Here is a 72,089-nt window from a genome sequence, read left to right on the forward strand (position 1 = left end):
TTGGGCAGAATTCAGTTTCCTAAATACATGCAGCTAAACTGACTCCTCTTTTTGGGTGCTGTAGGGCAGCCCACCTGACTTCAGCTGCTGCTTCAGAAGAGTACTGGTCTCTTTTAAGTCCTGTGTCCTAGCTGCCAGCCCTGTGCAGATGTCTGGGATACTCAATGGTGCCTTCAGTCGTGTCCCATGACTAAGCTTAGGCAACTGAGGCGAGCCTGTATCGTCAAGCATCTTTTGTACCATGTACAGAAGACCCAGAGGAGATCAAAACTAAGTCTTCCACAGGTGAGGTCAAGCTGCCCTAACACAGACACGCAGCGTGGTCTGAGATGCCCCTGGACACTCCACATCTCCTCTCCCTTTCGTCCCATGTCTTATCTGCCAGCCCCATCGATGGGGATGTCTGGGGTAGTTTAGGCTGTCTCAGATGGCTCCTCTGTTTACACCACCAGATCACACTCACTAAGGTGCAATCACCATAACTAATTAAGACGGCTAAATTGAGATCCATGTTTAAAGGCATGCAGCTGTCTCAGCTCCTATTACAGTTAATGGATATCTAATCAATACAGTCAATGGCGTGCAGAGAGTGATTCAGATCTCCCAAAAGGAGGCACCTAGTGACTGATCTGCTGAATTACCCTCTAGGCTATGCTGGCTAGATTGATTACGTCTCTCCTTAGACACTTGGTTTCCATGTAGATTTTTACATGCAGACCCTTGTATTGTGTTGTCTGAACTTCAGACTGAACCCTCTCCACAGAGGCCATTGGTTCAATTCCGGAAAAGAAAGTCTTTCAAATCCCAGACCTGTTTCAGAAATCTGGAGTGAAGTGGCACGTCAAGACTTAATTCAGTCATATACACAAAGGTGTCTAATGCCCTTTGAGATGCACCAGGGTGTTCAAATATACCCAGATGGAGCTGTCAGATGTGACATTGAACCTACAGGAGACCTATGTGTTTTCGGATGTCAACCTCAGGCCAGGCTGGATAACCCCAGACATCTCAGATGGTACTAGACACCTATGCTCAGTGCAGCTGCACTGTGGCCACCTCAGGAAGTCTATATTAAAATTAGACAATTATTATAAGCACCATATCTCAGTTTTGACCACATGAAAATCCTTCCTCTCCTCAGTGAGCACAGGTAACTGTTCTGCTCTGACCTTGGAAGGCTCTCTTGAAGGAAGTTGCACAGTTTCCCGCCATAATAATTTACAACTAAGAATGTTTTGGGGGTTTGGATTTTTGGTTGTTTTTTTTTTTTTTAATTTTATTTCTGCAATGCATCATGAGGATCAGATGATCTCAAACTGCACTTCAAACATCCTGACTTCACCTGAGGCTGGATGTGCAGCAGTGCTCCTCTTTTTCATGGACTAACGACTGTAGGTATTTCCTTTACTTTCCTTGCCTTCTTTCATGACGTGAGCCTTCCTATTTCTGTGATGTTCTCCATGTCATCCTATTCATATCGTTTTTTCCTTTTTAAAACATTGTGCCATGTCCCCAGTGAACACCTCCTCAGTCTGTCCTCCACAATTTCTATTCAAATTGGGGGTTACCCTCCTGCCCAATCTAGTTGTTTGTTTCTTTCTGATATTTCTGTTCCCAAGATTTCCTGTCAGCCAGTTGAAATGCACAGATGACATTAGGTGCTTAGGTATAACACAATCCCCTCTCTGCAAATATGCTGTCAATGGAGCATAAAATGTACTTGATACAATGCATACATTCCTTGGATCCTAGATAAGTCTTATGGCAGGCACGTCAGCATTATCACTGTGGTTAACCAGCAGTTACAAGAAACCCAGTGAAATTCTAAGCATGATGTAGTGCTCCATGTCTCTTTCATTTTCTGGAAAATAAACAATTATGGCCAAAATCCAGCCACAAGATGTTATTGTAGAATTAGACAGTGTCTTGAAGTTATTGTCATTGACGGTGGCTGAGCTTTCCCATACCAAGGTCTAACTACTTCTAAACTTGTGAAACAAAGTAATATTTGTACAAATTCAGTACAGCTATACAGTAGGGCTGACTGATTATTTCTCACTACAATGAAACTGCAATAATGAAAGAATCCATCTGTATTCCTAGAAAAGATTCAGCTTCTTTTAAAAAACAGTTTTTCTCTTTTGGCTCTCAGTTTACCAGCATCATTTTTCCAGCTGCAGTTGACCTGGCCATCCCTTGAGCTGAACTTTTTCACCTTCTAACTGTCCTCGGTTCGAGCCTCTGTGAGTCAACAATCTCCAAAGCTGGGCTTAGATTTTAAATTTTTATTCTGCTTTTTGTGCTTTTCTTTTTCTAATGGAATATTTCTATCTTGAAGATCTTGGCCAGGTGAAATCTTTAGCACTCCAGATATGAGCTTATGTGTAATACTGATGGCCTTCCTCAAGCCAGTTGCAAATGACTAGAGAGCTTTGATCTCCTTAGGGAGAGAATTTTGAATAATTACTTCCTTCAGCCCTATTAATTTTCGAAGTAAGTAAAAGAAAGACTTATCTTGGACTCCAGGACAGGCAAAGCAGACCCAGACGTTGAGCCCTGAGGAGTTAAGAACACCAGGTTGTTCAGCTGGAATATTTTCCTTTGACTTCCTTTTGTACTGCAGAGAATATGCTTGTGGTCTGGCTCAAGCTTAATAAGTAGGGCTTTCTTTGTTAGAAATAACATTTATTTCAGTGAGATTATTATCGCAGAATGAGATACTATTCAGTTTTCATGTGGTGGCAGAATCCAACCACCAGATGCAGCACCTCTTGCCTTCGAAAGGCTTATGCCTTTCTCATGTCAGATGTTATTTATGGCTGTGGCCTATTTGGCCTCAGCGATCTTACACATGTGAACGTACATTTGCAATTGTAACGGTCGGAGAACCAGCCCTTAGATGATGAAGACTGGAAATCACAAACAAAACTTTGCTCAGTGAAGCCACGGTCATCTGAAACAGGCGACCCTGGGAAGGGCTGAGCCCTGACCTGGCTCCAGTGGGAGTGAAGGACAGTGATTGCCCCAGATCTGCCTCTGGGAATAGTCACACTTGTCCTGCAAAGCTGGAACATTCACTGATCTCCACCATCCTTTCCCACCTGTGTGTTGGCAGGAGTCCCTGCTTTGCTGTTGGCATGGGGGAAGTCAGAGTTCATAATCTTTAGCCCCAAATCACCTCACTCAGCTGCAACTGCTGCTGATGTAGTTGAGCTAACTTCTACCTGTGTATCGAAGGAGCGGTAGATCCCATAGCTCAGCTTTAGGGTCAGCAATGGGATGGCAGCAAATTGAGGTATTTTGCAGCTGTAGCATGAGAGCAGAGGGAATGGGAAGTGTTATTCAAGGGCAGGGGCATGGAGATGAGAGCTACATAACAGTAAAATTAAGCAGAAACAATACATCAAACTAATTATTAAATTGTAATTAAATATGAACACTTTGATGTCCTTTGGTTTATGCTTGTCAGAATGTAAAATCTGACAAATTGTCTCTCCTGTCTATGCCACATGTGGAGCTGTGGCTATGGTAATTTATGACTATTAGGACCCAATGAAAAGTACTTGAAGTCCCCAGTCCACAGCTTGGAGACTATGGAGGTACATGCCCAGAAATACCTGAGAAACAGGGGCTGAGAAGGATTGCATGAGAAATACAAGCCAGACCTTATATTTGACTTTTTGTTGGTGGTGGGAGGATTTTTTCCTGTCCTGCCTGAGCACAGTGCATAATCAAAGAGTGGGAAGCTCTGAGATGCAGAAAAGCCCTCAGGTATCCAAAGTATTAGATTAAATAATGTCAGTGCAATTTGCATTTTAAACATCTTTATGGGGACTCTGTGGCTTGTGAATTGCTATATTGGTTAACAAAACAGACTAAATTAAATGTCTTACATTTTGTGAAGCAGTCCAGTTTTTCAACTCACAGATTAAAGGGGGCTTCTTCCCTCCCCTCTTTCATTCCACCAAAAAAAAAAAAAAAAAAAAAGAAAACATGCAATCTAATTTTTAGTATCCTCAAATGAGTGTTTCTTCAAACATGAACTCCTTTGTCATAGCCAAAGAAAAAAATTATCTTATGAAAACACGCATTTTAGCCCTGTCACTTTTAGCATCTTTTAATTGGAGTGTAATGGTGCATCACTAGATTTCATAACCTTGCAGTCTGGCTTTTATCACCTCTGATCATTTCTCTTAAACATTGAATTCAGCAGGAGTTATGGCTGTTTCTATTCAGACCGAATTAGACCCATGGATGGATGAGAATAATGTTAGATACACATTAAAAATTCGCAGGGCTCAATGCGCTCATGGTGTACTTTTCTCCGTTATACTATTCTCTGTCTCTGTGTATTTGGAAGTTGTACCTGTGTTGCAAAACCACAGTGTCCAACGGTGGAAGCCGCACTGGTTCACCACTTGGCTCTACTAACACCCAATGTGAAATCTATATTGGTGTTTAACAATCCAAAAAGATTGGATTCCACATGATCTGATTCTTTTTTTTTTTTTTTTCTTTCAAAAGCTTCATTTCATCCAGTAAAGTGTACTGTAAAGTGCAGGACTGACTATGTTGTAATCAACATATTCACATCTTGGGACTGTACATAGCACCATCACTTTCATGAACCTCAGTGTACCTGCAGATTGGTTAAATTCATTTTCCCACAGCCAGTAAATGCTTTGCAACTTTAATACTTCCAGAAATCACCTGAATTTACTTCAGACCTCACAGTTTAATATTGCAGGTAGTTTTTGCATTAAACTCCCAACAATTTGGAGGGGAGGTGATTGGTATACTCCACAGAGGGAGCGGCTCTAAACTTGATCAGTAACAAGTCAATTAAAAAGGAAGTAAAGCTATTCAGAATCAACTTGCAATGCCCACAAATGTTAACATGGAGAGGCAAATGGAAACAGAAAGCAGCATTTGTAAGTTTGGAGAGGCAAATGGAAACAGAAAGCAGCATTTGTAAGTTTTCTAGACAAATATTTTCCCTTACAGGTGGCTTAATACTTGGGAAAGCTCACAAATAGAATTGAGTAGGGAACAAAGTAAATCAACCTCCACAGGGAAGTTGATTTGCTGACCTGTTTTTGTTGTTGTTCTGGTTAGGACAAAAAAAACCAAACTAAATTTTTGTGCATAAGATCCACGTAGGCATTTTGTTTAGATTCTTTATAGTGTATGTATTATCTGTTTTTATGCTACATAAGATCATAAAATACAATTTTGAAACATTTGAAATAGATAGGAAAAGTAAAATATTTTTACCCTATTTTACCCCTAAAATACCAAAACAGATAATTTTAAGAGTATTGTAGATGCTTCCCTTTATACTGAATAGCTGCAACACTCACTTTCACTGAAACTTAATTTCTTAACTAAAAATGATCATGCAAAATTTTCCCAAGCCACTCAAACCTCAAGATCTGTGAGGATTCAGAGCAGTAGATACATGAATATAAAACCAACTGCAGTCATTCCTGACCTCTACCTGTTTGTTTCTATCGGTCTTTCTTCGCCCACTCTGACAACCCCTAGAATGAAGTATTTCAGCTCCACGTTGCCCTGGATTTTTTCCTGGTTAGAGGTAGGCAACAGATTCACTCACTGAGCTTGCGGCCCTTCCTCACTACATCTGCTGATAGCAGAGACTGGAGACTGTCCAGAGCTCGGGAATGGGCTTCAGCTCTTGTTGACAGCATGGAAAAAATTAACAAGGGCTGTGTCAAAGTTGCTGTGACCTAACAAAAGCCCTACAACTCAACCTGAAAATACTCCCATTTGTACTGCCATCTTGATGCCTCTGTTAATGCACTACTGGAAGATATCACTATCTACTCAAGGAGCTTCCCTACCTTAGTGGACACACTGTGATTTGACTGTTGGTCAAAGTCCTGTGTATATTTCAATATCATTTTTTCAGAGTTGGTTTTATAGATCAGAGAGGGGCTGAAGAAGACCATGAGAGCAATAGTGCTTCCCAATGACAAGGCATTGGTGCAGATCAAACCCACTAGCAGTCGTGGCACTTTGAGTTTCCCGTGGGCTTCCTTTTGACTGTCAGAAATCTCTGGGAGCACGAGGCTTTGAGGTTACAGTGCAAACTTGACATGGTTCTTCACTAAGCTGCGTTTCTTAACCAAATATTCCCATTCAACTCAGGCAGTCTTAATCTTGCCTAATCCACTTTGCCTATTTCTAATTATGCTGTCTGGAACTTCATCAAGCAAATGAACATCTGGGCCATTTCAGCACCTCCCAGCCATTCCCCCCTTTGTTTAACCCTGTCATAGGCTGGCACCCTCAAAAGCAGAATGTATAGGAGTGGAGAACGGAGGCAGGAGGTACCTCGCGTGAGCACGTACTGACTCCAGCAGGATGCACAGACAAAACGCAGGCTGCCCACGCATAGAAGGGTCAGTAGGAATTTTACCAAAGACGTAAAAAAAGTAATTCACTGGCTGCACATTGACCTACAGCAGACTCACACTGAGGAGACCAAGAAAAAATAAGGACTGAAAATTATCCATGATTAAACCATCCCATCTCATGCTTTATTGACTGCAAGTAGACATGCTAGATCTGATGTTAGCAATAACCCTGTGGCACAGAAAAACAGAAATAATAATTGCAAAAGGTGCTTATGCTTGAAGCCAGCCAGCTCATTCTTTCACAGTGGTGGGCACTGGTTGAGAAAGGAAGACAAACAGCGTCATAAAATAGATGTGTTGATTCACAGGTTACCTAATGCACTGGCAAGATGGGCATTCTGCTTCTGCTTTTTCAACAGACTCTTTCTGTAACCTTTAATATGTCGTCTGAGTCTCATTCAAAGACGTCTGAAGTCACTTTGAAAAGATGACTGAGAGCTGACTGGAGCTCATAGTTATAGCCACATGGAGGATTTATATTCTTTTTACTGTGTACTTTAGGGGAAAATTGACATGGTCATCACTGTTCAAGATGTGAATTAAAAAAAAAAAAAGAGGTTGAGAGGTTGAAAAGGAGAAAAAAAAGATCACTCTATCCTTGTGTCTGACTGCTCACCAACTAACGGTCCACAGTTGATCTCAGAATAAAAAGTTAAGCTGGTGTTGCCCCATTTCAGCCACTGCTTTGCAAAAACCCAGTTACTCTTATGAATAGAGTCTGCATGAAACGTTTTGGTAACCTGTACCAAACAGCACAAATCAACTATATTAGTGGAGTGCCGTCACGTAGAAATACCCTGTAAGCCTTATCAGTAGGTTGCACTGCAGCCACAGCAGCTTTGGAAGTGAGAAGAAATCGCATGTCCTTGCCTACTTCATGATGTAAAAGAGAGTCTAGATACATGAACTGGAATGAATGACCTGTACTGTTTTCAAGATTTGAAAGGGGGTTAAAGGTTTTCTTAGGACTGGAATATGACTGTGTTGTAAAGGAAGACTTGAAAGATGTGTTCCAGGTTTGTCTGAAACAGAAAATATTTCTATTTTCAGTGAAAAAAATGGTTGTTTTCACTGCAGCAAGAGCTTATTTTCATTCTAATTGGAACTTCCTTCTTCAGGATAATTTCTACTTATGTTCAGATATTTTATGTGTTCAACAATGTTTAAAATCATTGAGACAAGCACCTGGTTAAGCAGAGACTCCTAAACAGGGTTTTTGCTCTATAGGCTTGCAGGCAGATGGGGAAATCTCCACTCAATCCCAAGGATAGAGACAGGGTTAAAGAATTTTTGACTTAGAGACCTGAAGTCTGCTTTTGAATATTCTTGTTCAGTTCAGCAAGTTGCATGTGCTATTAATTTTAATGATGCTATTAGACCAGCAGAGGCCGTCATCCGTTACTGTGCATCTCTAACAGAGTAAAAGACCCATGCACACTGGCTATGTCACCCTGAACAAAAGCACATCTGCACTAAAGCGCTCCTCTGTGCTGCAGATCTCCACTAGCAGAGGAGATAGGAAGACAGGTGAAAGTATGTATGGTTTAAGGAGCTGGCTGAAAAACTCAGATTTCTCAACAGTAAGCAGCACAGAAGATAAACAAGACTATTACTAAGCTTGTAGCCAGTACCTGGTCAATTTGCCTTGAGAGAGATATATATAAGTGATAAAATCGACTTCCCTAGCCTAATTCTCTTACCCAAGTTGAAAGCGACAGGAAAATAAGATACCTTGGCTCCTTTTACTGGTTTCTGAGCCTTTGCTGACTCTCAGGGTGTCTACACTGATTATAGGATACATATAACCCAAGCTGGCTTTAAGTAAACCACTGTAACAGAGCAGCCAAGGATACCCTTAGCTTTCGGAGAGTTAGACTTCGTGCAGTCTCCAAGCCAGTTTCCAGTTAGCTCAGATATCTTTATACAGCACATGTTTTGTAGGGGAAAACAGCCCAAGCATCCGAGATTGTTAATCACAGTGAGAACATTCCCAAAATTTTGGAGTTGAAGTGCTTTGCTTTCTTAACTTCAACTTTATGCATGACAGCTACCACCCAGAATTGCCATATTTAGCAGAATAATGTTGAAAATGGGGGGAATGGGAGAGTTATGGGACTATGACAGTTACAGATAAAGGCTAGAAAACTAGAATTTCTGAGAAGAACACAAAAATATAGGATGATTTCTCCAAAATTCACTTGCTAGGGAAAAGTATAATCAATCATAATTCTCAACCTGGTTTTGTTAATTTTTAATTAGGAACATACCAGAAGGCTAATCAGGAAAGGATCATACCTGTTAATGTTTGAACAGAGGAGACAGCTTGTCCTAAACATTTCTGAGTGACAGAGATCCAGGAAACTAGCAACTGTGTGTGCTCTACATAGACAGAGATATAATCATAATAAGAAGAGGAAAGCAAATAAAATCTGAGCTTCTGTTGGCCATATTTCTTCATCCAGTGCAGGTCTATTCGTGGCATTTGATTATATGTGTAAATCAATGCTACTGCTTTGCTGAAATTACAATACAGTATTTATTGCAACAGTGCATTGGTTTTTAACACCGCTGTGTTCCAGCTTGCCAAGGTCATCAAAAGTAATTTCTGAAAAAGCAAAGGAAGAATCCCCTCTCCCTAAGAACAACTGTGCCCTGTGGAAAAGGACCTTGAAGGGTTAAAGTTCAATGCAGAAAGTATGAGAAGCTTTCCCAGTGCTAGACCTAGTTATAAGTTGAAATAACATGTCTCTGGAGGAGGAAGAATATGAAATCAAAGACTTTTGTGAGACAGTGGTGACAAGAGCTTTGGTTGTTCTCATATTTTTTCCCTGAGAAATCATCCTTCTGGGAGTCCTTGTGGCTTCAGGACAGTTCATAGCAGTTTAGTTTTGGGAAGGGGGAGCACAGATTGCAGATGGAAGAGTTTGTGGAAAACATAACACAATCAGTCTGTAATCACATGCTATAGGCAAATAGTTTTCTCCACGGGAGGCCAATTTAGCTCCAGAAATGTGAAGTCTATGTGTTATTTATCTCCCAGAACACAGGACCTAAAACTTGATGGGAGATACATGGCTTGGCCTTGTATGAAGGTACTCTAAGATGATAGCAGTCACAGATGATGTGAGAGAGTATTGCAGGGGAAAAACTGCTTAGGTAGTTTAAGCTGAATCAGAATCAAAGCAGTTTATTCATTTTTTATCAACACATAATTAACTGACAAATGGTGAACTGTACATTCAGGGTCAGGATCGGTAGTATGACAGATGATCACAATACTAGACACTTACAAATGTTAACTACAGATTACTAAATGTACTGTCCCTCGCTGGCTGGGTACCAGATCCCTGCAGCATCCCAGGGGAGGATGCTCAGCCCAGCCTGGGCAGGCTGGTGATGCCACAGGGCAACTTCTGGCAGCCCCAGGTTCATTCTGCTGCTTTTCTCACTTCAAGATCTCTCTCCCCAGTACAAATTTTCATGCTGCTTCTTTACTTCTTTTTAGGATGATTCTTCCTTCATTTTAGAAATCTCTGTAATTCACCAGTTTAATACAGCTAATGGTCATCTTCCTACTTAACATGATGAGTTTGGGGCACATGCCCTCCAGAGAGTTTTGTGTGTTTTATCCAGACTCTCCGTGTGCTCTCACACTCTTAGACAAACAGGGGCTGCTGTGCAGGCCATTTGCTAAGAGGACCATGCAAGCTCTCCCACAAAGGGTGTGAGCTATGTCACCTTAAACTGCATCTCTGGCTTTGAATTGTAATATTAAAATTTTGATTGTTGTAGTTGAAAGAAGCTGAAAGAGGCCACTTGTTCTCTTAGTTCCCTACCTGAGTTCCCAGTGGTCTTTTCCCTTGAAGTCTATTCCTTGCATATAATAAGTCTTCCTTTTTTCATGTCTCTGTGTTTATACTGATAAAATTGTCTTTAAATGTAGCTGTTTCTTCTATTCATTGCCTGTAGGCTGAAGCCATAAATCTCTAACAGCTATAACTAGAGCATCTGGCAGCCATTTTACATTTGGTTCACAGGAAGAAGTTGCAAAGGAGACTTACATGTTAAGCTTTCTCCTTGAAAACATGCAGTTGTTCTCTTTGTTTTATACAGAAAAGGAGCATATAAGTGATCCTAAAAGCCTCAAGAAAATATTAGAGGGCAAACCATATATTCCTTGCCCGTGCAAATCACATTAGTGAAAGCTCTGGATTAATTGGCCCAATCCCCGGATCATTTTATCACATTTTCTTTGCTCCTGCCCTGCTGTATAACCCCATTAAACAGTTCTCTTCACCATAAGCAGAGAGAGGTAGCTGCCTACCCTCATAATTTTGTATGCATGTACACAGTGGATCTGAATATGCATTATTACAGAAATAAATACAGATAGGGAGCTCTCTATTAACATTCTCTGTACACAAAGACAAATGAAAAGACAATGTCATTAGGATCCCAAAGAGAGTCAGTATTGACTGAAGGATGGCAGCTACATTAGAAGCAGGGGCTGTAGAAAGTTTTAACTTGCTTTTCTCAGACTTCTGTACTGTGATCAGATTTGTTCTGCAGTACTGAGATGTATCTTTTGGCAGGCCAAGCAAGGAGTTGTAGTACCATGGGAACTATTTATAAGTGTTGGATCCTCAAGTATGTTACTGATGTGCTAACACAATTTCATTGATCCCAGCGGAATGTATTATGGTTCATATAGCTGAAGCATGGTGCAGCTGGCAGTAAAATACAGAGACCTGCTATATCCTCCACTTGTTTAGATAAGTTTATTAGTTCCTGGGCTCAGCCAACTCTACCTGCTGCTCACTTATTATTTCTGCAAGCATTGACAAATTAAAAAGGTGATGGGAGGCCCTGGCCTCACTTGGAGCTCAGGCAACTTATGATCTTATGCTTCAGTGCTGTTAAGATGCCACATGCTGTTGTGCTTCCTGTACTATGTTAAAAATCATCTTGCAGATGTCTTTTTACTTCTGTGAGGCATATTACAAGGATTATCAGAAGTGGGGAGTCTTGCTCTTCAATTCTTCTCATCCTACTGCTGGATAAAGGCTGTATTGGCTACTGAGCTCGCAAGAGATAAGCAAATCCGTGGGCCTGAGGGACAATTGCCTATCATGAGGTCTGCTTTTTAATTAAGAGGGCTGAGAAGCAGTGACCTTGCTGTACTTTCTATATACAAGTGCAGGAGTAGGATTAGCGATGCATCCTTTCAGGATATTACATTGATTTGAGGGAATCTTGCTTTCAAATGAGCATCATCCAACTTCAGCAGGTTTCAATTTTGTACACGCAGTAGCTCAGGACACATCACTTACCCTTTATCCAAAGGAAGCAGTCGTCTTCTTCATAACTAGGTGGATGAGCATGTCTGTGAGATGGACATCTTCAGCTGTGGCCCTGGCATTCAGAAGGGAGCTAGTCAAAATATACTACAAAGGGTTTGAGTTGTGCTTGTAACAACACTGGGCCAGCCTCTAAGGCAAACTAGATCAAGAATTTTCACCAGCTGAGGATCCAGACTCCTCACGAAAAGTAAAGGAGTAACACAGATACATCTGATTTAACAGGAAACCTCTTGTTTGAATTCAATTATATGTGGTGACTGCAAATGAAGAATGGGCAACGCTATGTACTAGTAGGTCTGTTACATTCTACCTCCTCATCCCAGGCAATTATTGCCTTCAGCAGCAGGAGGAAAAGCAAAAAGCATCTCCTCTCATTTATCTGATGGTGCTGAAAAGCAGCTTGGAAAACTCCACAGCACTTTTCTCCTGTGCTCACACCACATAAATGAGGAAATCGTTACAACCGCCTTTTTTTTTCTCCCAAGGACATTGAATTCTGTGCTCAGGGTGAAAGCACTCGTACCTGATCAAGGGAAGCAAAAGCAGCAGTCAGCGCAGCAAAGCGTGCATGGCACAGGCAGGTCCTGCCTGTGGCTGTACCTGGGAACGCACTGTTTCGTGCAGGTTTTCTTTGTGTAGAAAAGAAGGCAAACAAACACCACCATGATCCCCAGAAACATGAGTAAAACACTCACACCTTTCTGCATCCCACATACATAGACTACGTAAAGGAATGCCAAAATCGATTTGTGATTGGTTGACCCCTCGGAGGGGGGTCTCTCATTCTCTATTCAAACATGGCCAAAGCAACCTATTCAAACTAATTTTTGAAGAGCTAATGGTAGGTGTGCTAAGTCCCAGATGAGATTCCGCAGCCCATTGTCGGGACTGACAGGGATTTTCAAAGTGAGTGGCATCTCTGCAGTCAAGCGTGGACAGGGATGCAGTTCTTCTGACCGCACCATGGTCCCATGAGTCCCAGACTTGGTTTGGAAACCATGCAGCTCAGACCAAGGCTAGTGAGGAGGGTCATGTACATAGCCAGCTTTCCAGGTCAAGGCAGCTTTTGTCACATTGACAAAATGTGACATTTTGTCATACATTGGATGTGATTGTGGAGTGAGACCTTAACTGCCCTTTGAAAACATCCATCATTTTTTCATGATGGCTGATACCAGTAGTTCCATCTTCATTGTCTAAGCCCTATCTGACTCCCGCTTGTAGCTGAATCTCATCACCCTGAGTAAGTGCTCTACTGAAAAGCAGTAGTTGTAAAATATCTTGAGGAAAGCTTTTGACATCTGATTGCAAAGCATTTTCTGTGATTGAGAAAAGTACAGGTTGCATGAATGGGCTTAAATGGGCTGAATATTATTTGGATTACCAGGCTTAAAGGGCAGTAATGAATAGTTCAGCATCCAGCTGGCAACCAGTAACAAGTGGAGTACAATAAGGGTTGATTCTGGGATGATATTATTCCACATCTTTATCAATGGCCTGGATGATCAGACAGAATGCATCTTCAGCAAATTTGCAGGTGAAGATGGGGTGGATGGAAATATGCCAAATGACAGTAAAACTTCAAGTCGCAAGGAACTTGATAAACTTGAGTCTGGAGCCAACAAAGATCTCACGACATTCAGAAATGAAACAACACAAAAACCTGCACGTGGGACTTTCAGACTGCGTACTTGGCTGCAATGGAATGAGCATGACCAGCATATTAGAAGTTGTAACCTTCTGCTTGCTTATAGGGAAGTCACACCTGCAATGTTGTGATCTGGTTTGGGTCCCCTAGTTCAAGACATGTATTGAGAAACACTTGCAGAGTGCTAACAAAATTGTCAGGGACTTAGAGCATACAACCTTCAAGAAGAGTATGGGGGAGTTGAGGTTTTTTAATCTGCAAAAAGGAATCCAAAGAAGAATCTAATTTCAGACTACTTGAAGGAGGGTTTTAAAGATGATGGAGCCAAATTCAGCTTAGTAATAATGGCAGGTGGTAAAACAGCCAGCAATACCAATAAAGTGCAGCTTGGGAGGTTGAGGTTGGATATTAGGGAAACCATTTTCACTAGAAGGGTGGTGCAGTCCTGAAAGAGCTTGCCGAGAGAGGCTGTTGAATCTCCAGTCTCAGAGGTTTTCAAAATACAGCTAAACAATGCAATGATTTACATGATTTGCTGTCAGCAACAGCTCTACTTCAGGTTGGAGGTTGGATTAAGTCCCTCCAGAGGTCTCTTCCAGCCAACGTTTCTATGATTTGTTCTCTGTAAGTGCATTGACCACATAGATATGACAAATAATAACTGAGAATAGTTCCTTTTCCCACCTCTCTCAAGTGGCTGTGTTAGGTAATGTTGGCAGAGTTTCATTTTACAGTCAACATGCCACAAAAGTCTTGTCCTTCACACAATAGGACCATAGGAAAAATTACTGGATTGGAAGGGATATCTGGAGGTCTAGTCCAACCTCCTTCTCAAAGAGCTATCTTCAGAGTAAGATCAGGTTGCTCAAGGTTATTCAGCTTTCTGAAAATCTCCAATCTTGTCAAGCTGTTCCAGTACTTAACCACTCTCATTATGAAGAACATTTTTTTCTAATGTGTAATTGTAATATCTCTTGCGTAACTTGTTCCCACTGTCCCTTTTCACTGTGTGTGTCTAGAAAGAGCCTGTTTCTCCTGTCAGCCACTCATTCGGACATAGAAGACTGCAACTGAATCCTCCCTTAACCTTCTGTTTTCTGGTTGAATAAGCCCAACTCCTTCAGCCTCTTCCTGTAAGTTGCTGTCGCGTCCCAGAGTTGGAGCGACTCAGGTTCGTGGATTTCCTTTGTCAGAATTAAGGTGAAACGACACCAGGGGAGTTCAAACAACAATCAACATTTATTCAACCTAGATAACCTTGCCCAAGTACAAGTGAACTTATCAATATGAACCTTGCAACATGTCGTTAAGCCGCTGTTTGAGAAGAGAAGGGAAGTATAGAAAAATGAAATGGAAAAAGGAACATGAAACTGTGTCAGGAGGAGAGCCCTCCCGTTGAGTCACGAGGTTCAGAGCAGACCCCCTTGCTTTCTGGACTCCTTCTCAGAGAGGAGCCCAGGGGCGGCTAGGTCCACTCCTAGTCTCAGACTTGGTCAACGGTTTATGTTTAAAAGGATGAGGTGTAGGGACTGTGGAAAAGAGAGAAGAAAAAGAGGGAGGGAGAGAAAGAGAGAAAGAAAGAAAGAAAGAGAGAAGGAAAGGGTTTCACCAGTCCTGGGTCCAGCGTTGGTCCAGCCAGCGTAGAGATCCAGTTCTGGAGGGCGCGCGCTGAGAACTCGTTCTCCCTTCTTTTATAGCGTGTTAGTCGATGGTCTCGACATGCGCAGTCCCATTCCCGGGGTTCTCTGGAATCGGTCGGAGAGCTTTGGAGGGGGGGGGGTTCATCGCAGAGTTGCCTCTCTTTTTTCTGCTGGCATGACCGCTTAAGATAGAAGCACAGTCCCATCCTCTGTGGGGCCTCCTCCTCCAGGCGCATATGCTGTGCTCCTTCTCCTGGTCACTTAAGATAAGGAATTGCGGCTTTGGAGAAGCGCGGTCCCACCCTCCGGGGGGCCCTCTCCTCCGGCCACATTGTCCTGTTCACAAAACTCCAGCATTTTTACAGAGGCCGTTTTCTCCACCAAAGTTCTTTAACGAATGTTTGAGACATTGACTATAATTTGTCCGACCGTCACACCACCCCGTGGCTCAAACAGTCGCTGTACTTTGATTCTCGTTTATATCATCTTCTTCTGTGGTAATTTTAACATAGCGGACAGTAGGAGAAGAGAGAGAGACAGCTGAGGATAGCAAGCGGCTAATCATACATCTTACTATGGCAAGGCCTGCTATTAAACATGTAAATCCAATTAATATCATAAGTCCAATATTTACAAGCCATTTTCCCCATCCCGTCAGTCCCAAGGATCCCAAAATGGAATGTAGCCATGAGTTGGGACTCCAGCCATCAAACCAGTCAGCTGGTTGCATTGCATGGAAGAGTTCCCCCGTCTGGTCGGCAATCTCCTTCATCTTTGCCCGGGCTTCTTCAATTGAGGTCGTGGCATTATGAATGGTAATACAACATTCGGATTCAGTCAAGTTTAACATACCACACACACCTTGTTCTTTTAACAATAACATATCTAAGGCTAAACGATTCTGTAACGCCATTTTTGATACTTGTTGCACTTGCAGATTTAGTTCCCCAAAGGCATATCGAGTCCAATTACTTAATACATGTACTTGCCAAGTTAGGTTTTCTAGCACCCATTGGTGCCGAACAATATACCCAGATGGTGCAAAGAATGCTTCTAGCTCTAACGATACTTTCTGTCCCCAGGTATAATAATCAGGTTTTAGAATGCTTTGAATCCACTTCTGGGTGCTACTTGGGTCATCAAGTTCTCGTTTTTTCCTGTGAATAGGTGGTGTGGTATATTCAAAGATTCGCCTGGGACACATAGTAGGAATTCCCAAACCACACCGCAATCCAGCCTGTTTGATAACATTCAAGTGCGAGTACATTTTCCCATCTGAGCACCCCCAGACGGTCCCCTCAGGGGCGGCATACAAAGCGTTTTGACAAGTAGCTGCGTCTCCCCGGGGTATTTGATTATCCTCTCCCACCTTATGTCTTGGGAAGTGGTTAATGGGAATTCCACATTTTAGCCAGATATTAACATTATTGGTGATCTGATTACATTGGTTGTCCCGGTTTCGGTATCCAAAATTCGGATATCCCCAACAGGTGCACATATCTCGAATTAAGGTTCTAACTTCCAAACTGATCCATGTTTCGATGGGATTGCCAGCGCCTGTGGTACAATCTATAATGTGGGTACAGTTTAACAAATGGGCATCATTGGGGTTGGGCGTGCCCACAAATTCTTTCTTTAATAAGTGAAGAGGTTGTTTTTTTAACATGTGTTTCACTGACCATCCCCAAGCAGTGTGGGCGCTATTCACTGAAGGATATTGTCCCTTCCTGTCAGGTATGTGAACACACCAAGCTGAATCCCATCTTACATTATACTGTAATTCAAAAGGGGTAATTTCCGGGGAAGCAGGCCAAAAAGGCACTAAATGACAAGATATATTGTGATAGGAAGGGCATCCTGTTATTCTCCACCAGGATGGAGAAGGTGGGAATCGTCTGGAATAGGCTTCCTTGAATCCTGGAGGACACGGCGGGCTATGACTAATACCAATTTCACGACTGACCTCCAATCTCCATCGCTTACAAGTTTTGTTTATTAAGTCAGGCCACCCCGTGTCCCGAGGGATCTCATAGAAGGCTGCTTCATCTCGCCACCATCTGCCAGAGGAGGTATAATCACTTCGATATTGATACTCAAACGGAGCATCTACTAACCCTATAATGCCATTGCTCATATTATATTTTCCAATATTGAGCCTCATGGGTATCAAACCGAATCTAATCCCCTGCTCGGCAGAAGTAGGAATCTGAATACAGATCCCCTGATCCGTTCTATTCCAGACATGTATGAATCCTTGTATCACTTCCCAAGCCAAATTGGAGGCCCTTTCTCCTTGTCCAGATGCACCAAAAGTAAGAAAGGCAAGGAGGAAGGAGTTCCAAACCATCTTTCCCTGTTGTACCATAAGAATATCACAACCAAAATCAAACAAACAATACAGATAATGGCCCACTCATCAAGTGAAAACATAAGTCCTGCCGTGGGCTTCTGATAACCTGCAAAATGTATACAAAAATAAACAATCATTAAAGGGATAGGATTGGAGGAGATGTCAAGCAGTGTTGCTAGTGGTTGGGATCCATCCGAGAGGCTGAGGTGCACTCTCCGAGGCGCTCGTGCAGCTTCTGTAAAACAACCTCCTACAGGCCATGTGCAGGATGTGTTACGTATTATAGATGCATACAAACTAGCCTTAAATTTCAAGCTCTCTTGACTGGAATTCCTCTGATTAAAGTATCCGTAGATCAGCAGAATGTGTTCATTGTGCGTAAAAAGGCTAATAAGTTTATAGCAACCACTTGTTCTTACGTGGCGTAGGTGCCGCTGCAAGAACTCCAACGTTGTCTGCTGCCAAGCTCTCTGTGTCCTCCCCCCAACTCAGGAATTCTGAGAAGTCAACACAGCATCGCTAGTCAGAGTAACAAAAACATAAGCAGGCCATCAAGCAGCTATGGTTTTAGTACTATAGCAGAGGGTTGGGGTTATATTGTGCATCTTAACTAATATGCTTGTTAGAATCCAGCCAGTGGGATACAGAAAAAACATATTCTTATCAGCCATTTAACATCGGAACAACTTTAATTCAGGACATGAAGGTCCACTTAGAAGGATGGGACAATCCATCGGGTATTGATACGATGCTCTTTCCCATGGGCATCTGTGGCTACCCAGGAAAAAAGGTTAAGGGGCGTCTTTAGGGTTAGGGGTACTTGCCCCACAGTGGGCAGTTCCACTAATACTGGTTGTCCAGCATAGTGGAGCAAGTGTGCAGGGTCTTTGCCACTTTTCGTCCCTGGAACAATAGAAGGAGGTGTGGGACAGAATGCTAGGAGTCGGGGGCAGCCATTTGCCCCCCACCGGCTATTGACTCGGTATACTGCTTCTGGTACTCGCAAGGCCCACCCTGGGTCATGGGGCCTCAGAGCTCGTTTTAGAAGTCCGTTTGTTCTCTCCACAATACCATTAGCTTGAGGGTAGTAAGGGGTGTGAAAAACCCACTGGATTTCCTCACCCTTAGCCCATTCTTGCACCACTCCAGCAGTGAAATGGCTCCCATTATCAGATTGAATTGACTGAGGCTTGGGTAAGCAGCTAAACCATACTTTAAGACTTTTCACTGTATTTTCTCCTGTGGCTCTGGATACAGCTTCAGCTTGTGTTAGTCCTGATACCACCTCTACTCCTACTAACACATATCGTTTTCCCTCTGATACCCGAAAGGGGCCAATATAGTCAATTTGCCACGTTTGCCATAAACCTTTGTTTGTCCTTAAATGTAGGGGTTGCTCCTTTAAAGGGTTATATTTTTCCAAACGAACTCGACACTGACCGCATGCAGAAATAACAGTATTACATAATTCTCGTGTAACAGCCCATCCTCTACTAATAGCCTCTTTGTACAGGTCTTTACTTCCTGAATGGCCACGCTTCACGTGCAGCCACTCCAGAAGGTGTTCCCATTTCTCTGCTTCACCATCGATGGCAAGACTGGCTAGACGTGTTAAGGAATCTACTTGGTTATTTAGGAGGTGAGCCGGGTTATCTCCTGCCTGGTGTGCAGCAACCCAGCCTACCAAGAAAGATCTCTGCTTGGCGATATTCAGTATTTCTTCCCATTTGTCTCGTTGCCACACTGGCACTTGGTTTACTTCCCATTGGTTTTGTTCCCAAAACGGTAACCATTCAGTACATCCCTTAAACACCGCATAGGAGTCAGTATAAATGTATACTGGTTCTGTTGTCTCAGCTTCCTTAACGACTACACTCCACACAGCAACTAACTCCCCTGCTTGGGCACTACCCTCTCCCTCAGTTATCATATGCTCCCCTGAATCAATATGTAATGCTACTGCTCGATACTTCCACGTCTTTCCTTCCCTTTTTGCAGAAGCATCAGTGAACCACACATTTGTTAAATGGGGTTTAAAATGAGGAGCCACTTTGATGTACGATGGAGGGGGTTCTGTATCTGGGTGATCAGAAGGGGGATCCTGTATTTGCAGCATTTTGGGTGTTCCCTCCTCTATCTGTCTAGTGTGACAGTAGTGGTCTAACTGGGCATACCACTTCCTTACTGTTTCTCGTTGAGCTACTCCTACAGGGGGAGGAGTTCCAGCCAATATTGGTTTCAGGATCTTAAAGGGTCCTCGTAAGATGATGGGCTGCTGTCGTATAATTCTCTCGGCTTCCTGTAAGGCTAGGTTAACCACAAAGAGTCCTTTCTCCCAAACTGAATACCGTTTTTCAGCATCCTTAAAGCTACGCGAGAAAAATCCTATAGGACGGGTAGGACCTTCAGGGCCACGCTGCCACATATGTATAGATAACCCATGAATTGCAAAACCCCATTCTATGTGGAGTGGGTCTGTTGGATGTATTGGTCCTAAGGCCTGGTAAATCCCTGCTTCAAAAATTAATAATTTCAGAGCCTCTTCATGGACAGGTGTCCAGTCCCAAGCAGTTCTTTTACGGGTTAAATCATATAAAGGGCGAGCTATGATAGAAAAGTCAGGGATGTGTTTTCTCCAAAACACTAGCAAGCCTAGGGCATGCTGCAATTCTTTCTTATTTTCAGGCATTTTCACTTGTTCGAGGGTGGACAAGGTTTCGGGTGGTATACACACAGTCCCTCCTTTCCACCAGATACCTAAAAATTTTACTTCAGGTGATGGGAGTTGTACCTTTTCGGCAGGAATTTGGAGCCCTAAATTCTCCAAGTGACTAATGATTTCTCTCTGGGTTTGTCCCACCACAGTGGTATCTGGTCCTCCAATTAGCACATCGTCAATATATTGATATACTTTTACTCCATCTTTAGGAGTGATCTGATTTAGTTCCTGGGCTAATGCATAGTGAGCAATGGTTGGTGAGTGGCAATAGCCTTGGGGAAGCCGTGTAAATGTATATTGTACACCCTCCCAGGTAAAGGCAAAGCGGTCCCTATCTGCTTCTTGCAAGGGAACCATAAAGAACATGTCTTTCACATCAATGGTTGCTAAAATCTGGTGACCCTGTTCTTGTATGGTTGCAATTAATTCTGCTATATTGGGGACTGCAGCTGTTAATGGGCCAGTATTAGCGTTCAGGCGTCGATAGTCAATTGTCAGTCGCCACTTCCCATTTGGCTTGCGGACCGGCCATACTGGGGAATTATAGGGTGAATGAGTAGGAATAACTATCCCCTGTTCCCGTAACTCAGTTATCACTGAAGTGATCCCTTCCCTTGCTCCCAAAGGCAAAGCATAAGGCTTGACATTAACTATCTTTGAAGGGGGAAGAGTTGGTGCAGACTGCAAAAGCCTCACAGAGATTGCGGGACACCCAAATTTCCATTCTCTTCCCTTAGAGTCTACCCATGACTGGCCCTTTAAGAGGTCAAGTCCTAGAATATTGGTGGGTAGAGGACCTAGTATCATAGTAACCTCAACAGGGGATGAATCCCCTGGCAGCCAGCATTTAACTTTAGCTGTCGGCTGTGGTTGGGAGCTTCCAAAAACGTCTGTGACCCATATCTGCTTCTTATCTGCAATTATTCCATTGCGGTTAGCAACATCCGCCCGGAGTGCTGACATCTGAGCACCCGTGTCAACTAAAAAAGTTACTGGGGTCTTAAAGGGACCAAGGGGAAAAGTAATCAACAGGTCTCCTGTCTTATTTTCAGTGAGCCTCCTTAAATAAACCCACTGGCCGTCCCCCGGCTCACTTACTGGGGACGGCCTGTCTAGTTTCCCGTCCTGCGGACAGTAATACCTTCCTCTGGGGCAGTAGGCGTTTGGGGAGTGGGAGTTGCCAGCAACTGCGGATTCGCCCCTTTATAGCCTCGAATGTTTAACTCAGTATGAGGAGGCTCCTTGTTCTTGTCTTTCCCCCCTAGGACCAACTTTTCTAGGACAGAGGTGGGCAAGCCATCCATCACATCCCGGGGAATTCCCTTTTCTATCCCTTCTGCCCACAACAAGTTCCGCTGACCCCCATACAGCTTTTTGGTGTTTACAGTCTTAGATGGGGGAGGTCGGCCAGGTCCTTCTATTCGGCGGATAGCAGGCTTAGCCCTGCTTTCTTCCCTTGTGAGACCCATTCTCCGGCCGTAGTTAACCAATTCCTGTGCCACTTCTCCCCAGGTCAGGACCCCTCCTGCATTCCGCCTGCCTCCTCTAGGTGCTATCGCATCACGTAATCTATCCTGCAGCTGGACAGCATATAATTTCAAAGAATCTGGTAAACCTCGGATTAGAGGAGTCATTCTATCGGGATTGGCATTTAACAACATCGGAGAGGGCTGTTGTGGCACTAATCGCCTATCATGCATTAATTGGAGACAAGCAGTTTTCTGTAAGCTCTCAGTCAACTGATTTATAGAAGGGGTGTCTATCCGTGTTGGTTCTCCTCGTTCCATTTGGTCTATTCCCCCCTGCCCAGTAAGCTGCCCGCTGCGTCAGAGACCATGGTTCCCTAGGATCATCGGTAGTTAGGAACACTCCAGGCCCCCAATATCCTTGGGCTTCATCTTCTGACAATAAAATCCGGTCGCCACCAGTTAATGACACCCTCCACACATATTCTGTTTCAGTCTCCTTTGCTAGTCGGATATACTTTTCCTGAATTTTAGATAATTCAGTGGCGGAATATGGTATCGTCTTAATGGTCACGTGTGGTGCTCCGCCATTTTGGCCATTGTCTATGGTTTCTGTTTTAATTAATGGCCTCATTGCTATCTCTTCATCCTCAGGGTAAAAAACTTTTCTGGTACCTTCTAACTCTTGATTTGGGTATAAAGATTTTTGCTGTTTCACCTGAACTACCTCTAGACCTTGCAGGTCTAAGTCCGGGTCAGATCGTTCATCCACCTTGGCTCGTAAAATTCTTTCCCGATCTAATGCATCAGCCAAGGCAGCATGAAGCCGCTGTGTTGTATTACGCTCAGCAGTTAATTGCTCTTGCAGGACTTTAACTAAATCCTGCAGGGACTGAATCTTCTCCTTATCTGCCTGCTCAGCTTTCATTGTTTCCTGTCTGTCTTCCTGGGCTGCTACGAGTGCGGCCCCTAAAACTGCACACACTACAGCCTTCCCTTTTCCCGGGCGAAACCTGCCTTCTTTTGCTAGCTTCTCAATTCTTCCTACAATGGCTTTTGAGTCATGCCAGTGGTCTCGTGCCCAGGCTACTCCTTGTGGGGAAGGGCGAGCTTTATATGCAGTTAGCTTCTCTAAAACAGGGGAACAGTCAGACACAGATATTTCCTGGGCCCCTGTGTCTGCCGCTGCTCGGATCCCTCCCAACTTATTGTTGAGAGATCCTTCCCAGATCCTCCCCGCTCGTTATCTGAGTGGAGGTCTGGTATCTCATTAGAAACTCCCTTCCAACAAGGGAAATCCTGTCCGTGACGCCAATTAAGATGTCGCGTCCCAGAGTTGGAGCGACTCAGGTTCGTGGATTTCCTTTGTCAGAATTAAGGTGAAACGACACCAGGGGAGTTCAAACAACAATCAACATTTATTCAACCTAGATAACCTTGCCCAAGTACAAGTGAACTTATCAATATGAACCTTGCAACATGTCGTTAAGCCGCTGTTCGGAGAAGAGAAGGGAAGTATAGAAAAATGAAATGGAAAAAGGAACATGAAACTGTGTCAGGAGGAGAGCCCTCCCGTTGAGTCACGAGGTTCAGAGCAGACCCCCTTGCTTTCTGGACTCCTTCTCAGAGAGGAGCCCAGGGGCGGCTAGGTCCACTCCTAGTCTCAGACTTGGTCAACGGTTTATGTTTAAAAGGATGAGGTGTAGGGACTGTGGAAAAGAGAGAAGAAAAAGAGGGAGGGAGAGAAAGAGAGAAAGAAAGAAAGAAAGAGAGAAGGAAAGGGTTTCACCAGTCCTGGGTCCAGCGTTGGTCCAGCCAGCGTAGAGATCCAGTTCTGGAGGGCGCGCGCTGAGAACTCGTTCTCCCTTCTTTTATAGCGTGTTAGTCGATGGTCTCGACATGCGCAGTCCCATTCCCGGGGTTCTCTGGAATCGGTCGGAGAGCTTTGGAGGGGGGGGGGTTCATCGCAGAGTTGCCTCTCTTTTTTCTGCTGGCATGACCGCTTAAGATAGAAGCACAGTCCCATCCTCTGTGGGGCCTCCTCCTCCAGGCGCATATGCTGTGCTCCTTCTCCTGGTCACTTAAGATAAGGAATTGCGGCTTTGGAGAAGCGCGGTCCCACCCTCCGGGGGGCCCTCTCCTCCGGCCACATTGTCCTGTTCACAAAACTCCAGCATTTTTACAGAGGCCGTTTTCTCCACCAAAGTTCTTTAACGAATGTTTGAGACATTGACTATAATTTGTCCGACCGTCACAGTTGCATGCTCCAGATCCTGTTCAACACTATCACTACAGCAGCACACTGCTGATTTTTGTTCAATTTATTGCCCCCCAGGACCTGCAGGTCCTTGCTTGCAAAGCTTCTTTCTAGCCAGTCTTTGAATAGCAACCCTGTCCTCCAGGTTATCAGTTATTCCCCCAATTTGTTGTAATTTGCTGTAATCCACAAACTTGCTAAATCCAGTGAGTTTATCTGCAACTTTTCTGTTCAACCACTCAGCCCATAGCCCCTTCAGTCTGGCTACAAGGACACCATGAGAGACTGTGTGAAAGGACTTTCTAAAGTCAAGGTAAAAAACATCCACTTCTCTTCCCTCGTCCTCAGAGCCCATCCTCTCCTTACAGAAAGCAATCAGGTTGGTATAGCAAGATTTAACCTTGGTAAATCCAATCTAGGTTTCCAGTCACCTTCACGTCCTTCATGCGTATGGAAATGGCTTCCTTGGAGAATTCCTCCAGCAATTTCCCAGGCAAGAGGCAAGACTGACCAGTCAGTTCCCCCTTGGTTTTTTGCAGATGAGAGAAACAATTACCTTTTTTTTCCAGTTTGCAGGGAACACCCAATTGCCACAGCCTTTCAAAGGTGATAGAAAGTGGCCTCAGAATGAAGCTGGCCAACTCCCTCAGCACCATGCAAAACATGTACCAGAGAATTAAATCTATAATTACATTTTCTAAGGGAGCTCAGAAATATCTTTCCCCTTAGCTAGCGCTTGTATAGAATTAAGTCAGCAGATTCAGAACAGGGAAGCTCTTCCCTCTCCCCCTCTATATCAAAATTCTTAACGTATTATTTTCTAGCCATTACTGAGAAATAAGGGAGGATATAAAGGCTAAAAATAAAACCAAAAGTGTTTAATTAAAAAAAAAAAAATCATAATTTCAGAAACACATTGGAAAATGCAAAGTAGAAAAAGCTTTGGAGAGAGCAAGAAAAAAGTTCTTCTGGAAAAGTTTCAGAAGCAAAACTGAAAGTGAGCAACAAAATAAACCCACCCATGAAAAATCAAAGCCTTTCGGTTGCCCTACAGCACACAGCATGTCTCTCCATTACAGGAGTAACAGAAGAACAGATGAGCTGCCCTTGCCGTTCCTTTTGCATAGCTGCCAATGGTGCAACACACAGGTGTTGCCAACTCTCTGTGTTGTGCAGAACTCAGATTAAAACCAGCTATTTTTCTTTGATTTTTTACTGGTCTTTTTTTCCATCTTCTAACCATTCCTGTTTTATTTTTCCCCTTTTTCTGTGACATTCATTGATTATTTTTTTCCTTGAATTCTTTTTTCATTGTGCTTCTCTTCACTATATTTATTTTTTCGGGCTCTCCTGGCATCCTCTTTGGTTATTCCGTGGTACCCAGCATAGGTCCCTGACATAGCTTTCCACCTCCTGACTCTTGTCTCTTATTTTACAGTCTCCAGACACACAGATTCCTATATTCATGTGGCACAAATGCAGATAAACCTTATTCTATGCCTCGAATTCCAGAGCATTAATGTAACACAAAAAATAATAATACATCCTAATAGTTAGGAAATTGTATTTATATTACCAGGGCAAGTTATTGAAACTGTTTCCCAAGGCAACTTGCAAATTCATCACTGTTGGATGACTTTACAGTTAAACTAACCTATCTCCAGGTCTGGATAGTCAGAACTAGTGAAGTATCTCAGATTATTTCTGCATACACTCTCTTTCCTGGCTGTTCACAGAGCAGAAAACTCAGTCGGGTCCTTGTTATCCTGTGTCTCAATTCCTGCCCACCTTCCGAACAACTCCACTTTTGTTTCCCTCTTACTCACATTGAACCATACGGTGAGACCAGTGTGTGTCAGACCCATTGGCAGCAGGTTTATCTCTCCCTCTTCCTACTTCCAGAGCTAAATCCCCTCCAGGTTTGAGCCTGAAGTTCATTTCTCGCTCCCCGGGATGCGCTCGCAGCCATTAGTTGCAGCCGTTTCTCGCTCCCCGGCTCGGAGGACTGGAGTTGCTGCTCTGTTCCCTGAGCGCTGCCAGGATTTATGTGAACGATCTTTCTTAACGCTCGGTGTCCCATTTTAATGCCAGCCTCAGAGATGGAGACCCACAGTTTGAGAAATGTTCCTGTCACTGTGTCAATATTCTCTTTTTTGAGATTCTCTTTCAGTTCCTGCTCTCTAACACATCAAACATCAGGCATGGATGGTTTACCCCAGACCTGCCAGGGCTCTTTCATTCAATGGAGCACAAGTACATCAGGGCTGTCCTTGACATCAGCAGCATGTTGAGTTTTCAGACACCTTCAGCTTGGCCTGTCGTGCTGAGTGTCCCCGTAAAGACGTGGGAGCCAGCTTCACTGCTTGCTTTCATACCTTCTGAGATCTCTTCTGTCCTGACACCTGCGAAGAATAAGGTAACTGTTAAGCTCTGCCAGGACAACACCCTCATTTTGATGACCAAAATGCTATTGTTTTGGGAGGAAATATGGTGTTTCTTCTCTCATACTGGATTATAGATACTTGCGGGGCAGGGAACTATGCTGTGCTGTCTTTTAGGCAGCACCCAGCACATAACGGAATTGGGGCATCGAAGCAAAAACGGTGCTAATGTTCTCCGCATGTCATGTTACCTGACCCAGCCAGGAGATTCACTCCACACTTGAGCTTATGGGGAAAACTTTCTCCTGGAGCCGCAGGTCCTGGTAGAGGACAGAAGGCCACTGCTTGGCTGGGCAGCGAGGCGCCTGCCTTCCACAAAGCTGCACATCATCACAGCTCTGCTGCTCGCCTTGCCTGCTCCAGAGCCATGAAAAGCGCCAGGCTGCACCAAGCCTCTGTTGTTCCTTCACCGGAGCATCCTTCACCAGTCCCAGTCCCTGTTCCTCCCAGTTCCCTGGTGGCGGTTAAAAAGTCTGTCTGGGCCCCTTCCTCCAACCTCCTCCTGTAGTAGGAGCAGCCCACAGGAGATTCAGGGAGAAATAAAACTCAGTTTTGCCTAATACTGTGGAGAAGTCCTGAGGCAGCCTTCTCCCCATGCCCAAATCCCTGAGGAGCTGGTCATTAAATGTGCTCTGAGCTGGTCCACCACTCAGAGACTGTGGCAGGAGGAAACTCTCATCCATAGTTCTCACAAGAGCCAGTTCCAGATAATGGGGCTACAGGAACCTGTTGTAAGCAATGTTAATACCAGGTACTAACACAGGGGAAGAACTGGAACTGGCAAACCTTCCTAGCAGAGGGTTTTCCTGTGACAGTCAATGTGTTAAATAGCAGCTTTCCAAAGAAAGACATGACATAGCTGAATCCTGATAACAGCTTGACTCCAGGAGGAAACATTTGATTTATAAACTGAAATTCTTTCTTTGCTGCAAGAGATCAGCTGATGCTGATTTCAAGTGATGCTGATTTTTTTTTCATCTCCCCAGAAATATGTCTGCTAAGTTCTGCCATCCCCTTGATGTGCAGTTTCTTGGCATCCCTGCACAGCAGCATGGTTTAATGTGAGGGAAGTGCTGGAGTTACCCACTGGCACCTGCTCTCTTTCCCTCTCCAACTTCTCTTTAGATTCAATGAACTTCTGTTATGCTGGATATTAAATTGCACTGAATCCTACACTTGGCCAAATCTATTATCCTCTCTCTTGCATTTTTCAAAAATACAGCCACAGTTGCCCACTCTAAAAAGGTCTTATATTGTTTGCATAGCACATAGATTATATACTGCGCACAGTGAATTTAGTGCGCAAATATCCGAGCATGTCGGCAGAAACCAGTAACTGGGAACTGGAATATATACAACAAAACAGTCGGGAGTGCCAATGTCATTAAAGGAAACCCCAGTACCAGAACAAGGTGCACAGCCAGGGGGGACAGTGCAGCCGAGGAAATGTCCCCAGACCCAGGAAACAGTAGTGCAGTCACAAATACCAGCCCTTCGGTGTTCCTTCACCCACACTAACAGCCTCCTTCCCCCATGGATAAGTCGTAGGTCAGGTTTAAGAATGGTTATTCTGGGACATGCAACAGACACAGGGAATTGTGGCTTTTACATTTTGAAGCCGTTAAGTTCCCTGGTTATTTCCATGCAGGAGCAGGTTCTGCCCACCCATAGCACCTCTCACCTGTGACCTCCAGGGAGTGAGCATCGTGCCCCTTTCTAAGCCACGTAAAAGGCACTGGGACAATACGAAGGACTCAGAGGAGCCCACGATCAATAGACCAATACTTAGCAGCAGGGAGCAGCCGAGTGGAAGAACCGGCTGCTCTCACCTGCAGTACGAACGATGCATCGCTACCTCCTCCGGCAGCTGCCAAAAGCAGCAGTGGTGGCTACCGCAGGCAGCAAGGGAAGGCTTTCCTCCCCACCTAAACTGTCTCAGACCCCACTGAACCTTTACAGCACCCAAAGCCCACCCTGAGCTTGCTGGCATCTCACTGATGCCCCTCAGCTCTGTACTCTTGTGCTTTCGCCAAACTTGCAGTAAGCTCTCCCTCTCTTCCTGAACCAAGTCTGCTGTCACAGCAAAAGTGAGTTTTGTCATCCTTTGGATATTATCCTAAGGCAGTTGATCTCATTCCTGCCTGCAGTGCTGAAAAGCCTTGAAATGGCTCCTCCCCAAAATGAAGCTGAGAGAGTATTTTCCTCTGCTGAGGAACGGAGAGGAAGATCTACTGAATGCCTCCTGCAAATTGTGCGGGCTCTGGGGAGGTGACTGCTTGCAGAGAATCCCTTACCCGTAGCCTCCTGCAGGAGCTGTTCTCTGTGCAGCAAGGAATCTCTTTGCCTCTGTGTGCACCCCCAAATTCAGGCAGTGCCGCTCCCAGACTGCGCTTCCCCAAAATCAGACCCCCCGTATTAAAGCATTTTGTAGGCTGACACAAGTCAATATCAGAGCAGAGTCGAATACTTTTGCTTCTTCGGCCAACGCTCTATCCACCAGATTGCGCTGTATCTTATGTAACAACTGTTTAACTAGATAAAATCCACCCCAAATAGTAAGTTGAAATGAACGGAAGCATTTTCTTCATAACTGTTGAAACATTGTTTCAATCTTTGGGAAAATACATCTGAAGTAAATTTTAAAAATATTTTATAGTCATTCTGAAAAAGCCAAAACTAGCCTTTCAATTTTCCTCCATTTTTTTTTCCTGGCTTTTATGAAATTTCCCCAGATTTTGTGACAAATCAACAAAATCAGTATTTTTGACAAGTCTTGCTTACCTTAGAGTTCTTCCATCTGCTCTAACAACTGATCAAGATAAAATTTGTTGTCTGCTGATTTCAGTGGGGACACTGTTATTAATCTCACTGGAGCCATCTTTTGAGGCCAAAACATTTATAATGCACACACATTCAGCTAATATTTAAAGAATGATTTTGTGGTTTTAAAAAATACTGAACTAATGCAACCACATTCCTGCTATGTGATGGACTAGTCTTGCAAGAAGGACTGCTTCCAAGTGACACCATGCATGAGAGCTCACAGATTATCACCTGACATAAGTAATCAGGCTGGAAAATTGCTGCTACTGTAATTGAGTCATTCAATTGCAACTATTGTTGGAGTTATCTCCTCCCCTTGGCCCAGGAGGCAGAGACAGACGAGCAGTCAGATCCTTGTACTTGAAACACTCCTAGCATGGAAAACTGCAATGCTGCTGTTTTGTTTTCCAGAAATTAAAGCTGATCCTCAGGGGAAAGGTGTCATTTAAAGATGCAGGGAACTGTATCTATGAATCCAGAAGAGACTGTCAAAGTGAGTATGTCTGAATCAGCCCGTATTGGGACTGATGCTTCATTGGCTTGCAGCTTTCCTTGCCTATTTATAATTTCTAAAAGTTAGGTACAAAAGAGTCTAGCAGTAGAAACTTACTGGGAATTTTTATTTGGTGGCACCCTAGTCGGACATTTGCTTACCATCTCTGGGTGGAAGGATCAAAGCAAATGAGAATCACAAACACACTGAATCTGATGATCTACTTTGAAAATTCAAAGGAGCATCAATCATCCAAGTCAGTCAATTGATCATCACATTGCACACATCAAAGCGTTACAGGGGTAGAAACTAGCTAAAACTCTTTTACAGTTCTGCCTTGCAAAGCAGCTTGATGGTTTAAGTATATCAGGACAACAAGCTTGTCTCCCCAGGCTCTGCAACACAAGCGTAACCTCAGCCTTTCAAAGTACATGAAGCCCTATGCATGCAGTTAATTATAAATAGTGTTGAAATGGAAGCTTAAAAATGGAAGGTCGTGTTCCCTCCATCTGAACATTAAATCCCTTCAAGATCAGGCTGCCCTAGATAGAAGTAGCTGCATTCAGCTGTATGGTATCTGTATTACAAAATGTTCTTTGAAATGATCAGGTGGTAAAAGGAGCTTGACTTGTACTTTAACGAAGAGCCAAAGCAAAGAGGAAGGGTTAGATACACTGCCTTTCTACGTGCTCAGCTAACAGCACAAACATGTTTGTTACAGCTGCTTGACCTCAGGAATGTCTAACTGTGAGCTCGCTTTATCCCACTGGAGATAGGCTTCAAGGAAAGGGCAAAGCCCACAAAGCATGGGGTATAAGGCCTGTAGCCACCCAAATACATACGTTGGACTTGCCAGTATGCCAGGAACCATGATCTGCTGGGTAGGATTTATCACAGCCACCCTTCTTTAAACTAATATTCAGTCACAAATGTAAAAAATTGAGACCCAGAAGCCTTTGCTAGTTTTCTGCCATTGCAAATTGACACTGGCCAGAATTACTTTGTTCTTCCCTGAAAGACAACAACCAGCAGAAAGCCATGCCAAGCCCGACTCCAGACCTGTCCTTGGAGAAGTGCCGTCTCTGCTCCCCACCCCGGCCTCATTTTGTCCCATTGCTTTTCTTTCTGCCCATCTTAACCTTGTCAATGTTAGCTGTTTCTCACAGTGTTCACCTGCCAAAGACAAGTCCTGTGAACCAAAACCCACCCAAATATTTGTGCAAATGACTTAGCATCTCGTCTGACCGTGCCACAGCAACCAATTCCTGGAGGACCGTTGCCTCTCACTAGAAACACTTTGCACCAGGATTGCCTGGACAGCTTTTGAGTCGAGGGGATCTGGAGTCTACGTGGAGTCCAGGGTCCACCGAGGCCTCCCATGTGAAACAACACCGGCCACAGAGACCGACGGTGCTGCCTGTCATCAGCTCTGCAGCACAGTCAATCTGTGTGCTTGAGCATCTCTGAGAGAAGGGGAGACTGAGCCCAGCTCAGTGCAGTTCAATCCGCTTCAACCCACTCTCCATTCACTCCGGAAAAGTACCCTCAGATATCCCTTTGGGTGAGCTGAATAAAGAAAGCAGCTGCTGCTCTTGCTTCTTGTGGGGAAGGGAGATGGGTCCTCGTACGGCCCCCTGAAATTGCAACCAAACACTTTTCCTGGGGCTGAATAATACGTTTTTGTTTGAATTTGGTGGAGGGAGGGATTCTTATGGTTTCAGTGAAAACAGAAAATGTGTCATTTCTCTTCAGCTTGCTCTTTGTGTTGTGTTTTTAAGGGTGGTGAGATCTACTTTAGACCTTAGATCGATTTTGGTGTGCTGTATATATGTAAAAATACTTAGGAATTCTTGGAGACAGTTTTGACCTTCAACTGCAAAACCAGACAGTCTTGTCTCTCTCCTTCTACCTTTAAAAACACAACAGTAGCACTTTCCAGCATAAGCCTGTGCTTTAGGAAGCATGCAAGTCCTTTTCAGATAACAATCAAGTGAAATCAGTGAAAAGCTCCATTGCACCTTGTGCAAAGGATAACATCACCGCTGTGTGGCATAGAGCAAGGCCGTGGCCTGAAGGAGTATGTGAATATTCGCAAGGATAGTACAAAATGGCAACAACATGAAGCCCATTCCTGACACAATTCAGTCCATAAGCAGCTCCAGAGCAATGATGAAAATTTTGTGATTCAAATTATGCCTGTGCATGGATATTGGTAGGATCAGCTACCTTGACAAGGATGTAACAAGAAAATAGTAGTGCTAATATCCTTTGTGAGCCTATTTTTGAAACTTTTGCTCATATTGAATAGAAATCTGCGCAACTCCTGTCATACAGCCTGATCAGAGAGGCAACAAAAGCTAAAAAAGATTTTACTGACTGATCTCCCAAGGGCAGAGATGAGCATCAGTTCTACTCAGGCAAGCACGTATTGCAGAATCAGAGCTCTAGTTTTTTAACCTCATTGACTGTTTAGCTTTACTCTCTCCATTTACTGCTCTTGACCAAAACTGTAGTATACGTTTGTCATTAAAATTCCAGCACCATATTCATCTGATAAGAATTCAAACAATAAAGAAGGTGCCATGAAATTAATCTAGCACTCTGGCAAAAATCAGAGCGATGGGAATTGATGAAGTACAAGCTTAATCCATTCTTCTTCGAGTTTCACTGTCATTTCAAGGTCCACCTGGGATTGTTACATGGGCTGGCTTTTAGGTTGGATGAAGTTTATGAGAAGAGATTAATAAGTATCTATTGATTGTATCTAAGCAAAGACAACTACAGTACACTCATCCAATTCTTTTTGGTGACACATAGATTTTATGACAATATGTGTTAACTGATACAATCAATTTTCTTAAATCAAGATAAGAATAGGTCCTTAGCTAAAAGTGTGTATTCCCTGGATTTTGCGGTTAGAGGCCTGATTTTTACAAATGCCTTGTATAAAATTTGCAAGAGAGAAGGGACCATTAAAAGCAAACCCATGCACAAAGGAATCAATAGAACAGAAGAAAATCTGGTTCTTTTTTTTTTTTTTGTCAACTCCTAAATTGCCTGTCTTCATTCCTTTTTCTACCCTGTTTCCCATCACATACTGTGAGCATGCACTCAATGGCAACAACCAGGCAATTCCAGGATACTCTAGGTGGCTTCTGCTCAGTTCTTCAGCGCCATCCAATCTGAAGATGCTTGTGTTGTCAAAGGCATGTGAGAATGTACAGATGCCTACAATTTACTGTGACTAAATAGTGGTGACTGAAAATGACAGTGGTAATGATATCCTGGCAATCAGAGCTGAGAATGAGTCACATGCTGTTTTTTAAATGGAACAAAGACGACCAATTGTATTTCAATTCTGCAGGTGTTGGAAATTGCACTGGGGTAAATCAGTGTAGAAGACTAATTTATTTTTTGTGGTTTATTGATACCTCTGGGAAGTAGAAGCTCAAGCAAAAATTTGAGTTGAACTGAAACAAAACCCTTCAGATAGCTTTTGTTGAATTGAAAAGTAAAACCCAGAAACAAAAATATTTTAGATTCTACAATTATTTCAATTTCAGACATTTCTCCCATGCTAATTCCAAAGAAACCTGAAAATTAAGATAATTTCAAATCAAAACTTTTTGGTAATTGTTATGAAAAAAATTACTATATTCTAATTATATTATTATTGTTGGTAGGAACTGGAAATTTGGAAAACTTTATGCAACATTATGAAACCTGCATTTTGGAAACAAAAAAAGTGAATCTGAAACCTGTTGTACAGCTTCACATCTGGGATCTATGTGATATATTAAGATTCCCTGTGACTCAAGTTACAAATATGCCTGTTGTTGTGGTCATTTTAATTTAATAGTAAGACTATGCCTCAAATATAATGTTTTTTTATAAAATAGCATTTCAGCTCAAGGGAAACTGTCTTAATTGTATGTGTGTTTCCACAGGCAGAAGTTATTAACTTCTGTTTTCCATAGAGTCAGAGTACCCAAAATGTAGAGTGCAGCATATAGAAAACAGCTTTGTACAGGTAACGCTCTGAAGAGTCTGTGTCACAGAGTTCACTCTGTGCCCCAATCCAGAAAGGACAAGGCAAAACCAGCCTCAGCTCCAAAAAGTAATAGCTTGTGCTGTTTAGTTCTCAGATCCCTGATGCAGCTACTATTATATCAGCAAAAATAGCAGCTCTCATACACGTATCCTAAGTGCTTGTTAGGAATTGCAGTTGAAACTGCTTCAGGGATACGTTTGTAATGCACAAATGTCTGTCTAACTTATCCCATTATCTCTGGGATTGTAGAGGCATTACTGACACTTCAAAAACATTTCATAAGAATATTCTACAAGAACACTAAAAATGCTTGCTATGTCTTGTAGGGCTCTGAAGAGCAAATTCTTCCCCCATCTCCAGCCGAAAAGGTACTACTGTCTCACTGATGATCCAAATATCTTGAATAGAATTTTACCAAAACCAAAACGCGTTATCGGCAATTGTAATTCATGCTTAAAAGGGACTCTCACTCAGATATCTCAGTATTTTACAAGCAAGCCTCACTGATGATCTCTGCATGGCATTGTATCCGTTTTCTGGAGCGCACCGATCAGGGCAAAGCTGAATGCTGGGTACCAGCCGTGCAAGAACTCATTCGCTGTGGTGAGAGATAAACTCTTGCAGACCTCACGTGCGGTACCACTGACGTGTCTCTGAGACCTCAGAGCAAGAGCATGCTGCACACACGGCACCCGGGCACTGCGTGATTGCATCAGCAGGATCCTGTTGCAGTAGTAACTAAAGAGATCCGCTGGGAAGAAGAGCAGGAGAATGGGCTGGAAATCTCTGTAACAACTGTCACGCTGCTAAGTTCTGCCCCTGGGTAAGCACAGTACCTGCTGAAGGCAGGAGGACTTTTTTAAGGGGCGGGCACTTCGTATTGCTGTAAAAATCAAATCCAGGTTGGCTCACTGAGTTCTGAAGGAGAATATATTTGGAAAATTTCCTATAAATGTTTAATCATTTCATCCTCATCCTGGATAGCATTTAATTAGCAATCTAATTAACTTTTTGTATTTTTTATTAATGCATCCAGTTGGCTCCCCCCCTCCCATTTTTAAATCTCATTGATATTTTTGGGCTTTCTAGATGTCCCTAAGCTTGTCAGGGTACAGCTAAATTATCACCTTGATTTTAAAGAGGATTATGCATGTGCACACAACCTTTTAAATCCCCATTATTTCAGAATCTGCTTTAAACCCTTCTAATGTTTTTATTACAGATTTTATATTCTAGAGGAAAAAGTGACAAGGAGCAAAGGCAGGATATTTCTTACCTTTCTTTTTGCAGTGAATCTAGTTAAGACATTTAAGAATTTTTTTTTCCCTCTGCTTTAGTCAGTGTATATTAACAAAAAGCATAAGAAAGGGAGAAGAGAAATACTCAGGAGGGGAAGCACATGGAAAATGTAGGTCAATAAAAATGGCTGCATCTTTCTGAACACAATGAAACACACATTCCTTTACATCCATCTTCTCGAGCCAAAACCTGAATTGAACTTCTGGAATCTGAAGTTAATTTCCCACTATCCTCATCCTGCTTTTCTGCCTTGCAGTCCAAGCCGGGGAGAAAAGCAGAAGTATATCAGAAGAAATCCAAACCTGGATGACTCTCAAGAGCCACCAAGGTCTTGTCACCAGCAGTAAAGAGCAGTGCATGGTTAAAAGAGCGTATGAGTCCTGAAAGCAGTAACTCTGAGTAAACCCCAATCAGGATTGAGCCCACACTCCTTCAGTGTTAATTAGAATATGTAATTTTCATTACTCTGTGCAGAATTACTTATTTATCAGATTCCAGACCCCTCATTCCTGGAGATTATACAAGTATCTACAGCAGCTTCACTCAGAAGATAGTCCATGTTGCTGTTGTTCTCTTCCTCTCCATACAAATGACTTCTACCTAATCTTTGGTTCATAACAAAGAAAAGCAAAACCTCTTTCTTTCAGTCACCTCCTTGCTGTTGTGGGAGTTAAAGCTATTTTCATACCATCCTTATTCTCCTCTGAGTTGTCCGTGAATCTGATAACTAGGATGTCACAGACATCACAATGCTTAGTCAGCGGCCATTCTGCATTACTGGCTTTTTCGCTTTTGTTGAAGACAGTAGGCTTGCTTAATCCACCTTGTGTACTCAGTACATTGGCTTCTGCTACTCTTTTGACAGAATTCACCTAGTCTAAGACACAAGGTTGCTGAAGTTTTTCAAAGTAGCTACGAACTCTCAGAAAAACACGGAAAGGCAGAAATTCTGCAATTAAACAATTTTTAATGAACTCTAGAGGTGGTTTAATGGATTTAATTAATTGGTATTTAAATGGATTTAATTATTGGCATTTAAAATGTGGCAGTGAATAGACAATATCTAGAAAGTCCTCTCCCCCTTTCATCTCCTAGCAACAAGGAGAAACTTCAAAAACGTCTGTTATTTACTTACGTATCAGCACAGAACAAATATCTGAGAACTTCATGCATCTGCTACCAGTTTCCCTTCCACATTCTGAGGGCTTTGTCCACACTAAGTGCAAATTATTTTGAAAATTTTCATATTGACAAGAGATGCTGCATCATTTGGTGCTTAATGATAGAGAGCAAACTTCCTGAAATGGCAAGTGCCATTGCTCAGCTACAGGCCAATAAGTATGACATCCTTGTTATTAATCAGACAATCCCTGAAGGAGGTGATCTTTGCTACATTAGCAAGAGGACCTGCTTTGTTCTGTTCTCCTCCTGCTCATTTTATCCCCAACAACAGCCCATTCTCAGTCAGTGATGAGTGTGCAGTTCAGTAGAGACTTTCCAAAATAATTGGGGTTTAATTAACTGGGGTTAAATGCTAAAGTAACTTGCAACTGTAAATGTGTGAGACTGGATCTGGAAAGGAAATAAAACCTGGAATTAATCACAAAGTCTGTGTTGCTGCCACTCAGGGACTATATTGATCCAATGTTTGATTAAAAAAAAAAAAAAAAAAAAAAAGACATGGGGACATGGGACTGGTAATTTATCCAGGGTATTGGAAATTTTAGGTTATCAATGAACAAAATTCTATTTGTGCTGATCTGTCCTGTTTGACCAATCTACTAACTGTCTTTTGGTGCTCTAGGAAGAAAGAGTTTGGGACTCAAAGTGATGAAGCAGTTTCCTGATGGAGTAATTTATGGGAAAAGCTTGACAGGTCTCTGCTTTACTCCAAAGAGTTTTAGTAAGACCCAGCCACTGGGGTGATCAAATCAGGTCTCCAGTCAGACATCTGAAACCTGAGAGAGACTGTCATGTATACCCTATTTCTAACATGGTATTTTCTACTTCCTCTATTGATCACAAATGGGACTGTACTGCATGTGCAAATTACTCAACGCCTGGAGGCTGGAGAAAATAACACAATAACTTCTCCATGGTAAAGGGATGAAAATTAGTTTACTTGCTTTTCAAGGTTTTAAGAACCTGAGCCAGAGCTCTGAAATACATAGGGACATGACATATTGGCTTCAGTAGCTTCTGATCTGCCCTTTTGTGCCATCGCTTAAATAAACATCACAGAATGACCAAAGCTATATCAACGTTCCTGGCAATACCATTATGTAGAAATAAGGTCTGAGCACTGCTGTATTTTCTGCTTCCAGACAGCAGGTAGGCAAATTTTTCTCAATAGTTAACAACACCGTTGATCTAAAAGCAGGTCTGCTATCTCATTGCAATTCAGGTGCCCTTCATCTTTTTGACACAGTCTTTGTTCTCTTAGATATTACTGTGTCCCACGACCTATTTGCAAACCCCACAATGATAAGCAGTACTGAGAGGAAAGAATGGAGTCAGCATCATTTGGTCTGCTTAGTAATGAGCCGGAAGACATTTTGAATGTAAATCATGTTCTTAAATTTGCAAACTACATAAAAAAAGGAGGGACAGGAGGAAGAAACTAGACCAGACAGATCAAGATCAAATTTCCCAACATTTGAAGTCTTTGCTCATGCTGGTGGCTTTTATGCACAGACTCATTAAGTTGTCTGAAGAAAAGATACCAAACACTATACAGCGGCAAAATCAGGCGGTAGCGTACTTCTCTCCTTGTTAATTCTTGGAGCTTCAAAAATCTGCTTTCTGTTTCAATACTTTCAAAGACAGTTTTTTATTTACCATATTTCACTGATAATTATTTCATGCAGCAACTTTTATACAAGTGGTTGCTAGATGATTATGCTCCAGATATCTATTAAAGTTGATGAATGCATTTTGGTATTAACATTCTGTAGCATGTAAAACAGTTGCAAAAGGACAGATGGCCCCTTGTAATTACTATTTCTGTTAATTATTTATATTTCTGTGTTGTCTAGAACTCCAAAAGATGAAAAGATTGCTCTGTGAAGTGCTGTTTATTCCCAATGAAAGAGATGATCCCTGACCAAGGCAGGAGGAATTTGATAGGTAAGAGGGAGAGAAAAGAAGATTTATTTTTCTGTTATTATACAGATAAGATGCTGAGGAATGAAAATAAGAAGACCTTAGCTACATTTCTACTGGCAAACTAAACAGTACCAGGGATTTTCTCCTGGATCTGAGATAAAAATGCATGTGTTTTTTGTGTCCCAAATCTCAAACACTCTTAACCTCCAAAACAAGATGGCTGAAGTCTCTGGTCCATGCTGACTTTCAAATTGCGCACAGAAATTGTCTGGGAGAGTGCTAGCTGGCTCAGGAAAAAAAAAGTTTCAACAACTGGTCTAATGATTAAAAGTAGAGAAGGTTGAATTTTAGTGCCCCAGTGTTGTCTAATTTATGCATATAGCTGTAGCACCATTTTAGCACAGGATCTAATTGACACCACATTAACATCTGTCAACTGGCAATGTTACCGTCCATTTATATGTTCTAAGTGTAGGGGAAATACCATAAAAATACTTATCCCACCATCTAAGGGAGTTAAGTCAGGTCCTTACTGGTTTGTATTGGCAGAGGAGCTAATGCAGCCAGACCCTCACCTTCTAATTAGTGTTAGCAACAGCACTGAAATCAGTACATACGCGTGCTTCTGAATATGAGAAGATCCCAGATGCATGTTTGGTAAGGCAGGTTGGATATGTAAACTTCTTTAAAGAAACATTTTTAAAAGTTACATTTAGGAAAATATATGGGCTCTATTGAGACACTGGAGATGGACCAAGTTATATTATCTGGCCTCTCTTCTACAATAGCTATATTCAAAATGTTTTAAGAAGTAATTTTTAGGGTCTCAACAAAAAGACCTCCTTTTAGCTTTTTTGTTGGAACTTGGATTAGTAATGGAGAAAGTATCCCCAAGGACAGAGATTCCACATCCTCTACAGGTACCCGTGCCAAGGTTGTGAGCACCCTCATGGCAAAAAATAATTTCCTTATATATTTTCCTTTGAATTCCCCATGTTGCAGCTAGTATCCACAGCCTGTCATCCTGTCACTGTGCACTTCTCTGAAAAGTCTCTTGGTCTTCTCTGGATCCTCCGATCAGAGAGATGTAGCCAGCCATAGGATGGCCCCTGAAGCTTGCTCTTTTTTTTCCAGGCTGAACAAACTCAATTCCCTCAGCTTCTTGTACAACTTGTTCTCCTACTCCCCATCCATCTTGGGCGCTTGTCTACACTGACTCCATCCAATGAGTCCATCTCCACTGGCCTCACTCCTGTATGTCCATGTTTCTCTTGCACTGGGGAGCCCAAACCCATGGTTCTCCAGATGGGTGTCACAAGTGCTGACTAGAAGACAAAGATCACTTTACCTAGACACACTGGCTGAATCCTTGCAAATGCATCCCAGGAGGAGGTTGGCCTTCTTTATCACAAGGGCACGTTGCTGGTCCATGGTAAACTTGTTGTCCACCAGGAGCCCCAGTTGCTCTTCTCCAAAGCCGCTTTCCAGATGGTCAGCCCCCACCTGGTCCTGGTGCGTGAGGGTACTTTGTCCCAGGGGCAGGACTTTGCCTGTGCCTTTGCTGAACTTCATGAGGCTCCTGCCAGCCCGTATCTCCAGCCTGATGAGGTCTCCTTGAACGGCAAATATCTTCTGCAAACTTGCTGAGACAGAACGCTGGCACATCATCGAATTCATTAATAAAGGTGTTAAAGAGTAACTATTGGCCTCGGTATTGATCCCCAAGGGATGTCACCAGTAACCAGCCACCAGCTGGACGTAGTACTTCCGATCACTTGCTGTTTAATATTTTTCCTTCTCTAGTTAGGTCATTTCTGTTCTGAATAAAGAAAAAATAAAAAGGAAGGATACATTTTGTGATAGTGGCATGACATATATGAATAAAATTATCAAAAATATGTCCATAATAATTAGTGACAAGCTCTGGACTGAAGAAGAAAACTGATATTAATGATGTTTATGTCAGATGCTGTTTCCAGTGCCTCTACTGCTAGGTCAACCTTGGATTAATTACACATTGGGTAATTTTCTGCGTACGATGATAAAACTTTTGAGTAAATAAATTACTTAATATTATTTATAATAGTGATATATTATACCTTTTGTAATACCTATTACTGTCTATAACTAGTTCTGTAACTTCAGTCAACAGACTAAACTGAGTTGACTGAAGTAAGCTAAATAATCTACTAGGATCGTCCAATTCTGTGCCTGAATTCCTTTGAAGTTTGCTTTCAGTTACAAAATAAATTCAATGTATGTGCATTCAGGATCAGGATCTCAGAGCAGTTCTGTAAGTAAAGAGCAGTATTGTTCCTGAAGTTAACATTTCCTTATGTTCAGCCAGAACATTGAGGTTTTTTTCATTTCCCATTATTATCTCTATTGCAATGGTATAAGGAGACCATAAGAGAAAGGCACCCCACTGAGTTACTGTATAATGTTAAGAAAATGATCTGTCCTTGTCTGGACAGAAGAGGACTGATAACAAAAGCCCTTCCCAGGAAATAGTCCAGGCACATTCCTAAATATATCATCAGGGTGAATATTGGCAATCCATAAAGTTAACTACACCTATGAATTATTTAGAGTACCTAGGCTCTAAGGGATGGGTATACAATTCCCTCCACCACCTTAAAAGCGCTGCCTGTGGTACAAATTACAACCTAATTACAAAGTCAGTATAAAAACTCTGGTGCAAACAAGTCTGGTTTGCTCCAAGAAGAGCAGCCCTGAACAGCAGCAGTGGTGCTGCTGGTAGCGGGTGTCTTGTTAAGACACCATCACTTGAACATGCTTTAGGCCATTGCTGTTCCCATTATATCTGTCCTCTTACCACTTCGCTGGGCCAGCACCAGAAACCTGCAAGCAGCAACCAAATATTCCAGTAATGTGAGCCAAAGATTTTATTTTAGCAAACTGTATGTTGTCCTGTGGCTTCTTTCCCCTTTTTGTTATTCCTTGTCACTGAATTAAGACATTAGGGGATGTCTTTTGGAATGAAACATCCAATTACAGCAATTTTTAAAGAAAGAATGAAACAGTATCAGCCATATCACACTGCTCCCTGTGTGAACTCCTTTTAAGTGAACACCATTACAGATCCCAAAGGACACTTTCCTGTCTGTCTTGCCTCTTAACTCTTTTCCTCTCCTCTCCTTCCTCAGTGCTCTGTCAGTTCTGTTTCATGCCACATTTCTTAGATTTCTTCTAGAAGCATTGTCTGTCCAGGTAGAGAAATGCAGTCACTGTTCCCTGTACTATTAATTTTAATTCATCTTTAATGCTTACACAATTCCTTCCTTGAACTGTTTAGCCTAAGTGTCTATTTTCTTTTGAATCAAAGACCTTCCTTAAATGCATTCCCGTACTTAATGACCCCGTTTCATTTTGTTCTGGCTTTATAACGAACTTATTTGCTGGAAAATGAAGACAACAGACCTCTAAAAGTTGGTGTCTTCATCTCAGTCTCTCAGACTGGCTCTCTTTACACAGATTGACATTTAAAATGTATGTGTATGTATGGTATGTACACACAAGTAGATAAACATAAACATGTATTTCTAAAACATTAGAGTGAAAGTGTTGCCTGAACACAGCAGGGTTAGAAATCCACCATACCAGAACCGAATCAATTGGAGGGGTTTTTTAAATAGCTGCTTTGCTTTTAAATGGCGGCTGATGTGGCACTTTTACCCACTTTATAATTGGCTGGCCAGTGAATGAAGCGTTTGTATGAGTTGTCCCATTAGCCAGACCTCAGGCTGTGAGCATGGCGAGCACAGGGCACAGATGGTCACCCATGAGCCGTGCAGCCGTGCGATGAAGAACATAAAACTAGAGCAAGGCCTGTCTCTGCACTGGCCTGGTTACTTCCTAGACACTTTGGGGTTTTAAATCCAAGAACAGAATTATGCAAAATGCATAAATAGGTGTACCTTAGTCCTTTCTTAGGTCTGACCTGGTGAATCCAAAGTAACCAAATCTTTCAGACTTCGGTGGGGTTTTTTAACACCAACACGCTTGATGGCTTCATTGTTTTCAGGATTAGCCTTTCTGGCTATATAACTCAAGTTACGGGAAATTCCCTGATGTTATGGAGAGTTTTGGGTTCCCCCAGTGGAAAAGATTTGTGAACTGAAGTAGGATGATAACTCAGCATCACGCACAATGCAACCTCATTGCTTAGACACACTAGAGGTGTGCTAGTAACAGAAGGAGGAGTAAAACCGCAGTGGGAAATGCCACGCAGGAGGCTGGAAAAATATCAAGACAGCATTAGACTGTGGTCCACGTCCTTCACAGGACAACATTAAAGGCTATCTGCTGTATATACTGTATTGCTGAATTTGATAATAAAAGCATATGCTTGCCCCCTTATGGAAATCAAGCCTCTTCCAGGTGTACCAGTCCCAGCAATCAAACACTGAAGAGTCTGTCATCACCTGCATGTGAATTTCAGAAGGATCGTGTCCATCTCCATGAAGGATGAGTTTGTTTTGTAGTTGATAAGTACACAGAGTTCACCCACCTCTACAGGAGGCAGTAAACATTGTGCTCACTTTTCACAGCCTGCACTGGACCACCAAATAAATGAATTTACCCACTTCTTTCTTTATCACCACACCAGTGAATGACATTTTCCTATTAACCAGTGGAGGGGGCGGGGGGTACCTCTGCTGGAATTATCTAGCTAGCATGTTACACAACACTGATATAAACGTATTACTTCAGAAATTAGTGCCAGTAGAATTCTGTGCAATGTTTAGACAAGACAATGGAAGGGAAGGGCAGTTAAATAAGATGCTTAAGCCATTAAGTGTTTATATTATAAATATTTATCTTTGGAAAGTAGACACACTGCTATTCTCTGAATGTCACCAGCTATTAATTGCATAATCTGTGATTGCAAATACACTTCTGTTGTTTCCGAAGCATTTTGGACTTTAAAGGCTGAGAACAGTTGAAAAGCAGTCAAAATTTATTACCAAATAGCTTGTTCACCAGACAGATTTCCTTAATAGCTTTTTCCTTGGAAGGATTTGAAATTGCACCATTTCATATCTCAAAGCAACCATCTCAGAGATGAATTGGAAACATTGAAGACGAAGGAGGCTCCAGTAAGTCTTCAGAAACTCATAGATGGGTGATCTGGCTGTAAAAATTTGCAAAGTACCCACATATGAGTGTAAGAATGCGTATTCCAAGCAAGACTAAATGTCCATTTCTAGCAGCGTCCTGCCACCAGCAGCGACTGCAAGAAAATGCATACTGCATAAGAGTATAAGAAAAAGCAAAGTAAATGATAATTTCCCCACATGGTCTGCCAGCCACCAGCAAGGGCTCTCCAGCAGCACTTGTCTTCGGTATAAGCTGTGCTGCCATCAATGCAGGCATCCTTTACCTAAATAAATTTGCAATATTAGCCCAGTGGTCAGGCTGAGTTTTTTCACTCCATTTTATAGTCTTTCCCTCTCTCAGCCTTTCTCTCCATTACGGTACCATTGGCCCCCGGCTACCCCAGGCTAAATGATGCCTCTCAAGCCACAGGAATCCCATCGTAGAGGACTCCGGGTTGGACGATGTAATAACGGATGCAGAACAGGCGACTAGGTCATGTGAGGCACACTCTTGCATGCAACAGAGCATGTCGTGGATGCCTTACCAGGCATGTTACAGCATGTGGTGGATGGCCCTTCCTAACTTTCTAAAATCAGTGCTCTGCCATGGCATTCTCCTGACTGCAAGGAAAAGCTGGTGGTGGGCTGTTTTGCAGTTCTAACACAGATCAAGATCATAGAATCATGGAATCATATAATCATAGAATAATTTAAGTTGGAAAGGACCTTTAAGATCAGCAAGTCCAACCGTTAACCTAGGACTGCCAAGGCCACCACTAAACCATGTCCCTAAGCACCACATCTACATGTCTTTTAAATACCTCCAGGGATGGTGACTCCACCATTTCCCTGGGCAGCCTGTTCCAATGCTTGACAACACTTTTCGGTGAAGAAATTTTTCCTGACGTTCAAGCTAAACCTCCCCTGGTGCAACTTGAGGCCATCTCCTCTTGTCCTATTGCTTGTTACTTGGGAGAAGAGATTGACATCCACCTGGCTACAACCTCCTTTCGGGTAGTTGTAGAGAGCGATCAGGTCTCCCCTCAGCCTCCTTTTCTCCAGGCTGAACAACCCCAGTTCCCTCAGCCGCTCCTCACAGACTTGTGCTCTGGACCTTTCACCAGCTTCGTTACTCTTCTTTGAATGCGATGACCAGAGGCAGTTGCAACAGGGAGTCAAACACCAGGAGGGAAGTAACCACTCTGTGCTATAGGTACGAGAGGCACAAGCACAGTAAGGGGTGGGTGCAAAATAATGGGGAGAAGACCTGGAAGTGAGGGCCAAATCCTCCATCTCATGCTCAGCACAAGCTTGGCAGGTCTGTGGAGGGAGGGGGGAGAAAGCCAAGTGTCAGACTGATGCATCTTCTCTCTGGTAGCGGGAACCCCGTGTCCCTTCACTTGTATCCTTAGCCAGTTCACTTTCCTAATTTCCAGGACTTCCAGAGGGCAATTATACCTCTAAATGACCTCTCAGCTGGAAAAGAAGCATGTAGCATGCAAGTTAATCTGTCACATCTCAGCTGTGCAATTCTGTATAGAGCAGTCAAATTCATGGAAGCTACGTAAGTTGACAGCCCCTGGAAACCTGACTCTTCCCTCTGCCAGCCTCTAATTGGTACTTTCTCAACTGCATCTCCTGCCCTCCCTAAAACAACTCCCTTTTTAATTAATATTTTACTTGGAACTGATTTCTTTGTAGAGGTGACAATGTATGTGTGCATGTTTCTGTGTCTGCTTACCGGAGAAATGCAATGTCAGTGGAGTAGTGATACGCATTGTTGAAAGCTCGCTAGGTAAACAAGCTGTATTTTGCAAAAAACCCCAGACTTTCACATTTAGAGAAACATTTTTTCCGTTCATTCCATTTGAACCTCCTCATCCTTCACCTTTATTGATGAAAAAAAAAAAAAGTCAATTTCTAATCAAAGGGGGTTTTGAAAACAAAACCAAAAAGTTTAATTTCCAAAGCCTATAAATGCTGTCATTTGATGTTTTGAAGCTTTTTCTCCCACTTAATTTTTGAAACAAAGTTTCATCAAAATCAGCGGTGCTTTGTGGAAAATATTGGAAGCATTGACTAAAGTTTCTGGAAAGTATCAGTAAGTACAATCCTATTAAGTGTCTTAGAAGAAATAAATGACTACAAAAATGTGTGTGCAGCATTCCCATAAAAAACAATCCTGTTGCTACCTGCTGTTAAGATCTGGTGGGTAGCTTTGCAGATAGCAACGGTTACTGCAGTTTTAGCACTAAATTAGCCTATAATGATCACGTTAGTATATAATTACTATTCATGTGCACTCTCTATGCTTTGTCATCACTCCTAAGTATTGAATAACATCTCTTAGTATAAGGAATAAAGTAGAAGGAATAAAATTGTGCTGCCATTTGGAGGTATGCCATGGTTCACATGAATGTTCCTTGGTGCTGCCAGCAAATCTGGAAGTTGAACCTTATTCCTTCTCCCTCTCTCTACACTGAATCGATTTCTCACAAGTCTTGTCCTCGAGTATTTTGTCTCCAGTTTTTGAAATCATTAGAATGATTTTGGCATTTGTTCCAGGACAAGGTCAATAAAATTTCAAGGTCTTACTCTGAAAGCTTGGTTGGGGCTGTGAAAGCTGTCTGTGTTTAGCTGATGTGCCATGTTTCTATGCAATGTTAAAAAAACATAACATCAGCTAGCTGAAATCTCATATTTCCATGTAGAAGGGCACCCAGTACTACTGGAAACTGCTACTTCTACTGAAGGTATGAGACCTGTTTCTGTGCTGAAATCCAAGCTAAAAATATACATGGTGATAACCGCTGCCCCACTTTCAAAAGGAATACACATTTGTGCTTTATTGAGGCTGAAATCAGTCCCTCAGATGATTATGAAATATTATACGTACTGAAAGTTTAGATTTCATTAGATAAGCATTTTGAAATTTCAGAATTTTTGACCTTACTCAAAATATTAAGAAATTGCTGTTAAAAAATTGGTTTGAAAAATGAGGATACAGAATCCACTATGAAATGAAATTTCTCCTTTTTTTTCATTTCTGCTGACCTTTATGAAAAAGACCAATTTTGCAAACCCTTATGTTGCAACTTTCCACATTCAAGAAGCAGGATTCTTCTTGTTTCTTTATCCAGCTGGCAGGCATCCAGCCTGGGTTAGTTTTCCAGCACAGCTAGTACAGAAAGACTGGTGGGTGCAAACCTCCCTTTTCCTCTTTTCCTCCCCAAAGGTATCATCTCAGACAGGGAGGCTGAATTATCTTCTCGCGTTGCCTGCAGACGGAACGAGGATGGCCAGCTTGGAGTACGCAGCTAACTTTTAGACATCCAAAATTCAGAGGGATGAATGTCACTCAAAGAACCCAAATGAATTGGAATACCTCTATGAGTAAAAATTAACCTAGACAAAGAGCTGCAGTATTAAACCAACACTATCTATATTTTTCCCATCAAAACAAAGTGGAAAAACCCCTAGGTTATCTTGAAGTTGGGGTCAGAAAGAAAAAAACAGCATAGTATATAATAAAGGACTGACTTGTTCCGTCTTGCTAGAACTGATTCTGATACAAAGGGGCTGCAGGAGAGAAAAGAAATATCAGACACCAAAAGGATTCTCATTTTCTAGTGACAGGATGAAAAAAACAAGTCAGGATAAAGCCTGACATATCTCAGAGATTTCAGTTGTTGTATAGCAAGAGGAGGATAAGTCTATCTTTTCATCTCCTGAAAGGAGTTTGTTTCTTTTTTTCTTTTTAGCAAAAACTGGCAGATCTTTTTCAATCTGACATCAGATTTGCTCTCCAATTAAATTGGCTTTTGGAGTTTCTTATCAATATGTTCTGGGAAACTATCATACAGATGCAGCATCTATTAGAAATGTCAGAATACCATCTGTGAGCAGAAAAGAAAGAATAGCATAGACACTGAAAAGAAATATCTGGGGTTTTTAAGTCAATATTATAATACTCTGATTTTTAAAATACAAAATAAGCACGAGTGTCAGAGACAAAGGAAATACTGCACCTCATAAGTGAATGCTTTGTACAACCAGCAACTTTACAAAGAGGTTTAGGGTTTGGGTTTTTTTTTTTTCATTTTGAGTTTTACATCAACATTTAAACAAAACCCCTGAACTCCCATCAAAAATGCATGAACTAACTTGTTACCCAGTCCTCCTAACTTTAACATCTGTCTGTTGTTTGAAAACTTGATTCACAATGTAATTGGATAGCCATTCTGCACATCTGATGTATTCTGAAAATTTCTGGAGTTAGAATATAAACTGCATCTTCACTGTAGACCAAATCTTCAGACTGTAGATGTCCAGGAGAGGCATCAAGAGTGGTTAAATCCAGGGATTTGTGCAACTCATTAATTCTTCATTACCGAACATCTAGAGAAGAGAATTCAGCTTTATGTCTACAGTCATGCGGTCTTCAGCCTGAGGTATGCCCAGTCCCTAAAAATTTAAAAACAGAGCAAAAAAAAGCTAATTCCATGCTATTAGGCAATTCTGTCCAGCCACAGAAAACAGCAGATCAATTTCAGATTTCAAGACTGAAAATTATCTTTATTTCAAACCACTGCAAAGGATGGGTAAGTACTGAAACAGTCAGTGAAGGGAAATAAAAACAGCCTTACAAGGTATTCAAAATATTTTGTTTGAGTTTGACTTTCATGTAATACAAGTGAAAAATCTGAATTAGTCATTCTGAAATGAAGCAATAAACATTTTGTCATTCTAAAAATGCCAGCATAGGGCACGATGATTTGATGTTGCCATGCCTTTTTTACTGAGTGAAATCCAAAAGAAATCAGATTTATTTCAATATTTTTATTTTTCTTAATGCCATTTAGTTCCCCTGAGGTTTCTTTAAGTCCTTCTCTACTGCAGACTCTCTTCAAAGAAGGAGAAATTCAGATTGGAGAGCTTCTGGAAAGAGAATTTATCAACTGACGCACATCATTGTCAATGTGTACAGCACAATGTTATTCAACAGAGCAACGGGCTAAGTCAAAACTATAGCATTTGGGCAGTATCATAAACTAATGACTCATCTGAAGGCTGTCTAAACAGTCCATCTAATACATCTGCTGCAGAATTTAGGAAAATTCCACAGTCTTAAATAAAACCAGCTAAGAAAGATGCATACATGTATAACAACGGGGACTACGATACTCAAAACGATGTTAGCTTGTCTGTCTTCCTCTTTATGGAAGAGGAATGCTGTTTACAGTGCTGTTTGCCCTAGTAAAAATCCCAACACACACAAGAGCTTTATCTTTATTGGTCTTTGCTGATGCAGCCATCTCTGTTGGTTTCTTTTTGTCCTTATCAGTGCTAATGGTAAAGATCATTGCAAAGTACAACAGAAAAAGAAAATACTATACAGTGCATGGCACAGTGTAAGTCTCATATCGCTTGGTACTCCTAACTACAACTGGAATTAATGCTATGTTTACACAGAAAAGAATCAGGCATACGGTAAATAAAAACACTGCAAATACAATCAGTTAAACTGGGTTTCAATTCAACCACTCAGCTGGAAAATACTTCATGTAAGGAATGGAAATAGGGTCACAATTAATATAAGCCACAGCATAAGTACTAAGGTTATGTATTCAGATGGTTTATGTTAATTGAATCTCATCTAGTTCTAAACATTGTGTGATTGTCAGAGTGGCAGGTGAAACTGGATGTAGGATATTGTAATTGTGAAACATGCAGTTTATCTCACTTGCAGGCCAGTTTATGGTTTGTCTATGGCCTTGACCTAACCCTTCATTTTTATAAAAAATCTTGAAACCAATATGTTTTAACTGAAGGGGGGTTATGTACTGGAACTTTGCCTTTTTCTTAAACAATATTTTTTTCACCGTACATTGTGATCCAAAAATATAAAGTAACACATTCAAGACCATCCATCACAAATATAATTTTACAGCTTTATCCGACTCAGATGAAAACTCATTTTTCCAAAACAATGTATCACTGAAAACTTTCAGTAGCCCTGCCTGTATTTTTGTACAAAAAACCAATGCCACTTGTTATTAATGCTATTAATTACAGCTACATATGTAGGAATTAAAATATTTAATTTACCTTTATATTATTCTACTTTCAGAATATTATTCATAGTTAAACGGAATTAAATTGACTGTCATTTTACTGTGATATAACAGAATAAGACCTAACATCTTATTAATATTAAAAAGTACATTTAAATCATATAGGAGTTGCCATGAAAGAAACAGAAGACTGCTTGTTTTCCAAATTATTTTGAACCCGAACTGGGTTAAAAAATACAAATTCTGAAACTTTTTAGGGAATTAATGTTTAAAAATAATATAAAGGTGTTAATACTTTTTCTTTAATAAAAATAGTTCTTTTGCCAACCTGAATATATATAATACTAGGTTGGCTGGGCTGTTGTTCAAAGAACTTCTCACTCCAGATATATTTACCTGGATGTAACTGTAGTTTTTATTGGGATTTGGGAGGAATAAGGCTGCGTGGAAGTGTTATACCTCACATACATCCAAATTTATTTCGGAAGTATTTCCATTTGCTTTACAGTGCTGCTGCATCTTTTTATTAAGAAATAGGTCCACGTCATCATAATTTTAAACTTATATAGGCTTTTGAAGGAAAGCTTATACCTACCACACCTGACTTTGGATTTGGTGCTCCGCAAGCTTGATTGCTGGATCTGACTGACATTTCTGCTGTCATTCACTGTGGTTTAATGTTGTCAGATCATGCGACATCCCCCCGTTGACATTCACGCTGCATAAACAGCCCACAATTATCAAAATGAAAGGCTGTTATTGCCACGAGAAGAATGCAGCCCTACCCTGGAGTGTGCAAAATGATGGGTTGCAATCACCAGCCTCAGATAAGCGTTCCTGAACAGCCCCTTTTGACGGAAGTTCGGGTCTGAGTTTCAGAGCCTTATTCAGTGTGGTAATACACATAATTGATGCCTTTTCATCCTCCTTTGTTCAAATCTCCAGTCAGCCTAATTAAGATCTTGTGAGGCGGTAATGAAGTAAACATTTCAACGAATATCTGCGTTAGTTTGATGGCAGATGCCTGCAATTAAAATACTGTAGCTACATCACAGCACATATCTTCCACGTTGCTTTCGGATCTGCTCAGAACATCCCAAACGAGTGTTTGTGGGTTTTTCCTGGATGGGGCAATACCAGCCCGAGCCCTGAACCAGGACCGGCACAAAGACCGAGGGAAGTCAAACAGGCCGTGGGCTGGACACATACAGAACTTGGGCTCACCTTTGCTTTTCTTTTTGTGGACAGAACTTTGACTGTGGTGATATAGATGTTAGAAAAATTGCATAAAGCCATCTGATCATTCATTTTAGTTGCTGAAATTTAGTCAGGGTCAGATTTAAGAAAAAAAGAGGAGTGACCAAATGGAAGAAGGGACATGGCAGCTAACTTAGGTCCTTGGCCAAAACAGTCACTGGCATGTCTTGAGAGCTTTGAGAATTTAGTAATACACACACATCAGACCATGCCTTCGAGTTCAGGACCAGGAGATAGGTCAGGATATCCCCTGTGGCATAGAACACCCTAATTTTCATTAAAAGGTTCTTGACTGCTATATTTCAAGGTTCTTGAACTGAACCTTTCATCTCAAACTGCCTCTCCCCACAGCCAAGTAGGCACTTCCAGCCTTGCAACTGCTCTGACTTACGCTGACCATCTGCTTTAGGGCAAACAGTTCCCAAGTAGTATCTATACGACACCTAGGATAGAAGCATCTCCCATTAAAGTAACCATCCCCACGTGCCAGAGAGCAGCAGGCAGTGAGCCTATTTGCTTCAGTCATTAAAACGTAGACCACCACCCACAGCGGGAGAGCTTCCCTGGCAGCTTTTATATACTGACAGAGCTAGGAAGGACATTTGAGCCCTTGGAAGCTGAAACGACACAGTCCAGAAGCAGAGGAGCTGGTAGTAAACAAGAAGCTGTCAGAGTAATCTGACAGACAGACTATGTGGAGCAGAAAGGCAAATGAATTGGAGAGTTGGCTTGTAGGTGTTACTGCAGAGAAGAAAGAAGCAGCCCACTTAAAGGCTGGACAAGAAACTGTAAAGAAGTGGCTTTGATATGAAATTTCTTGCACAGAAGTGACCCTTAATTTATGGCTTTTTTTTATTGGTTTACCCAAACAGAACACCCGAGGGAAAAAAAGAAAGAAAGGAAAAACACCACAACAGTCTGTCTGCACACACACCCCCAGTTCTCTGTTTTGGGGGTCAATAATAGAAAACCTGTTTGGGAAAACCACCATCGCTGCTAGCCTGCAGATCTAACACAGCAGATCCTACACAGAACCATATCTTAGTACTTACATTTTGGTCTCATTAGAGAAACACATTTGTGCTGCATCTTCATTTTTATCACAGCTGATGGAAATGGAAGGGGGAGGGATAGACAAGAGCAAAGGAAATAAATAGAATCTCTTTCTTCTTCCATTTCCTTCTTACCCACTACACAATTAGTACTCTTACTGTGTTGTCCTTCTATCATTGACTGTGATTTCCAGTACAGCACTAAGTCCTTCATTACTGCTAGCTGCCAAAGCTTCTTAATGAGGGAATTACCATTCACAACTGTTACAGCAAATGCAGAATACACAATCTGGCAAATCCTCTTATCACCTGGTTACTGATCACGGTTTAACCTTTGCAAGCCAATTCCAAGCATCCATTCACCTCCATAGTCTGTTTTCTTGCAAGAGAAACCAGTTTGCTGCGGCCCGAGCTGGAGAGGACGTAGATATCGATAAGCAGACCGCAGCCAGTCGGGAGCTCACTCACCCCGTGCTGCTCTCCTGCAGTACTCCCAGATGTTTGGATGAAAGCTCCCTGGGAAACATTTCACGTTATTAGTACTAAAAGGAATGAATTACAGAAAACAGAAATTCAAGAGACCTATTAGGTCTCCGAGGCACTGCACATTCCTCTCCGGAGTCAATTTTATAGTGCTTTGTCCAGTGTAGTTCTCATTTTGCCAAGGGGATGTATGGGATACAGAGGGAAATGTTTCTGAAAGAGAGCTATAACTATCTACAGTAACATAGGAACTCAGTAGCTAACAAAAGGAAAGAAGATTGCCTTTTTTGTTGTGCCACCACATTACCCAAAACAAGGCAATCCTGCTGCCACTGATGGAAGTAGGCATCACTTTATATTGCTAGGAAAGCTAGAAAAACTACTTGGAAAAGTGACCGTGCCAGAACAAGAGCCTGGATAAAGTGAAAATATATGTGTGCTGGAAGAATTAGAGCAAAGTAATGGAATAGGGCTTTGACATAATTAAAAATCAACCCTACTTCACACCAAAGAGTGTAATGAGTGAGCAAAATTAACTCCAAGACACTAAACTACTGCTACAGCCTGCACGTGATACGTGCAACAAGGTCAATATGTGACAACTTTTGCTGTTGGAATAAATACGTGTTAAATAATCGTCCTTATTATGTTACAGAATGTGTCACTTACACCACAGGTACATCAGTGTTTCCAGATATTTATTTCACAGAAGGTTTTACAGGTTGGCATATTCTGTACTTTAAAGTTTATACAATAAAAAAAATATGGTAGCAGAGAAAGCATTTTTTTTTTCTTTTCACTATGGCTATTTAAAATCACTTTCCCATAAACATGCCAAATTATGTCTGTGCTTTAAAAATCACATATCAACAGCAAGTGACAGTCTTTTCCTTGTCAGCATAATATGGCTCCTCATTTCAGCTTTTGGAAGGACTAAGTAACAACACATCAAGACATCAATTCAAAACAAAAACTGTTGCTGAGTTTTGAGGCATCTGTTTCAAACTTGACTTTTAAAAATGTAACTTTTCAGAATATTTGCTTTGTGCCACTCTTTTGTGTCACAAATTAATGGCTAACGATATACTTCACAGAAATACAGTCCAGGAATTTCCATTGTACCATCTCTTATTATTGCTTATGTTTTCAAGCATTCTTCAGATTTGCTTCTGGTGACCAGTGAAAGCCCTGATGTATGCTAATTAATTGCATATGTTATCTGAACTATTTCAAGTATTAGAAGTGTTTGCATCTGAGAAAGATGGAGATAAAATCTAGTGATAGAGTGAACCAGCACAAACCTCTTGCTCGGTCGCTACATTCAGGGAGTAAATAATTTCTCTCAAAAGATCCCAGTCTTATTTAAAGTCTTTCTAATGGTGGTACCTGCAACCACATGCCTCAGTAAGCTACCCCTGCATGTCCCCATCCTTATTACACAAGGTACAAGAGTGGATTATCTGAACGTCAATTTTCTTTACCTTCAGTGTGCAACCCATGGTTTCTGTTAAGCTACTGTCCATAAATTTGAAAACCTCACTGCTGCCACACAACCTCTACGCATAAATAGCTGCACAAATCGGCTGACTCACCTCTTAACTTTCTTTTTCAAGGAAGTGAATTAGATAAGTTCCACGGAGCTTACACTGTAAGGCTGGTTTCCAACACTTGGATCCTCCCCTGAATTCTCTCGAATATTATTTCCACATCTTAATATAGGTGTCTCACAACTAGAAATGGCTTATAATAGTCTTACCAAAGCTTTATCCATGGGAAAGATCACTCTCTTATGCCTGACATTTAGCTTTTTGCAGGTTGAACTCAACAGACCCCAAATCTTCTTTGAGTCCTCAGCAAGTCTCCACATGCCATGACAAAGCCTGTCTTCTCCTTTCCCTGTTGTATTACTTTTGTTTACCTGCACTGAAGTGTCAAATGTCTATGTTTCTACTGTAGGCAACGAAGATCTAGTCAATACAGTCAATTGGGTCTAGAAAGTTATTCAGTTGATCAAATGTAGATTTACTGTGGGAAAAGCTGAATTCTCCAGGCTTGAAACCAAGCCATCCAAACCATCCTAATAAATAATAAATCACACCCAACATTTACTGCTCTGTCAGTCTTTGCATCATCAGTAAGCCCTGCCATGAAGCATTTGTATTTCATAAACTATTGATAAAAATATTAAATGCAGTTGAACAATTATCTAAGAAGCCATACAGGTAATAGCTAATAAATAACACCTTGTTGAGATCTATCACTGAGTCAGTTTTTAACCCATTTAATACCTTATATTAATTAAAGAATTTCCCATCAAAACAATACTAAATCTAAAGCTTTTCTAGTCAAAGGAAATTTATTTCCATCCTATTTCTTTTATCAATCATAAACATAATCCTAGCCAAAAAAAAAAAAACCAATATATTTTATAAGATATTGTCTGACACCATGCTAACTAATGTCTATCATATATTTAGCTTCTAATTTTTGTTGCTAGAATTTTAAGTGAACTATTAAACATTTATTGTTAGAATTATGTCAAACTAACAGCTCAGAATTCCCTGAGTATATTCTAAGGTATTTAAAATCTATTAGTATTTGGAATCTCTTAAGTTTTCAGAGATGTCCACAATGGTTCATTAAAATCTTTCCTCACTTAAAACTGTGACTGCAAGTAACAAAGACTAGCTGACTGGGAAATGTTTTACTGTCAGAAGATAATATTCTCTGAAAGATGGCAAAAAACTTGCTCAAGCAGTATTGAAGAGATGAAAATCTGTTGTTGTGGTCTCCCAAGGAGAAATTAAAAAAAAAAAAAAAAAAGGAATATATAACAGCATTATATTTGGTTTCCTGCTTTATGTTTTTTTAAATATTTTGACTTACAGGTTCTTTGCAGAAAATTTAAGGGATGGGATTCAGCCCAGATAAACTCAGTGATCTTTTGTATGTGTTCAGGCAAGGTGTTTGACACCTGATGGAAGTCTGTGGGGAGTGAAGGTTGGCTTCAGCTACCCAAACACTGACTCTTCCCATTCTGTTTTCAGGCATTTGCATCTTCCATTTGTAAGGACTGAGAAAATAATATTGGTATAAATTTAGGGGCAGCTTTTTTAAAGCTGTGTAGAACCCTAAGTTGCTGACTGGTGCCTGGAGACCTTTCTGAAGCATACTAGAAATACCAGTCAATGACTGTGTGTTTCTTTACACATCTATCTACCTGACAAATCTGGTCCTTGACCTTTCTTTGAACTATATGATCTAGGTGTTTTTAATAAAGAAATGCACTAGTTTTACAGCTGCTATCATAATTTCAAAGATATGTGCATATATTAAAATTATAATGGCAAATGTAAATTTATTATAGTAACATAAATCCATTACTCTGTTAATTATTCCAGGCATATTGTGTGCACTGAATAATATTCCTTACAACAGCTAATATTCATTTGGCCTTTTGGGTCATTCAACATATAAATTCTTCATGCTTAAAAATTGTGCTACCTTATGCTGTGGTATTCATGCAATAACTCACAGGTCTAACCTTCAGTTTCAAGTGATGCTAGCAAGACTTTTTATTTTCCATTGATCCTCCAAGCTATGCCTATCCTACTAAGTAAAACAATTAAGGACATTTCTCTGAGGCCAAATGACATGGTTTGACTGATGCTTATATATCTAAACACTCCCCTGAAACAGTGTCTAAATTCAAATTACCAGTGGGAATAACTTCTGAGAAACGTGATCCCCAAACAGTGCCAGACCACTGTCCGGGGCCATGCTAATTAGCACACACCAAAAGCATGCCAGGAGCTGTGCTAACCATTAAACAGTATGGGTATTTAGAGGTCGGCACCCGAGCCTGTATCCTGACACCAGTTTGTTCCCTGGCTGACCTTAGCTGGAGTTTATACACCACTGGGGCTCTAACATGGTAAGAAAGCAAAGTAATAAAGAAACTACCTGTGGGCAAAGAACAACGTCTCAGGGATCAGAAATTCCTTATTCCCACAGCTGTCTTATGGAAATCATCAATACCAATGTCAAGATATTCCACTCTTTGGACAAGCAGGTTGACCATCCTGAAGGATCCCAGGGTGCATGTTTTCCTCGCCGGGGCTCAGGAGGGAGGGGAAGCCCACCCAGCGTCCACAGAATTACCTGGCAACAGCTGGCAATGATCTTGTGGGTGCTGATTTAGTTGATGCTTTAATTGCTCTGAAGGCAGGAGGACCTATGCTTACAGTAGTTTCATATACAGCTTGAGGTCAGATGTAGCCTTGGAATGTACAGCTTAATTCTAATGTTGAACTGTATAGGATAGAGAATGATACAACATATATACTTGTGAGTTACCCTTCACCAGCAGCTAGGCACCCACGCAGCCCCTCACTCACTCCCCCACGCAGCAAGATGCGGGAGAGAACTGGAAAAGCAAAATGAAAAAACTTGTGGGTCAAGATAAAGACAGCTTAGTAAGTGAAGGGGAAAAGAAAAAAAGAAATAAAAAAAAAAAGAAAAAAAAACCTAAACAAGTGATGCAAAGGCAATCACTCACCACCTCCCACAAGCAGACCGATGCCCAGCCAGTCTCTAAGCAATGACTCCTTGGAAAGACAAAACCTCCCCACCACCAGTTTTTATTGCTGAGCATGACATTATATGGCATGGAATGTCACTTTGGCCAGTTCAGGTCAGCTGTGTCCCTTCGTTGGCCCCTTCCCAATTTCTTGCCCACTCCCAGCCTACTCACTGTAGTGTGAGAAAAAGAGAAAGCCTTGACTCTGTGCAAGCATTGTTCGGCCATAGCTAAGACATGGGTGTGTTACTAACGCTGTTTTAGACACAGATCCAAAATACAAGACCATGCAGGCTGCTACGAAGAAAGTTAACTCTATCTCAGCCAGACCCAGTAGAGGAGTACTCTACACAAAGGTTTGCTGGTCCATGCCAAGCAGTGTTAGGTCTCTTTCCCAAAGACTGTACATCTTCAGAAAGCTGTATTCTGTTTAAAGAGAAATGCATTTCCACTACTCTAGAAAGTAATGGAGATATAGAATGTTTTGAGAAAGACAAAGTCAAAAAGCCCTCAAAATTAAGTACATTAGATTTAGAGTATCTAAAGTCCAGGTAGGGGCTGGTTTTGACAGATTTTAAAGTGAAAGGTGTCGGTGAAGGAAGAAAATACAGTAGATGTGGACCTTTATGTCTAATGCTATCATTTAGAGCCGGAAAATAGGAGGAAAGAGGACTTGGGACCTCATTAAAAAAATCAGATCACATACTTTTACATGCTTCAGTCTGTCTGTATTTCCCAGAAGAAGTGTTTGAAGGAAAGAGACCCATGACTTCGGGGTGCCCAGTTTGGATATCGCAGTTACTAAATAGCAGCTGTTTGGTTACACTGGGGAAACTGAAATCACCTGGATTAGACATCTTCTTTCCTTCTATAGCCAGTGAAGAGCTAACTGTCACCAGAAGGATATCCTGAAGACCCACGCAGCTATCCAAAAAGGAGTATGCAAGCAAGGGCTGTATCTCAACTCCTGCCCCTCGTTTTACTGAGGACACAGGACGTGCAAAGCACAATTCCCACCTGCAGAGAGGTAAACATCAGAACAGGGCTTCTCCTCTGCCGCTGCTGGGGCCCAGATTATATATAACTGCCCAGTGGTGAGCTTCTGCTGCAGTCCCATTTTATGTGCTAATGTAGACAGGCTTGATCCTGCTCTTGCTGTGGTACCTCAGTCCCCGAGCATAAAAATCCAGAAGTTTCCACGTAAGTACTTCATAGACATGTACTGAGGAAAGTGTGATAATGAGGGCAGTTTAGGTCCCATAGATAGATTCTCATTATTTAACTTACTAAAACAGAATAAAGGCAATATTGCTGGTTACAGAGACCCACACAGAGCTACAGTCTTTCTTTTAAAAAAAACCTTCTCCAGTCCCTAGTCAGCTTTAGAGTAGATTTTTATGTTTGTCATTAAGTTCTAAACAAGGATACGAAGGTGTTAAAGATGTTTCTCCTGGCGTTTGCCTCAACACCTTAAGCCTTAGAGATCGATCACATTTTGCAGATCTAGGACAGAAACAGCATTCTCCCCTGTTACCATTGCTCCTGTTCTTGCCTTGTCACCAGATTGACATTCACTAGTTCTTCTACAATGTTTCTAAAACAGCTATTGATTATCCTTATAGCATGAAATATTTTGTCAAAATAACAAATCTGAGGAATGACTTGATCAGAACAACTTGAACTTTGCTCTCCCTCTTCAGTTTCTTCATGGATTTTGCTGACATAAATACATGTGGAGATGGCAAATAGCACCATGTTATTACCCTTCATGGTTTCATGGATCAATGGGATTTTTGCTTGCTAATTTTAGACACCCAGCTTTAAGCCACCAAGGAATGACAGACACTCCAGGTAATGCCAAAAGTTCACATTTTAAGAGATGACTTTTTACAAAAAAATGCTATATCTGAAAAGTTTCGGAATGGGTAACAGCAACGGCATATAAAGTCAGTTTTGCTCTCTAAAGAGCTGGGCACACCTGAAAGTTTAAGTTTGACTAGATTCTTAATGTACTTTGGGTTTTGCTGAACTTGTACAACTTTCATTCTATGGCAATTTATACAGACACAGATTTGGAGAAAGGTTTTGCTGAGCTCTAGTTCCAGAGCAATTTATGCCACTTTCTTTCTGGAAACAGAGATGATAATGAAGTGAATTTAGTGTTCTCTATTCAAAGGCCATTTAGTTCCTTGATTAGATTGTTTTAGTAATATAAATTGCCTACTGCTGGAAAAAAAATAGCCTATACTTTTCAATCAGCTTTACCATAAGAACTAAGCCTGAGAAAATGTCATTTTAAAAAAACCCAACAAAACAGAAACAGAAAAATGAATGTGCCTCTACAGCTCAGTCCGATAATATCCTCCTCTGTAAAATTATATGAACTCTCTGTTCTGGAACAATAGTATAAATGAGTTAATTGTAGATCTAAAAATTGTTTGCCAGCTGCTGTCTATTCTGTTACCAACACCTGTTTCGGCTCATGCCCTCATTAATTAAAATGTGATGAGCAAGCAGACAAGTTCAAAACATAGTGCTGACAATGTCTGTACAGCTGACATGAAATCTGTATTTGTAGTCTTCATCCAAAGCCAGGAATTAATATATCTGTAATGCACTGCGGGGGGGGGGGCTGTTGGTTTTGGATTGGTTTGTTTTTTTTCCTTTGGAAATGCTACAGTAATGAATCTGTTTATTAAAGCTACATCTGGTTGTGGTAAATTGAGGGTAGAAATCATGGGCTTTCTAGAGCAGAAAAGCATCAATTTAAAAATTATACCTATGAAAAATCACTAGTTAACCATTCCAAACATTATTTGACCATTTAAGAATTAAACGTAGGTTGGAAATACTTACGTTGTTATCAGTTTTCATCGCTGTCTATTCCTTCACTTGAGAACTAACAACAGTTGTAGCATATCATAACTGGATAATATCCTTTTTAACAATTTGTACTCCTTAGCAACATACTTATGTTCTGCAGCAGAAGCCACTAGAGCCCCATGACATTCAGTTCCATTTGTTTTTCAGAGTTGCTTAAGCTAGTTGGAAACACCTCAGAACTGTGGATGTCACCCTGCTCAGGCTGAAACCTCTCAGAGCATGTAACAGCTATGCTCACAGGTCCCTGGGTGTGTTTCTCTTTGCAATGGGCACCACCTTTTTCCTAGAGACCCAAAAACATCCAAGCTGGACCACCAGGTAGCAGGATTCTGCCTGGATTCCCCAAAGAAGCTCCAGGTGTGAAGCATCAATAGAAATATAAGTAAACGGGCAACTTGTGCCAGCATCCTGTAATTCTTCCACAAAATTGCCTACTTTTTAGTGCGCTCACCCATAAAATGCAAGGCCTTGTCCTGATGGGAGAATTGTATGCTAAATTCTGCAGGAGGCACTGAAGAAGTAGGTTGTGCTATGATAAATATATTTTACCATGCAATTTGATGCTGAGACAGGAGAACAAGCATCATGGGACCAGAAAAAGGCCAAGCTGGAGGTAGTCTGATCCTAGCCTGTTAGTTAAGGAACTCTTAGCTGCAGAGTCCCAGCAGTCCAGCCTTGCTTGGTGAAACTTTAATGCATTAGAACATCACTGGATAAAACCATTCCTGGCAGTTGAGTCCTGAACCCCAGATGTGCCCACTCACCAGTCAGTGTCCTACCAGGAGAGTTAGCACCTCCTGGTTGCCATTCTTCTGGCCTTACTCCTGGCTACACAGGGGCTTTAACTTCAAGAGAAGAAGGAGAAGGGAAGAAGGGGAGAGATATGTATGTAGGATACCCTGAGATATTGGAGAATACATGTGACAACCGCTTCAACCCTCACCATTACCCTTCACTGTAATGAAATGCATCACGAAACTGAAAGAAGCACCCAAACATCATGTAAGAACTTACTTCAGTACCGAGAGATCTCCCTGACGATCATAAATACTTAGTTATCATATACCATCATAACCTAATGCCAAGGGAGGAATCATTATCTAAATGAACCTTAAATTAATAAGATCCTGTCCTGGAACAATATTTCTCAGAATGATCCCTTCCAAGCTTTTAATCAGCAACGATAACCTAACCAACAGAAGTCAGCTACCTATAGACCATCTGTATGGAACAGGTTGAGACTACATGGGTAAAAAATGTAAACTTGCCAGCCCATCCATATAACTCCTGCAGTACAATACAACCTATCAGAGAACCAGTAGGTCCTGCATTTGCACCTACAAGATGCACCAAATGCTCTTATGGAAGATGTGTAGGTGAAACAAAAAGACCACCTTGCACCAGAATGAGCTCACTCAGAGAATTGCTATAGAAGAAAAATAGCTGGGAACAGACTGTTTGTCACAAGGCAGTCATGAAGTCTCTGACCTCTCAGTCCTGATGCTTCTGGGAGATCTACAAAATCCTTTAAAATATGACTCTAGGAACGAAAGCCCACAGCTCTGCAGCATGCTAACACATACTAATTCAAAACATTTTTTTTAAGATAATACACAATCATAATTCCCTGGTAGGCTCTCTATATCCTGCACTGTAAAAGAACAATTTCTCTTTCCTTTAAAGATAATCACCCCATCGTCTCATCTCTTAGAAATGTTCTTCTGCTTCCTAGGTACCAACTACCTTTGCTTTCAAATGGTGTAAGCAATTAATTGATCTAATTACACTCTGAGCAATTGTTCTCAACTTGTATTTAGTTTTGAAGATTTTTGCTTCTACTTTAAAAAGCAAACACTTTGTTTTTATAAGTTCACCTTCTAGCCTTTAATAAGCTATGAAAATAAATGTTTTTTATTGCAAGTTGTAGTCCAAACTATGATTTTAGAACAATTTGATTTGGGAAGATGTGATATGATGGGAGCATCTTCCTAAGTCTAAACATCTTCTAGAAGAAGATGCCAACTGTGTTAATACCTAGTTTCTTCTTCTCGTGATGTTACAAGAAAATGTTTGGTAATAAGCACATAAAATAATGACAATTGTTGAAGAAATTCCAACAGAGAAATGTTCTCCAGAAGTGTTTTGCCTGGTCCTGTTTTTTAATGTAAAGTTCCTGAATATTTATTTGACTATGTATCATGAAACAAAATTAAATTTTTCTATATTGTACCTACTATTTAAGATATTTTGCTTCTGAAATTAAGCTGGTTCAGATCTTTTGCTTTGTTTTTTTTCTAGGTTATGATTAGTGCTGCGATTTTTTTCCCAGATTGTTGGAAGGAAAAAACCACAGCTGTAAAAATGAGAGAAAGGGAAAGCAAAAAAATGACCTTTTCTAGCACACAACCTAGACCTTTTTAATACTCCCTTCGTGTTTTTTCTGCCCCACACTCTGGACTCGTCCAGCCTTAACATGCATGTGAAGGGGAGATGACTGTATAGCGTTTATCTCATCACGTATCCTGGTGTGCCTTATGCTAAATACTGCTGATGAAGAGGCAGACAGTCCCCACCCGAAAGCCAACTCATATTATCCAGAAATCTCCTCAAAATGCATTTTAAGTTAATTTCCACAGCGAATCTCCATGTTGACTGGCACCTAACTGTTCACCACAGCAGGAGATATGCAAACGAAAACAACTGCTGGCATGGCTTCACTGCACAAAGAGACAGTTATTCTTTCATGTTGTTTAATGGAGGCTTTAGAGCTTCTTCCTCCTTTAAATTTGCAACCTTCAGATATTTACAGTTCTCATTCCCTTTCTTTGTTTTTACTCACGTGGCCTGTTCACAGATAAAAACAAGTGAAATTCCCATTTCCCCAGTTGTATTTAAGCCTTTTGGTAGCAGCCAGTACCAAGACCATATATTAATTTTCTTTATTCTTTTAATTTCTTACAATTTACAAATCTTTCTGCCAGTGTGCTCTTCAGAGTCGTAGCAATTGTGTTGTATTTTCAGACTTAATATTGCTCCAAAGAGGAAGCATGAAATTTCTTCAATGGCAGCTGAAAATACAGTGGTGTTATTAGTCTTCATACATACTTCTAAAATTGCATTCCAGGCCCATAATGCAGAGGAAAGGTCTATTACATCAAATAGATGAGTAAAGAAGCACGAGGAAAATTGAAACTGCCATCTGCATCTATTCAGTGCTAACAATATTGCCAGCTTTTGTTTAACAAATAGAATCCTCATGTAAAATTAGACAGAAAAGACAATGAAATTACGCATATGCCTAAAGTAATTTGATTCCATTACTGTAAAAGCCCATTAGAAAATAATTACATCGCTACACTTACCGCTGTTGGTGTGTAACCATATTGGAACAGGTGATATTGGAACTGAAAAGTTTTTTAGAAGGTATTTTAATTCAGGAGCAATTATGACACAGCCCACCAATTAACTGCAAGTTCAGAGGATATGTAAGAGGAACAGACTTGAGCCTCAAAGCATCTCACATTATTTGCAGAAGGCAAAAGGTAATCAGGTGAGGCCAGAGGTATTTGAGCAATTAAAAAAAGCATCATATTTAATTTGGAGCACTCCACCTAATTTAAAGAGAAATATGTTTCAAAAACTGCCCTCATTGAGTTGTTATACAAGAAGCAGAGCTGAGGCTGCCTTGCATAATGGATCCTACCCTGGCTAATCCAAAGGCACGGCGACACCACACCGAGGAGCTCTCAGTTCAGAGAACCCAGAGCTTAATCTGAACGTGGGAAAATGTCATGCAAGAGCCGGCAAGACCCTAATTTAGGTACTGCCTGATGCAATGCCATTTCATCCAATGCACATTCAGTGGTTTCTGATCCATCCTCCCATGGACAGGTCTGGCATTCCCTGGCCAGAACAGTTCAAGGGATGGCTACGGGCATCATTTCAGGGAGCCTGGCGCAGGTGACTGCCTGAAGCGGGTTCAGCTGAAGTCCACCCAGCTCAGTTGCCCAGATACCAGGACAACTGGTCTCGTACAGGAGTGCACATTCTTTAGGAAAGGCACCAACGCTAGAGGTAAGGTACCACTGCTGCGGCAAGTTCTGTCACCGGCTCCTCTGGTTGTTTTCCGGGTGGTTCACTCCAGAACATTACAACCAAAAATAACAGTGGTTTTGGACAGACTGGCTCCAATTCAATCTCTTCTCATTTGCATCTCTACAAATTCAGGCTAACTTTATTGAACCCATTTAGCATACATTAGCATAAAACAAGGCAAGTGAGAGACAGGGGGGATGAGGCTCATTAACTTTATATCTACTTTTATGTGGAAGAATTGTAAGGGTGTGTACTGAGTCTGGTTGGGATGGAGCTAACTTTCTTCATAGCAGCCCGGTTTGGATCTGTGACTAAAACAGTGTTGATATAGCAAACCCATGGCTTACCTGCGGCCAAACCATGCTTGCACGGTGTCGTAGCCTTCTCCTATTCCCACTCGGTCCCTCCAGCAAGCAGGCTGGGAGTGGGCAAGAGTTTGGGTGGGGACACAGCTGGGGCAGCTGATCCGAACCGGCCAAAGGGATGTTCCGTACCATAGGACATCATGCTAGCAATAAAAACTGAGGTTTATGTCTTTCCAAGGCAACTGTTACTCAGAGACTGTCTGGGCATCATTCTGCTTGTGGGAGGTGGTGAGTGATTGCCTTTGCATCTTTTTTTTTTCTCCTGTTTCCTTCACTTTTAAACTGTCTTTACCTTAACCCACAAGTTTTTTTTCTTTCGTTCTTCCAATTCTTTCCCCCATCCTGCTGGGAGGGGAAAGGAGGGAGGGAGTGACTCTGTGGGTGCTTAGCTGCTGGCCAGGGTAAACCCACCACAAGATCAAACTATGAAATGCTCCACATTTTTAAAAATTAGGGCACTGAAGAATCCGGGTATGGACTTAGGAGTGTGTCTGTATCCGTCATTTGTGACTCTAGCATTTCCAAACATGCTACTGATTGATCATTTTTAGCATTAACTTTTGCTTGAGCCTAAGCTAAACAATTAGCTTTTCCTGTATAGCTTTGAATAAATACAGCAAAACAAAGATTGGGGGGAGGGGTGTTTGTGATCCCAAAATAACACTGTTTTTCATTTTGTGTTTTTCCATCCTTGCAGCAAAAAGAAGACAAAGAAAATGAACTGTGATATCACCAGGTGTCTACAACTATGTAGGGACTATATTCTAGCCCAGTGAAAGCAAGACTGTCAAAGGACTGACCTAATGGCTGACACGTACAACATCTCTCTGAACTATCCGGCTTTGGCAAAAGTGACCAAGGCAAAGCCAAGGCCAAGGGGAGACATTTGCAGGCGTTCATTGTGCTGAACATCATAGACACCTAACCAGTATGTCTGAGCTAGGACCTGGTCACCCATCCAGTCAGATACACCTCCAGGGGGAAGGCAGATAGATTTGGAAGGAGAAGGTGCTGACTGTAGAGGCAGGCCAGGGCAATTTATTCCTAAATTCGGTCATCCTGTCAAGAGCCTTAATCTAGGAGGATGTAGCTAAACTACTCAGTTTGTCTTTGAAGTGCCAGAGCTTTCCTCATGGGTGAATTTGAGACCTTTTGGACACTTGAAAGGGAGGCCATGGACTACATCCCAAAGACACTTTGGATGTAGCCACCTTGATCTGGAGACTAGACAAGCCAGATTTGCCTCCAGTTTAGCTGACTACTATTGATGTAGCTAGAGATAACAGCAGATGGGAGCAAGGTGCTTTGCCAACTCCCGCATTTCTCACAGATTTTACTGTTTCCATTTGAACTCGGATGTGGTACATTTTTCTCAACATACATCAATGTATAGACAATAATACAAGCTTTGTCTGTTCTCAGTGTTTTAAGCACTTTTTCCTAGTTCACTTACCATAGAAGGCTGGCATTTTGTACTGAAGTGAGTTTTCCATCTCCTCCTTTTTCCCCTGGTGGGTCTGCAGCATTTATCAGCTAAGTAGCAATCCTGCCTGGGAGTCTGGCATTTGCACAGGGGGAACCTGAGCAACATCAGGTATTCAGCTGGATCTCAACATGTTTAGTTCCTTGCTGGCCTGCTCCCATTTTTCTCTGTTGTATGCATTCAAGCTGTTTGAAAGAGGCATGGCAAGAAATCACCTCCTGCTTTCTTCAAATTACTTGGAAAGCTCTATGCATTCCTCACCAAGAAAGGCGATGTAGATTTTAGAAGAACCTCTTCAAATTGACTTGCTGCAGTTTTGTACATCTGGGAGTATGTGCAGATGCAAAAGTAAAGTAATTAGGTGAAAACAATCCCTAAAATTCAACCATATTAAATATTATTGAGCTAGTAGAGATTTTCCCCAAGAAAAAACTTCAGATTTTGCTGACTGGTGCTTTTACTGTGTTAGACCTCTGCAAAAGTTTGTGGGGTTTTGTTGTTGCTTTCAGCAAAGGTACTAAAAAAAGAGCATCCCACAATTATGAGCAGAACTTCATCTGGAATATTCCACTGCTGTTTGAAACACTAAACTTCTGCATAGCTCAGATCACCTTCTTTTTAAAAACAGCTGTTAATACTGTCCCTGGTGATCCCAGGGTGATTCTTGCCATTCTAGCGCTCCTGCCACTTCAATTCCAATGAGTTTTCTTGTCCTGACAGTTGAAGCCAATTACCCTAACAAGCTGACATGAATTTTGTCAATCACACAACCTGTGACTGGGAGGTTTGAAAAAATAGAAAGAAAGATGTAGGGGGAGGAGGGGAAAGAAATCACACAGGAGCTCCCATTTCTGTGACATGGGTGCTCAGTGAAGCATAACCACAAATCTCATTTGAAAATGTGCATTTTTTTTTTATAAGTGAAGTGGTTTTTTCCCCTTCTTGCAAGAGTCTAGCTTGGCTGCCCTGTCCAACTCTAAGACAGTAGATGTGAAGGAGAGTGGGAGAGAAACGGTCAAAACACACATTTACTCCAGATTTCTGTATCAGTTTAGGAACTTAGGACTAGATGTCTGACTCCCACTCTTCCTAATCAAAGGCATCCATATCATATTAATATAACAGACAAATGCCTCCTTACAAGTCCATTACCTGTGTTCCACTAGATCTTTGAAAGTCTCTTCCAGGACGTTTTTCCTTTGATAGTCCATTCCCTTCCCAAATTCCAGCTTCAACTTCTTTATTATTTATGTCTTATTTTGTTCTTCTGGCAGTACTACTCTTTTCCTTCAACAGTTCTTCCTCTCTCTTGGTAGTCATCTGATTGTTATTACACTTGAAATTTTCTAGGAGCTTGGTCATGAGTAACTTCTTCTGCCTTATAAGCAGGCCAAAGGTTAGATTTCATTCCATAAGAAAATGCTCTAACTTTTCCTGTCATTTCTGCACCTTCTTTTTCCTGCCTTACATGTTTGGTTTGTAAACATTGTAAGGCAGGATGTGTTTATACCTAAATACATACATTTGTTATCTTTAACAAGGCTCCTATTCTGACTAGGGCCTCTGGGGACTGAATTGCAAGTTAATAAAGATGACAAGGAACATAGGAAATGAGGAATAGCCATCCTACCCATTTGTCACCCTAGAGGAAACAAGTTTGTATTTTTCAGAGTGCTTGCTACCTATCACGAGTGGTAGTTCTCCTTGATTAATTTTTAGTGTATACTATAGAGAAGCAGTGCAATTCCCTTCATTACGGACCCCGCTGATAACGTACACTGATAAGAGACAGAGATGAGATCAACATGACCCCCGCCACGTTGCTGTACTCACGGCCCACCTCCTGAAAATCCATTAACATTGCCAATCTTTTTGAATCATGAATCATTTTCCCAGGCAACATTTTTCTATGTTAACAATTACAATGAATAACTTCCAAGATCATGGCAAAGAAATCTATCCCACTTCCTTGGTGGAAACACTACAATAAATAAAGCATATTTTAAAGACCTGAACTTGAATAAGAGTGGATTAAAACCAAAAATGTGCTCATTGGAGACATGAAAAACACCATTTGACGTGGTTGGTACAGCTATGTAAAACAGAAGGATTGGCTGCCCTCCAGCCATCACACTTAGAAATAACCGTACGGCTTATGTCATCACAGAATTATCATCCTATGGAAATTGGTTCTAATAGTTCCTGTCAAAAGTCACTCAGGCTCCTGTTTTTAAATCTCAAAGAATAAAAGCGTAACAAATACTTTGGGTCTGTGGTGTTTCAAGCATTCACTTTTTGACAGCTCTTCTACAAAATGGAATGAGTGAACATCTATCTCTTCTTCAGCCTCTTCTGAAACTCTACATTTGGAAATGCAGATTCTCAGCCAAAGCCAGGATTCCTCTGTGCCTTCTGGCAGCAGTGCAAGGATGGTCTACCAGAAGAACACCTAGTGATATTTGTCTTTGGGTGGTCTTAGCCATAATACTGAAACTGTGGATTATCTAAATGCATTACATGGATGTGCAGATGGGTAGAGATGCATAGCACACGCCAGCAGTGCTGCATCAGGCAAATGACCCCCAGAGCTGTAACATATTGCACACACCAAAGAGTTCCTTGTCTTATTTGCATTGAATATTATACTATCCCCAAGCTGTGGAGAATAAAATGCCACATCTGAGGAACTGAGATAGATTCTACTTAGCACAGGGAGACATGTGTGTCTACACAGAGAACAATCTAATGAAGAGGTGATATGACAGAAAAAAATATTTCCAGGTTAGTTAAGCACTATAAGGAAACAGTAAGCAGAGTATTAGCAAGAGCTTTGTTACCTACAGTTCACCAACGAATTCTGAGGTCTCATTTCCTTCTGCAGGTTGTAAATCTTTATATCCAGGGACATCCTTTTTTCATACCACCCTCCAAAACTCAAACCACAGGAACTTTTCAGAGACTCCAAGTTCTGAAGTTTGAATTTCTGAAACCCATAAGCAATGGTAATTTTTTTTTTGCTCTGCCAGACTACGCAAAGTTCACACCAAAACGTATGTATCATTTTATCAGGTGCTGTACCCAGTTGTGGCAACGGTTCCTGTTTAAAAGGGATTAGTACCTAAACAGGTAAGAAACATGTAGCAACTTCATAATGATCTGCCAGAAGAATAGTTTCTCTGAAGTTTGTCAAATATTCATGATATTATACAGAGTTTTTTCAAGCACCCGTTAGCTATCTGACTTTTCTCAGGTTATGAATGATCTATTGAATTAACACTTAAGTAAACTGAATTTGGACTTTTAAATGCAGAAAAATATGTGCAGTTTATCTGCCTGGGCATGATGTTTGCTTTCTGGCCAAGTCTTTGCACACTGAATTGCTCAGAACATGATAATGATGAATGACATTTTTGAAACCATCAGAGTAGTTAAACAAGAAGCCAAACCCTTTCAGGAGAGTACACTGATTTGCTTTAGATCGGTTAGAGTAGATACAGGAAGAATGAGAAAAAGTTGAAAAAGCTAGTCTAAAAGGGAACAATTAACCTCCCTGCAGGAAAAAGGGTGGAAAAACTACTTAAGCCAACTGCAGCTAGCTGTAGTTAAGGGATTGTAACTGTCTTTGAACCAGCTAAGAAATACCACAAAGACAACTAATCCATTTAGGCTAGCACCCTACCTCCCACTGGTCAAAGATAAAGGTTTATGGCCTGTGATATTCAGGAGATTAAGCTAAATGACCATAATGAAATCTCCTCATTTTCACCTCTGCGAATGCCATCAGGAAAGACATATTATCTTCCCCACCATGCGGCGGTGCCCTTAATAGTGCCATAGCAGACCAGGAGGAAATCCATGACTATAAGAATATTCAAAAGAAGGTGTCTGTGAGCAACCAACATGATGAAAACAACTTCCTAAATTATTCCTCACCCCATTTCACCTTCTGAACTTGCAGTGTTAGCAATCTACCTCTTTTTTCCTGCCTAATGGTTGGAGATACCCATCCTTCTTTACATCCTTTCCTGAAACTTATTTAGCTGTTTGATCAATAGGTTGTGTATCAAAGTTACTTTCTTCTTAGATACTTTAAATGTACTAATTTGTGATGCAATAGCATTACTGAATCATTATAGCTATCATTAATTGACTATTAATTAGTACCTAGAAGACACATTAGGGAACTGGTAAAAATGCATGCAGCCTCAGCAGAATGGAAATCACTTTCTATGAAGAAAGCAGCTAAATACAAAGGCAGGGAGCTGGATGGCTCTTCCAAAATCCAGGGTCATCCTTACAGAGGGAAGACAATAGCAGTAGATGAGCTGCTTCCATAACAGCAGGTGGATCTTGTCTAATACTGTAAAACTTTTTACTCTTCCCCTTGCTGCATATTTGCAGCTACTTATATCTGTGTCTTCAGCAGAGAGTGCAATCATAAAGTGAAGAGAAAAGAGAGGAAGGGACTGACCTGACACCGGGCAAAACACACATCACTGCTTGTGAGCCTCCACTGTTCGACTCACAGGTACCGCCATCTCCAAGCATAGGCATCGTGCCAGCTGCTGTTCGTAGGACGATTAATGCTCTTGATTGTAAATTGGTGCCCGGTTTAGCTATAGTGCTCTTGGAAAGGTCACTCAGTACCAGTAAATTGTGAAACGATTATTTTAAGGCAGACACAAAAGCAGAGCTGCCAGTGTAATACCCTTTGTTCGGAAACGTAAACTCCCTTACTTCACGGAATGTGGATTTAGCCCTTACTACATCTGGCTGCAGCTCCAGTCTCAGTCACCTAAATGTAGTTGTGTCTGCAAAGCTTAGGTCTCTAGTCAGCTATCCAAACTTAGGCAGCTATTGTGATTTGAGGTGCCCAAGGGTTTCTGGGGCATCTACAGAAGAGTGGAAAATGCAGGACCTCTGAGGAATGCATGCTTTTCTGCAGTGGCAGCTGGAGACTGGGCAAGGTTTCTCAAATGCTGCTAAAAATCTCTGTTTTGGTAAGTGAATCACGTCCCTAATCAGTAGAATTAATGGCACACAAGATGCAATTCACCTGATCAAATGTAGATACCTACTTCAAGAGGAGCAGAATCCCCCTCTGGGATCACTTGGCTTTAACAATTAGTTACAATTGGCAATAACAGGTAGTTCTCCAGTGACCGTAACAAGAGCTTAGACATGTAGACACCTACATTTATGTACCTAAATCTGGAGCTGAGTCCTACTTCTAGTTCTTGAGGAACCAGACAGCTTGAGTCTAATTTGCATTGTGTTGTTCTTTGTATCTTTAACAATTCATTAAACTTAGATGGCTGCCATAAAGAATCTCAGTAAAGTGAATACTCAAGTCATTCTTAAATTAGTTATAAACATCTTCATGGAAAGCAAATCACTCAGTATCCAGCTTGCATATCTATTCCTCACATAAATGTAAAATAATAACAGTAAGAGTAGTAGTAATAATAATAATGATGATAATAATAAGTGGGTGTTGTTTTATTGTTTTATTTTCTTATTTACTATGTATTTTTTAATTTTAAAATGAAAAAATATTGCAAAATCAGGCAACAGATATGCATATCACAGATTTCAACAACTTATTCCAGTGGCTCAACTACAAAGGCCATCATGTGAGGAAGAACTTAAGACGTTCATAGGTCAAACCCATAGAAAAGACCAGTAGGAAATCCCTTTTACCTTGTATATACCACCAAAGACTTTAGATTTTCTGAAGCGTGTTCAAAGGTGTTCACATTTGAGATGAAGAAACTTCTACCTGCTTTGGTAACTCATTCCAGTGGTCAATCAATCTCACTTCACAAAACATGGTGTTGATTTCTAATTTGAATTTCTCTGACTTTAACTTCAAGCAGTTGATCCTTGGATGCAGTATCCTATATTCTACATGCAGCTTCATTGCATTGTTCCAAAGAAGTTTACTTTTCTCTCACTGTATTAAAACACATTGTCTGAATTGACACACCTTAAGCAGGTGCTGTATACGACTTTTCACCACAGTAGTTACAACTGCCTCACAATGTCTAAGTCATCCTCCATTTTTATCTACCAGAATTTTATAGGTATTTGGAGATCATTAGTAGTAATGTTAAAGTGTTGGTCCCCATGAGAAACATTCCTGTTTGACTGACTCTCCATTGATGATTACCATTCATGATAGTTTGCTATTTTTAAAACTTGACATGACTTGCACTGATATTACTGAGAGCTAGCAATTGATTTCAGAAAGTTGGGCAGCATTGAGCAAACACCTAAAGAAGTCTGAAGTCTAGAACCTTGAGGAAAAAACTGAAACCCAGGCCTAATATTGTTTTGCCCAGGACATGACTCAGGCCATGAGGTGATTTTTTTTGGATCATGGCATAACGAAGCGTTATTCAAAGTAATGCTGTAAACTGCAGTGGTTCAGGAGTTCATCCACAACAGGTATTTTTTCTGTAGCAGAGATGGCAAGACCACCTCAAGGCAATCACCTTCTCAATCATTACAGACTAAGACTTCTCTATCCATCCATGACAGCCCTTGGGAACTAGAGTTAGATGACACAGATACCTCCCTTTTACAAACCTTTCTATATTACCAGAGGTT

General features: G+C 41.4%; 1 protein-coding gene across 1 annotated transcript; it reads right to left on the reverse strand.

The window, feature by feature from the left end:
* Positions 1-15,461: 15,461 nt before the first annotated feature.
* Positions 15,462-23,431, reverse strand: LOC121233829. Its single transcript, XM_041128915.1, has 2 exons — positions 23,410-23,431; positions 15,462-17,541 (listed from the first exon to the last, which is right to left on the reverse strand). The coding sequence occupies exon 2, from the start codon at positions 17,448-17,450 to the stop codon at positions 15,534-15,536; it is 1,917 nt and encodes a 638-aa protein (XP_040984849.1). The 5' UTR covers positions 17,451-17,541; positions 23,410-23,431; the 3' UTR covers positions 15,462-15,533.
* Between the last annotated feature and the right edge of the window lie 48,658 nt (positions 23,432-72,089).

Source organism: Aquila chrysaetos, chromosome 15 (assembly GCF_900496995.4).
Source record: "Aquila chrysaetos chrysaetos chromosome 15, bAquChr1.4, whole genome shotgun sequence".
NCBI classification, from domain to species: domain Eukaryota; kingdom Metazoa; phylum Chordata; class Aves; order Accipitriformes; family Accipitridae; genus Aquila; species Aquila chrysaetos.

Bases quoted from the DNA above. Each gene is read 5' to 3' on its own strand.
- LOC121233829 (XM_041128915.1), bottom strand. From the start codon at position 17,450: ATGGTACAACAGGGAAAGATGGTTTGGAACTCCTTCCTCCTTGCCTTT.